This window comes from Prionailurus bengalensis, chromosome C1 (genome assembly GCF_016509475.1).
Source record: "Prionailurus bengalensis isolate Pbe53 chromosome C1, Fcat_Pben_1.1_paternal_pri, whole genome shotgun sequence".
Classification (NCBI taxonomy): domain Eukaryota; kingdom Metazoa; phylum Chordata; class Mammalia; order Carnivora; family Felidae; genus Prionailurus; species Prionailurus bengalensis.
The window spans coordinates 76,458,132-76,530,220 of record NC_057345.1 but is presented as its reverse complement, the minus strand read 5'-3'; the positions used below and the strand labels follow the sequence as shown (position 1 = coordinate 76,530,220).

General features: G+C 38.3%; 1 protein-coding gene and 2 pseudogenes across 5 annotated transcripts; 1 reads left to right on the top strand and 2 right to left on the bottom strand.

The window, feature by feature from the left end:
• Positions 1–19,683: 19,683 nt before the first annotated feature.
• On the bottom strand, positions 19,684–57,471 carry ZNF326 (zinc finger protein 326). Of its 5 annotated transcripts, none has more exons than XM_043575532.1 (12): positions 57,130–57,471; positions 54,578–54,622; positions 45,622–45,657; positions 45,415–45,526; positions 42,866–43,271; positions 40,298–40,496; positions 34,386–34,497; positions 28,178–28,325; positions 26,771–26,870; positions 24,152–24,282; positions 22,488–22,583; positions 19,684–20,587 (listed from the first exon to the last, which is right to left on the bottom strand). In XM_043575532.1, the coding sequence occupies exons 1-12, from the start codon at positions 57,143–57,145 to the stop codon at positions 20,219–20,221; spliced, it is 1,770 nt and encodes a 589-aa protein (XP_043431467.1). In that variant the 5' UTR covers positions 57,146–57,471; the 3' UTR covers positions 19,684–20,218. The 5 variants fall into 5 exon arrangements, with proteins under 5 accessions (XP_043431467.1, XP_043431468.1, XP_043431469.1 ...); XM_043575533.1 differs by having other exon boundaries at positions 42,866–43,007; positions 57,130–57,291; XM_043575534.1 differs by lacking the exons at positions 42,866–43,271; positions 45,415–45,526; positions 57,130–57,471 and having other exon boundaries at positions 45,568–45,657.
• A 1,932-nt stretch (positions 57,472–59,403) lies between these two features.
• LOC122479609 lies at positions 59,404–59,912 on the bottom strand (annotated as a pseudogene).
• A 7,440-nt stretch (positions 59,913–67,352) lies between these two features.
• Positions 67,353–68,179, top strand: LOC122479420 (annotated as a pseudogene).
• Positions 68,180–72,089: the final 3,910 nt, after the last annotated feature.

Here is a 72,089-nt window from a genome sequence, read left to right as displayed (position 1 = left end):
GTCCTGCTCTGCTCGTGTCACTCTACCGTCTCCCTCTTGCCTCAGAATAAAACCCATAACCCTTTACCCTGGCAGTCAAGACTTTCCACGATCCGTACCATCTGCCGCCAACCGCTGCTACCATGTCCACGCGCCTTACGCTGCAGCCCCATGGACGCACACGCTGCTCCCTGGAGACAGCGGGTGGCTTTCTTCTGCCTTGCTCCTGATACTTCTTCCTTGCCTCCTTTTCCTCCACCACCTCCACTATCCGTAGTTCTTTCCGTCCAAATCATTTGCATCTTTCAAGCCCTAGGTCGAACGCCACTTTTTCCACAAAGCTTTCCCTAATTCCTTCAACCGGAGCAAATCTTTGTCTAAAGTCCAATCATATTCCATCTGTTCCTTTCTTCGTTTCAAATGAGCAAATATGTATAGAGTTCCTCTCGTATAGGAATATACTAGGCCTTTGCACATTGGGGCAAACAAAAAGACACGACCACACCCCCTTGTGTCTTACAGTCTAGTATTTACCACTTGCCAACTTGTGTTCTCTTTCTGAGAACATGAACACATGAGTAAGGCATCAGTGTTTCAGTGTTCCATCTTTTATGCCTCTCTCACACATAGTCTCTAGCAGAGTACATTGTGTTTGTTATTCAGTAAGTATTTGAATAAGTTAATAAAAGTATTAAATGGTCCTAGATGGCTGAATTTGAGTCATTAGTCACTTCCCAAGTTCTAGTAATTGATTAACCCTAAGTTTGAGAGTCTAACAACTTTTATGGATTCCCTGATTTAAAAATTATTCATCGTGTAGGGGTGCCTGGGTGGCTCGGTTGGTTAAGTGCCGACTTCAGCTCAGGTCATTATCTCACGGTTTGTGAGTTCGAGCCCCGCATCAGGCTCTGTGCTGACAGCTCAGAGCCTGGAGCCTGCTTTGGATTCTGTGTCTCCTTCTCTCTCTGCCCCTCCCCCACTTGTGCTCTGTCTCTATCAAAAATAAATAAATGTAAAAAAAAAATTTTTAAATAAAATAAAAATTATTCATCATGTATATACCGTACTCATAACAGATTGAAGTCACAAGCTTTGGAATCAGAGGGAACTAGACATGAACTACAGATCTTCTCTGTCCCTGTTTAGCTGAGTGAACTGGGGTGTGATGGGCCCAGGGGCATTACTTAACGGCTCTGAGCTTCAGCATCCTTATCTGTGGTTGGGTGAGGATTAAGTACTAGAATAAATGCAAGGCAACTAGCACAATCTCTGATGTGTCCATGGCTGACAAATTGAGGTTATTATTACTGTTATTTACCACTACTGCTTTCCTCTAAATCAAAGCATAGCAAAACTGTTCCCCAGAGCTTGTTGGAAAACTGACTCAACCATCTTTGCCAACACTTTTCTTCCTTGCCATCTCCCACTACAGACAGCTAGGGATGGCCGTGACCCAGTTCTGGCCAAAGAGAGATAAGGAGAAGCCTGATGGAGAACTTCCAGGAAAATACTGGCTTTCCCAATAACACAGACAGATATGCTCGGGGACTGCCTGCCCCTCCACCCCTTCTTCCTGCCTTAAATGCAGATATATTACTTGGGGCTGTAGCAGCATGTTGAGATGATGAGGGAAGGCCAGAAGAAGCAAGATGCTGACTCAGATGACACTGAGCAGCTGTACCAACATCAGCAGTTAGATCTGACCCCAAAATCCATGGTAGGTAGTGGATTTCCCTGCCCTTTGACTTTGGTCTTGGCCACAAGTCTTGCTTTAATCAATGACATGTTTGAGAACATAACAAAAGCAGAAGTTTGAAATATGCTAGCATGATTGGGCTTGCCTTTTTGCACATCTGCTTTTCATCATGAACATGATTCAGGCAGTCACTGATCTAAAGAAAGTGAGAATTTGGAACAGACCTGATCAAATCTGCAGTTTGATCTCAAACCTTGCCAAGCCCAACTAAGATCATCAGCCCAATCCCAGCAAAACTGCAGGTGCACGATTGAGAAAAAACAAACAAATATACATATATAGCTATATGCCACTGAGATTATGCAGCATTAATATAAAAATGGCCAAAACTGTATCTCCAAAACTCTGTAAGAAACAGGTGCACAAGTTTCCCTGCTTTGGATCTCTCTAAAAAGTGGTTTCCAACTGGAAGCGATTTTGCCCTTAGGCAAACATGTCTAGAGACATTTCTGGTTGTCTTAAATTGGGGAAGGGAATTACTGGCATCTAGTGGGCAGAGGCCAGGGATGCTGCTAAACATCCTGCAGTTCACAGAACCGACCCCAACAACAATGAGTTATCCTGTCCAAAATGACAATGATGTCAAAGTTGAGAAATTTTGTCCTAATACAATATGATATAAATAGGAGTATCTGGGTGGCTATCGGTTGAACGGCTGACTTCAGCTCAGGTTCTGATCTCATGGTTTGAGTTCAAGCCCCACATTGGGCTCACTGCTGTCAGTGCAAAGCCTGCTTCGGATCCTCTATCCCCCACCCCTCCCCCCTCATGCTCTCTCTCAACAAATAAACATTAAAAATGAAAAATGTTTTTTAAAAATATAAGATAAATAAGGATATTTTTCCCCTTTTGCCACATACCTCTGCTCAGCCATTTATCACATCAATTGATTGATTAATTAGGTCAGTAAGTATTTACTGAGTGCCCACCACCACTCTATGCACCAAGGATCCAGTGCTGAATTAAAAGAAAATATTCCTGTTCTCACAGGGCTTCTAGTAAAGGAGACCAGTGATAAACAGATAAATACAATGATTTTAGATGGGGTGGGTAGTAAAAGAGTAATACAGCATAGAGAATGACTACGTGGGAAGTCATGTCTGAGAAAGTTGCACTTTAATGTAGCTGAATGATGGAAGAGACCCAGCCACACAGCAGTTTGGGAAAAGAACATTCTGGGCACACAGACAGAAGCAAGTATAATGTACGAGAGGAGCAGAAAGAAGGCCGTTCTACCTGTGGCGTAACGAGTAAAGTAGGAGATAAGGTCAAAAGATATTTGCAGGATCACATATGGTAATCTTGGTATGGTACCAACTGTAGACTCAAGTGAAGTTTTTAGAGATGTCACGCAGGAGGGGACGTCAGCGTCTGGCAGAGACCACATGCAGTGCAAGCAAATATTCATGAACACATGTGAGACACTCCTTAGTGCATGTGGGAAGCTGGAGTGGGGAGGGTGGGAAACTACAGGAAAACTAAGAATAAGTTAGTGAGCAGATTTGAACTATTTTTGTTACTATGTCCCATCAGCACCTACAGAGACAGCTGACTGATCCTAATCAAATGTAGGGATACATTCGTAACTAGAGGAGAAAGAAAGCTATTCAACACTTTTTTTTCCCCCACTCAAAATCTTGTGCTTTCTTGGAATGCTGCCTCTCTAGGCTCCTGGCAGGAGACCAGGAAAAGGTTTGTTAGGAAGACACCCGTTGAAAACCAGCATTGCCTCATTACTTCCTAATGATAATCCCACCACAGTTGACCCCAAATTTCCCCCTCTGGTGTTCTAGAACATGGGAAAAGCTATAAAGCAGAATTTAGGCTCTCTGAATCAGAAGGGGGAGCCCGGCAGCCTACAGGCCATGATCCCACTGTGCCATGTATCTACAGGAGGTTTCCAGGCCCCACATAATTTTGACCTGAATGAGCAGGTCATTCCTGGATCATAACTGTCCCTTAACCATCTGTAAGACTCCAAAGGACAAGGATCCTGTCTGTTTTGTTCATAACTGTATCCTCAGCTCCTAGTGTCTGGCACATAGTAAGCCCTCAATAAATATTAGGTGAATAAATAATGATTCATGAAAATAAAGTCTCACAGGCTTGGAACAATCAAAGAGATAACACAAAGCAAAACAAAATAGCTAGACACATCTATTTTTTTCTTAAAGGTCTGTCATTTTATAGATATATACTTCCAAGAGAAAAATAACTATAACATCCATTCATCCACTCAGTTCATTTTTTGGGCATCTAACATGTGCCATCCACTGTGCTAGAAGCTGGAGGTAGGAAAAAAAGAGGAAGATACAGACCTTTCTGGAAGCAAAGGCCTATGGCATAAAGTGGAGAAAGAAACACCTACAGCACATTTTACTGGTGAAGAGAGGGGGGAAAAGTCAAGAAAGCCCAGAAATACTTCCTAAAACAGTCGAATCGAAGGCAGCTTTTTTTTTTTTTAATCCTAATATTATCCAGCAGATCATTTAGAGTTCAAATTCCACACCCAACTGCTTTTAATATATGTAGACTAGTGGTTTTCAACTGAGGGAGATTTTGCCTCTCAGGGACATTTGCCAATGTCTAGAAACATTCTAGAAGAATTAGGAAGAGCCATGCAAATAAATACACGAGTACAGCTGACCCTTGAACAACACAGGGATTAGGACTGCCAATCCCGGGGCACCTGGGTGGCTCAGTCAGTTGAGCGTCCGACTTCGGCTCAGGTCACGATCTCGCAGTCCGTGAGTTTGAGCCCCGCGTTGGGCTCTGGGCTGATGGCTCAGAGCCTGGAGCCTGTTTCCAATTCTGTGTCTCCCTCTCTCTCTGCCCCTCCCCTGTTCATGCTCTGTCTCTCTCTGTCTCAAAAATAAATAAATGTTTAAAAAAAAAAAAAAAAGGACTGCCAATCCCCCATGCAGTTGAAACTCTGCATAACTTTTGATGCCCCCCCCCCAAATTAACTATGATAGTCTATGGCTGACCAGTCAATTAACACAAATTGACACAATCAACTAACATGTATGTTGTATGTTATATTATATACTGTATTCTTATAGTAAAGTAAGCTACAGAAAAAAAAATGTTGACAAAGTAATAGGGAAGATACATTCACAATACCGTAAAAAGTCTGTAAGTGGACCCGCACAATTCAAACCCGTGTTGTTCAAGTTCAGCTGTGTACCATTTAGGCAAGTTTTTTCTAATGCAATTAAAATCATAAGAATCATTTAATTGCTGCCTCAACAGTAGGTCAACAAAGTACAAATAGTAATACAATCAATTTTTGTGATGACTATGAATAAAAACCTTAACTCTGATGCACAAAGGTGTATATTAATCAGTCATATTCTTAGCATTACAGATCAGATGCAGGGTCTCAGCAACACACTGCCTCATTAGAATTCCAAATTGAAGAATGGCGTACTTACATAGGAATTTGGTTTCTTTTATAGTTTTTAGCTCTAGGATAGAAAAGGCTTAGCCCATTCCCTTTCAGTTTAAAATTACAGTCATATGTTCAGCATCCTTTAGCTGGATACGTTTGTTCCCTATAGGAAGTTTATAACTTGTAAAAGGAGTTTTATGCAGAATACAAATTGGGAGTATTACATGACGACCTCTTGAGGACACTGAGTTGTGCAAACAACATCACTTTATCTGACGTAGCAGCTTGGGATTGGTCTATCTGCCCACCCTTGGGCTGTCTGGAATTATAGATCAGGGACATCACTGTCATACCCCAGCTGCTGCAGAAAGCTACTGGAAGAAAGGAGATTTATGAGTATTTTGGTTGTACTGAACCAAGGATACAGGAGCTATACAACAGGGAGCCTGGTGGCTCTAAATTGTAGGCATTATGCAAAAAGAAAATGCAGACTTTGGTGTCAAGGGAGTCCTCCAGGAGCAATAGGACATCTTTGTAAAATCTCTAAAGAATAAATTTAACAGTTATTAAAGAACACCACCCTGTTGTTGCAGACACTGAACTTTATATGGCAAGAAGAGATATGAGGGATTTTCAGGAAAACATCTGTCATTTAACAGTGATAGTGACCTCGGCACTGACAAGCAATTCAAATCCCAGTTGAGGAGAGTTATTTACCTCTTTACAATGGCTGAGTTCGGAGCTCTTATATTAGCAGGTTATTTAATATCCTGGTCAGTTAAGCACCTCTGATGCTGAAGGAGAAAGTTGTTTGGGATAACCATGACTATTAGTTCTGTATATGAGACACTCATGAATTACTTCCCTTCAATTATATTAAATTATCAAGTGATTTTGTTCATTTTGACCAAAGGCCTGTACAAACCTATGGAGAAGCATAGATGTAATCTTCAAAACACATCATGAAAGATCAAAACTATGTTAAAATGAATGTGGAAAAAAAAACCCCAAAATTTCTGTATTAATATTGCCATGGACTTACCCAGCCAGTACTTCCACTTCTCTTTTATCTCTACTTAAAAATAAATAAGTGTGCTGTGATATTTAGGTAACAATAAGAAAAATAAAACTTCAATGCTGAGAGCTAACTAAGCGCTCCAGACAATGTAGGTGTTTTACTTATATTCATTCGATTTTTACAACAGTCATGAAGGTAACAAACATTACCTTCATTTTATAGATGAGAAAACAGAAGCTTTTTTTCATTTAAATGTTTTTCCCTGAAATGGACAAATGGACTGAACTAGAAAAATGATACAGTGGGGGTAAGGGGAGGGCAACAGCAGGAGAGGAAGATCTATTGAATTCCAGGGCTAAAAAGCTGTGTTACACTATGCTGCCACAAGAAATGACATTTTTATTTGTGTCAGACACATGAATATTAAAACCCATCACTTGAAAGAGAAAGCATTAATACTCTAAGTTGATCATTGAGCTCCCCTGGCCCCCATACCCATATATCCAGTTGCTTGCTTGATATCACCGTATCAGTGCCCTACAGGCAATGCCAACTAAACATGCCCCCACACTGACTTACCTAAAACCTGACATTCCTGTTTCTCTTACCTCAAGGAACAGTGTCAACAACTACGGAGTTGCAACGAAAAATGGAATAGAAAGAAATACACAAAAACTGCTAATGGTACTATTACTTGGATGGTCGTATTCTAGGTGTTTTTTATTTTATTCTTTATACTTCCCTGGGTTTTCCAGATTCTTCTTAAACATTTACATTATAAACGTGACACACAATTACATCCTTGTTTAAAAATCAAAGGAAGAAAACAGAAATAAGCAGTTAAAAAAACACATCACATTCCCAGTGCAACTTCCCTCCTCACATGTAAACACTATGTATCATTTCCCACTTTTCTTCTATGTAAATATATTAGTTTTATTTTTATGCATTTCTCTACAAATATATAGTTTGGAACTTATATAGTTCCTCCAAGTAAAATTCTAATGCATATATTATAACTCTTTTTTTCTTTTGAGCAATATATCTTGATGTCAAAACATACAGATCTCTCTTACTGTTTCCAATGGCCAGAGTATTCGATTGTCGTAACAATCAACCTTTACCACGTTTTATTCATTCCCTTATTGCTGAATATTTAGGTTCCCAATCTCTCATCATTACAAATAATGCTGCAAAGACCATTCTTTTAGATACACTGTTTCAGCATTTCTTAGACACACTCTCCCCACCCCCCACCCCCATTTTATCATCTCTCAGGCTAGAATGCATCTTACAGTCGATGGCATCTTACCATTGCTATCAGCCAGGTGGTATTTGTTGTGTTAAAAACCCTTCCTGACACCTTCTGGTAAAAGCAAAAAAGTTATTAGCCTCAATACATTTTAGATAAGGTGAAATGTTATCTTGGAACTCAAGCACATTTCAGGCATTTGTGATTTCAGGCAAATGAAGAGCTATTTATAGGTTGGATGGCTGGATCAAATAGTATGTGCATTTAAAATTTTGCTAGTTACTTCCCAATTGCCCTCCAAATAAGATGAAACAGTTTATGCAGCCATCAATCATATGAAAAAGGGACTTTTTTTTTTTTCACCAATAGTGGCTATTGTTAGGTCTCTGAATGTCTATTAACATAATGATTGATAAATTGGATCTCTTTATTGATTGACCTAATCTTTGGTCTCTTGTACATATTGCAAACATTTTCTCCCCTTCAACCACTCTTCTTTCAACTTGAGTGTCTTTCACCCTATGGTAGTTTATGTACCATATTTGTCAATATTTCCCCTATGTCTGCTGGAAGTTGTAACTTACTGAGAAAAAATTGTGTCCAAAATTACAAATAAGTTTCTTAGATTTTAATACATGTGGAGGGGGTTTTACCTTTATCTCTTTAATCCACTTGAAATTTACTTTTGTGCATAGTGTGACTTAGGTAGGTCTTTTCCCAGTGTAACTATTCTGTCTCCAAATCATTCATAGGCTACTTTATCTTTTACCCATGATTCAAAATTATACCTTTAACTGTACTATATCTACATAATGTTCACGGTTTCTTCAATGTTTTACTTATCTACTCATATTTGATATATTGTTTTGTTACGCATTTCTAGTAAGAAACATAAGCTAAATTTTCGTTGTTTTTTAAATATTTTTCTTATTTGCATATGAACTTCTCAATCAGTTTAAATGGCATATACTGCTAGTAGCACCCTAATATCCATTATCCCCTTTCCCCAAATAGAACCCCTGCTTTTTAGCTGGAAAGATGGCCACATAGAATAAATACAATTCCCTGCCTTCTTGGCAGGTACGTTCCCATGACTGTTGTAAGCAATGGAAATAATGTAGAAACGTAAGGGCCATCTTCTGGTACCTCTTCCTAATGAGAAGTTGTGTCACTTTCTTCTCTTCTTCCTCTCCACTGACTGAAATATAGACAGGAAGACTGGAGATGAGGTGTTTTGAAGATGGTGGACTATACAGGGAGGCTCAGTTTCTGATACCTGGAAGGGTACCACCAACCCTGCATTACTTACCTGAACTTTTATATGAAAGACTTCAACCCTAAGTGGCTGTTATTATTTTTTAATTTTTTTTTTAATTTTTTATTTTTGAGAGGCAGAGAGAGACAGAGCATGAGCAGGGATGGGAGAGAGAGAGAGGGAGATACAGTATCCAAAGCAGGCTCCAGGCTCTGAGCTGTCAAGCCCAATGCGGGGCTTGAAACCATGAACGAACTGAAGTTGGCTGCTTAAGTGACTGAGCCACCCAGGCACCCCAATTGCTGTTATTTTTAACTTTCTCTTACAGGCGACATTAATTCTAAGTAACAAAATCCTATTGGAATTTTAATTAATTTGATGAATTTGTTTGAGGATAATTAACATCTGGACAATGTTAAGTTTTTACAAACAGGAATACAGAATGCTTACTATTTATTCAGGCATTTTATGCCCTTTATTAAAATGTGTAGTTTTCCTCATATAGATCTTATACTTTTCCCACTAAGGTTTATACCTAGATAATAGTTCAGATTTTTATTGCAAATAAGGGTTTTTTTTTTAACATCTTATTTTATTTTTTGAGAAACAGAAAGAGACAGATCACAAGCAGGGGAGGGGCAGAGAGAGGAGACACAGAATTTGAAGCAGGCTCCAGACTCTGAGCTGTCAGCACAGAGTCCAACACGGGCTCAAACGCACAAACGCAAGATCATGAGCTGAGCCGCAGTTGGCAGCTCAACCCACTAGGCCACCCAGGCACCCCACAAATAAGGTTTTTCAAAATTACATTTCAAATTGGCCATACTAGTCTATAGAAAGCTACAGGTTTTTATATGTTGACTATTAAAGTACATTATTTGTAAGTTTTTCAATTAATCCTCTTCAATTAATCCACTATCTCCACATCACATTGCCTGAAATAATGACTGTGTTCTCTCTCCCTGGTATTTCTATTTCTTGTCAGTAAGTGATTGTACAGCCAGTAGGCTTGATCCTGTCTCAAATGTGGATATTTGATGAAGGCTTCTGTTGATGTCCTCAGCCAAGTTAAAAAGTTTTCTATTCCTAGCCTGACAAGATTTAAATCTGGATTGAGCGTTAAATTTCAGGAAATGTTTTTCCAGCATCTGTTGAGATTATGTGACTTCTTCTCGTTTCATCTGCCTTTTTTTTTTTTTTTTTAAGTTACAATAATAGACTTCCTAATGTATTGAGTTACATTAATAGATGATGCTCTATGCTTTGGATAAACCCTACTTTGCCATGACACATTTTCTTGGATTTAATTTGCTAATGTTTTTTCAATGATTCTATTTTCTCCTAAGTGAGATTGGTCTATAGTTATCTTTGCTGGACATTATGAAATAAGCGTTCTGCCAGTCTCAGAGACCAAATCGAGAGGTATTTCAGATTTCTGTATAATCTGGAAAGGCGTAAAGAAATTCTTCCTTAAAGTTTTGTATGGTTTTGTTTCATTTTAAATGCAAGCATTTGGAGGACCATGTGTTCTGACTAGATTTTATTAATTGACTGCTATCCATAATTTCTAGCTTATTGCACTGTGATAGCAGGACAGAGCCTGTACATAATTTCTTGTGGCCTGCTTCATGGTCATTTCTCACAGTATTTGAAAAGAAGTTCTCTGTAACTATTGAGGTTTCTGAATTATATAGTTCAAAACCTGTGTCCTCAATTTTAAACTCTTCAGTCAGTAATTTCTAAAAGAGTTGTGTTCAAATACCTCGTTCTAATTGCAAATTTGTCAGTTTCTCATCAACAGTTTTTCATTATAATTTGAAATCATGTTGTTGTGCATAGTTTTATGAGTTAATTTCTGAATCCTTCCATGTTCTTGATTTTTTTTAAATGTCTTTATTGTGCCCTCTCTCTTAAAATGACAGTTTAGCTCAAGATAGAATTCTAAATTCAAAGTAATTTTCCCACACAACTTTAATGTTTATTTTTGAGAGGGGGGAGGAGCAGAGAAAGAGGGAGACACAGAATCTGAAGCAGGCTCCAGGCTCCGTACTGTCAGCACAGAGCCCAGTGCAGGGCCTGAACTCACAAACTGCAAAATCATGACCTGAGCCAAAGTCGGATGCTTAACCAATTGAGCCACCCAGGACCCCATTCCCACACAATTTTAAAAATTAACAGTTGTCTTCTAGCACGCCAACATACAGATGACAAATCTGAGACCAATGTGATCCTTTCCCTTTATAGGTATATCGTTTCTCTTTAGAAATTTTGAGATTGTTCTCATAATCCTAGGATTACACAAACTTAGTCGGAATATGTTTTAAGTGTTCATCTCCTTTTTAATTATTTTTCCTCAGTACTTAGAACTTTTAATATATGGCCAGTCTTTTATCAGAAAAACATTTTTTTCCTATTATTTCTTTTCTTTACTTTTTCTGTTATCGACTTCTGAAACTCCTATACATATACATATATTCAATCATTCAAAAGTATTTACTGAGCATTTCATGCACCTGGTACTGTGATAACATGCAGGATTTTCAATGCTAAACTTCCTACACATATGGCTCCAGACCTCATGAAGTTTCATTTTATCTTTTTTAAACATTTATTTATTTTGAGAGAGACAGCACACATGCAAGTGGAGGAGGGGCAGAGAGAGGAAGAGAGAATCCCAAGCAGGCTCCTTGCTGTCAGCACAAAGCCCAGTGTAGAACTTGACCCCAGGAACTGTGACACCATGGCCTGAGCCGAAAGCAAGAGTCAGACACTCAACCGTGTGAGACCCACAGGTGCCCCCATGAAATTTCATTTTAAATGGATGGTGTTTATCTGAATCTTCTACATCTCAACTTTTCTCATAATTTCCACCTATTTGACCTATTCTTATATGAGTCTGGAAGTATCCCTCAGCTTAAAATTCTAGCTCAGTAATTTGATTTTCAGCCATGTTTATTCAACTACGTGGCCTAAAATAGATTTTTATTTCAGCAGTTATTTTTTATTTCCAAGATATTTCTTTCTCATAGCAGTTTGCATTTTTTTAAACTAGTGCAATAACCTCTAAAATTTCTTTGGAGAGTATAATGATATGTAACACTGTATCTAAGAATTATATAGAAAACTTATACTTATTGCTATTTTTACATATAATACTAAATTTGCTTTAGTATGTACTAAAATATTTTAAAGTTTTGTTTTCCCTGAATTGTATCCTCAGGATTATTTCTGCTTATTAAGTATACTACCTATTTTTCATGTTGCTTTCTTCCTTAAACGTCTGTTGCTTCTGTGTTGTCTATTATTGATAAATGAGAAACAAGGGGTCAGCAAACTTTTCTGTAAAGGGCCAGTTAATAGTATTTTAGGCTTTTAAGGCCGTATTAGATGTCTGTCACATATTGTTTCCACAACCCTTTAAAAATGTAAAATCCACACAACAACGGGCGGTAGGAGGCTTACAGATGGTAGTCTGTGAAACTACTAGATTTTTCAGTTTTAATACCTGGAGTTTATTCTCTCAATTCGAGTGAAATACCCTGGCAGATTTTGATTACAAGTAACCTGGCATTTTAATTGTATGAGAGAGGAGGGAGGGGCAGTCAGTAAGAAAATGGGAAATGGACAGCCACCAAGTTTTTCTGTTTGCCTGTTTTCTAAGTATGAGGAACCAGAGCTCTTTGTGGGATCCACAAAACACCTAGGGCACTACCACACTTTGATGGCTGCTGTATATATGCTCTGGGAGTCTACTACATCAGAAGTTACACTCTGATGGGCAAACAGCAAGCTGTGCTATGACTTTATCTTGGAAGAATATCATAGACTAAGACTTCTGAGCCAGGGACTAGCATAACTATTCAAGTCCTTTAATAACATGGCTTACCATGTTACAGCCAGCCACTCTCACAGCTACCTCTAAAACATGGAGGCACTTCCTTAACTTTCATCTCAATGTGACTGTGCCTCTCTGTTTCACCAAGATCTGGTTCCTTCTTTTATATCTTGTAGAAATGCTTCGCAGCAACCTTGTCTTTCCATTGTGGTTATGAATTTACTGTTATTACTTGCATTTTTAATCATTGTCTGTTCTGTGATTTTAATAGAACTTCAGAAGATAATGACTTGATTCCAGTATGCCATTTTAATCTGGACCTCTCCCCAAATTCATAAATTATATTCCTCTAATAACTAAGCAGCTTATAGTTGTTCCCTTACACACTCTTAGTCACCAAGAAAGCCATCTCTTATCACCATCAGCTCTGCCTCAGCCCTACCTCTAACACAGTCTTTTAAAAAAATTTTTTCTAAGGCAATCCCTATCAAAATAATGCCAGCATTCTTCACAGAGCTAGAACAAACAATCCTAAATTTGTATGGAGTCAAAAAAAAAAGAAAAAAAAAAAAACCCGAATAGCCAAAGCAGTCTTAAAAAAGAAAACCAAAGCAGGAGGCATCACAATCCCAGACTTCAAGCTATACTACAAAGCTGTAATCATCAAGACAGTATGGTACTGGCACAAGAACAGACACTCAGATCAATGGCACAGAATAGAGAACCCAGAAATGGACCCCCAAGTGTATGGCCAACTAATCTTTGACAAAGCAGGAAACAATATCCAATGGAATAAAGACCGTCTCTTCAGCAAATGGTGCTGGGAAAACTGGACAGCGACATGCAGAAAGATGAACCTGGACCATACACAGGTTCTTATACCATACACAAAAATAAACTCAAAATGGATGAAAGACCTAAATGTAAGACAGGAAGCCATCAAAATCCTAAAGGAGAAAGCAGGCAAAAACCTCTTTCACTGCAGCTGCAACAACTTCTTACTCAACACATCTCCGGAGGCAAGGGAAACAAAAGCAAAATTGAACTATTGGGACCTCATCAAAATAAAAAGTCTGCATAGCAAATGAAACAATCGGAAAAACTAAAAGGCAGCCAACGGAATGGGAAAAGATATTTGCAAATGACAGATAAAGGGTTAGTATCTAAAATTTATAAAGAACTTACCAAACTCAAGACCCAAAAAATCCAGTGAAGAAATGGGCAAAAGACATGAAGACACTTCTTCAAAGAAGACATCCGGATGGCCAACCAACACATGAAAAAATGCTCAACATCTCTCATCAGGAAAATACAAATCAAAACCACAATGAGATACCACCTCACACCTGTCAGAATGGCTAACATTAACAACTCAGGAAACAACAGATGCCGAGGATGTGGAGAGAAAGAGGAACCCTCACGCACTGCCAGTTGGAATGCAAACTGATGCAGCCACGCTGGAAAACAGCATGGAGGTTCCTCAAAAAATTAAAAATAGAGGGGCAACTGGGTGGCTCAGTCGGTTGAGCATCTGACTTCAGCTCAGGTCATGATCTCACGGTGTGTGAGTTTGAGCCCCGCGTTGAGCTCTGTGCTGACAGCTCAGAGCCTGGAGCCTGCTTCGGACTCTGTGTCCCCCTCTCTCCATCCCACCCCTGCTTATGCTCTCTTTCAAAAATGAATAAACATAAAAAAAAATTAAAAATAGAACTACCCTACAATCCAGCAACTGCACTACAAGGTATTTATCCAAAGGATACAGGTGAGCTGTTTGGAAGGGGCACTTGCAGCCCAATGTTTATAGCAGCGCTATTGACAATAGTCAAAGTATGGAAAGAACCCAAATGTCCATCAATGGATGAATGGATAAAGAAGATGTGGTATATATATGTATGTGGTGTATATATATATATACAATGGAGTATTTCTCGGCCAATCAAAAGGAATGAAATCTTGCCATGTGCAACAATGTGGATAGAACCAGAGTGTATTATGCTAAGCAAAATTAGTAAGAGAAAGACAAATATCATATGACTCACTCATATAAGGAATTTAAGATACAAAACAGATGAACATAAGGGAAGGAAAGCAAAAATAATATAAAAACAGGGAGGGGGCAAAACATAAGAGACTCTTAAATACGGAGAACAAACAGGATTGCTGGAGGGGTTGTGGGAGGGGGAATGAGCTAAATGGGTAGGGGGCATTAAGGAATCTACTCCTGAAATCATTGTTGCACTGTATGCTAATTTGGATGTAAATTAAAAAATAAATTTAAAAAATAAATAATAAACATTTGAAAATAATAATTAAAAAATTTTTTTTAATTTAAGAAAAATTAGGAAAATCAGATGGGGAAAGGAAGGCAGAAAGAGACTACCATAACTGCTTCTGAGGAGGTCCAAATTGATGGCAGCAGGGACTGAATTAACCACACCCAAGGGTCTGCCCTCCAGCCTTGCAGTCCCCCTTGATTTTATTTGCGTATCAAATAGAGAAGTTATCAGGGTAAGGACTATCTACCAAATAAAGTCACATTGTTAATTTATAATATGAACTATTAACTGTCTCATGAGCTAAAATACTTCTGGCCGGCGTGACTACTCCATTTTCTGTCCATCAGCAGAACTACAAGGGATTCCAAATGTCAATCAAAAGTTTGTTGGGGGACCTGGGTAGCTCAGTGGGTTAGGCATCTAGCTCTTGATTGCATGGGATCAAGCCCCGAGTTGGGCTCTGTGCTTACCGTGTGGAGACTGCTTAGGATTCTCTCCCACTCTTTCTTACCCCTCCCCACTTGTGCGCTCACCCATGCTCTCTCAAAATACACGTTTCTTTTAAAAAGTTTGTCAATGGGGTGCCTGGGTGGCTCAGTCGGTTAAGTGTCTGACTTCGACTCAGATCATGATCTCCTGGTCTGTGAGTTCGAGTCCCGCCTGGAGCTCTGTGCTGACAGCTCAGAGCCTGGAGCCTGATTCCAATTCTGTCTCCTTCTCTGCCTCTCCTCCACTAACACTCAGTCTCTCTCTCAAAAATAATTAAACATTAATAAATATATTTTTTAAATAGTTTGTCATTAAAGCCTCTGAAATATACACTCAAAAATGGTTGAAAGTGATAAGTTTTAAGTTTTGTGCATTTTAAATACATGTAAAGTTTGTATTCACAGTAAGGACAATTTGGTAGGCAAAGTAAATGTCAAATAATATAAGCCTGATAATAAGATAACCTGATACTATGTATCTCTAAATAAGAACAACCTTGCCAATAAAAAGTGAATTCTCAGATACTTTTTAACATGCATAACCAACATTTGCCTTTGTAGTTCTTTTTTCTGTATGTCCATGATTTTTGGTACACAAATTTCTGCAGATATTTTCTTTTCACCTCATTCTTCGGATTAATGCTTTTTTTTAAGATATATTACATAATATACTATTATAAAATATAATACATATATTTGAAAATATAAGTATATTTTATAATAAGCTATAGTATTACAAAATATAAATATAACATCTAGATGTTATAACACAGATTGTAGTTAAATCTTGGCAATTCTAGGATCCACTGCCTCCTGATGCAGGATCATAAATTCAAATGTTTACAGGCACAGGCAGTTAATATAAGTAAATTAAGACTGACATACAAGGTTGGAAAAGCAGGCAAGGTACAAAACATATAGAACCACAGACATCACACTAAAAGGATCTCTGGATGTTACACTGACATGTATAAAAAGCCACTGAAGGATTTCAAGTAGGGGAATGATGCAACAGAGAGCTGCTTGTTATATGGAAAAACTGTTAGTCCTACTATTAGAATTTTTTTTTTCCTCCTATTAGAATTTCATGGGGGCACCTGGGTGGCTCAATTGGTTAAGCATCTGACTTTGGCTTCGTTGGTTCGTGAGTTTGAGCCCCGCATCGGGCTGTCTGCTGTCAGCACAAAGCCCGCTTAGGATCTTGTGTCTCCCTCTGCCTTTCCCTTGCTCACTCATTTTCTCTCTCTCTCTCTCTCTCAAAAATAAACAAACATTTAAAAAAAAAAAAAAAAAAAAAAAAAAAAACCTTCACATACTTGTAAGAATTACATAATCCAATGGGAGAAAAAAACAAAAACAAGAACAAGACCCAGTTTTCTCACTCCTAGAGATTGAATCAGGCCATTCTAATGCTTTTGTAAAATATTATAGAGAGAGGTGCCTGCGTGGCTCAATCCATTAAGTGCTGGACTCTTGGTTTTGGTTCAGGTCATGATCTCATGGTTCGTGGGGTCAAGCCCCACATTCAGCTCCACCTGACAGCACTGAGCCTGCTTGGGATTCTCTCTCTCCCCCTCCCTGTGCCCCTCTCCCACTTATGCTCTCTTGTTCAAAATAAATTTTTAAAAATGAATTTTTTTAAACAGAAGACAACCGTGGCTGGAGAGAAGAATAGCATGATATAAAGCAGGAATGCTAGGCCAGGCCTGATTGCTATAAGGAGTTTAAATTGTACAGATACAAAAAGAAGGAGGAGACTAGTATTACCTGAATTCTATTTTTAGAAAATTACACTTGTGTGTGGAAAACTGAATCTAGCAGGGCAAGAGTAGAAATGAGATTAGTTAATAAACTATTTTAATAATCCAGGTAAGAGATGACGGGGACTTGAACTGGGAATGGTAGTAGCAGATGTGGAAGCAGACAGATAAAATTTGGAAGTAGAAAACTCAGACTTTCCAGTAGCCTGGAGGTAGGAGGTGATAAAAAGGGAAGAATACAGGCCGATCCCTAGGCATCTGGCTTAACCAACTGTGTAAATCATATATAAATTTCTTTGGCTACTGTAATTACATGCTTTCTTTTTCTTTAATATTTATTTATTTTCAGAGAGAGCATGTGCATTCACATGAGTGGGGGAGGTCTCATGACCTGAGCTAAAATCAAGAGTCCAACACTTAAACAACTGAGCCACCCAGGCGCCCCATGTTTTGTTTTTTAATAAACACACAAGTAACACTTGGATAACAGAAGTTGAAAGTTAAAAGATATCATACAAATCCTTATCAGAAAAGTATTGAAAATATAAACTTTAAGGATCACAAAAATTAATCTGCCAGCAAATTAAATTGCCTAACTACAGGGGTGCCTGAGTGGCTCAGTCGGTTAAGGTCCCACTTCAGCTCAGGTCATGATCTTGCGATCCAGGAGTTCGAGCCCCACATTGGGCTCTGTGCTAATAGCTCAGAGCTTGGAGCCTGCTTCAGATTCTGTGTCCCCCCTTCTCTCTGCCCTTCTCCCACTCACACTCTGTCTCTGTCTCAAAAATAAACATTAAAAACATTTAAAAAATGAAATAAATTGCCTAACTACAAATTACCTAACAGGATATACATAAATTTGAATTTCTAAATTAAGTACAATTAAGAAAATATACTTTATTAATAATACTTTGCAAATAAGCTAGTATGAATGAAGGTTTTTGTATGTTTCCCACAAGTATTGCTACCCACATGTTCTTTCTCTCTTACTCTACAACATTTATAGGTGACCTGGCTGGCTCAGTAGGTGGAGCAGGCTACTCTTGACCTCAGGGATCGAGCCCTACACTGGGTGTAGAGATTACTTTAAAATCTTTAAAAAACAAATAAAACTGGGGCACCTGGGTAGCTCAGTTGGTTAAGTGTCTAACTGTTGATTTTGGCACAGGTCCTGATGTCATGGTTTGTGGGATTGAGCCCCGAGTAGGATTCTTCACTGACAGTATGGTATATGCTTGAGATTCTCTCTCCCTTTATGCCCTTCCTGCACACACATGCACACTCTCTAAATAAACATTTTTAAGAATTAATAAAATTAAATTTAAATTAAAATAAAATAAAACATTTACTTAGAAGTTGTTATACAGATTCTTGTTATTCAGGATTCTTTCCAAATGTTTAAAACCTCAAATTGCTAGGGACATTCTTTTTTTAAAAAAACACCCACTTAGTGCCAAGAGAACCCACTAATTATACCTCAAAGGGATCTGTTCTCTTTTTACCTTACCCTTCCACAAGTATTTTTAAATAAAGTAGAAACTAAATAAATGAGAAACAGAAGGTCGATCAAGTCCTATTATCCTTAAAATTTTAACTCCTGAGCGCAAAGGCTTTCTTAAGCCTATTTAGGTAAATACAGACTCTTAGATAGGATCCCAATTTTCTCCAGTCGTATTTGGCTCTAAATCCCTGTAAATGGATACAAATGACTTAAAGCTTAAAGATAAGCAAATCTAGCCCACAACACAGCCTCCAAAAATGTAATTTTAAAAGTTTTGTTGTATGCAAAAAAGTGAAATTCTACAAATGCCTATATATTCACACACTCAATGCCTTAAGATTACTTAATATTCCTATATATTCATCCATTCAATGCCTCAGTATTTTGAGAAGCTATTTTATTTCATTGAGTCCCCCTCCAGAGTAAAGATTCAAAGAAATAAGAGCACTATTTTTCAGTGACATAGATGGTCATTTGAAAATAGGCCATCTGGGTGGCTCAGTCGGTTGAGCTTCCAACTTCGGCTCAGGTTATGAGTTCGAGCCCCACGTGGGCTCTGTGCTGACAGCTCAGAGCCTGGAACCTGATTCAGATTCTGTGTCTCCCTCTCTCTCTGCTCCTCCCCTGCCCTCACTCTGTCTCTCAAAATAAATAAACATTAAAAAAAAAAAAAGTTAAAGAAAATAGACCATCTGTCAGTCTCATCTCTTTTTCAGTATGTAAGCTCAAAGAAGTTTTTTTAAACTATAAAAAGTTTTTTTTAAAAAGGAGAGAAATATTCAGGAAAGAAATACTTGTTTTTTAGAAAAGTGATTACTTTTGCTTCTTGGTTCTTCAGCTACAAACAGACATGACAAAAGAACTAACACAACTATAAAAAATTACTTGTATTCAAATGTATTTTCAAGATTTCAAGATCTGACATAGGCACAAAGAAAAGAAAGGAATTAAAACAAGTATAAACAAGTCAGTTATGGACTGACCTCAACTTGAAATATGTTAAAAAATATTTTAGTAGTACTTTTAAAATGATGGAAGTAAATTTCTTCAACTCTTCTCAATCATCTCGAAATATCCGTGAGCTAAACTCCTACATTAAGGCAAAATCTCATTTTAAATACTAATTTAATTGATGAATCATTTCATTTAAAATTGCTAATCCAGGGAAAGAGTTTTTGTAAAAAACGTTTTATTGCTACAAAGGGAAACATGGTCACAAAAAGCCTTTAAGCGTATCTTAACGCAAATTACTATTCAATGTCCAATGCAGTAAAAAAATACACAGTCAGAGCACAAAATACTTGCCCAATTTATCTCTTCTAGGGTAAGTATTGAAAACATTAATGCACACTTGAATATATACTCCCAACAGCAGCATTTAAGTTCAAATGATTAGAATAGATATACTAACAATACACATCTGTTATCCTTAACACCAATTAAAGTAATAAAAATTAAGCTTAAAAATTATACAAACAATTTATCTAATCTAAGTTGGTAACTATAAAAACTAAACTAAAATAGTCTTACCCTCATTTTATTAAACAAATGCCAAACATTTAGAAATTATATAAAACAAATCTGAATGTGTGGAATGCATGCAACATGGGTGTTAACTCTCATATTTTAAACTATTAAAATTCTTACCCTTTTCCACATTACGAGAGAAATTTAAAGCTTCTTTTAAATCTGACTAATACCCTCTATTTAATTTTCTTCAGGTTGGTCAACAGGGAAGTCAACAGGCTTTTCCTTTGCTGCTGCTTCCTCTACTTCCTCTCCTTCCCCCACTCCTCCCTCCCCCACTGCTTCTCCCTCCACGGCTGCCTCTCCTTCCCCCACTGCCTCCTGGTCCCCTGCTTCCTCTGTGTCTCCCACTCCCTCCACTCCTCCTCCTTCTCCCACTTCCTCTGCTTCCTCCACTTCTTCTACTTCCTCTACTTCCCCCACTTCCTCCACTTCCTCCTCCTCCTCCTCCTCTTCTTCAATAGGTTCATCAATCTTTTCTTCCTCCTCCTCATCTCCTTCTATTTGTTGATCTTGAGAATGATCTTGAATTTCAAAAGGATTCTCACCCTAAAAACATGAGGAAAAACAGCTTTTAAAATCAGCATATTCATTTTTGTTACCAGTGCAATTTTTATTTGCTGTAACATCAAAAATAAATACAATCTGAAGCTTTTTAATTTACGACAAATCATGACATATTTGTTCAGTACCTATTTCATACCAAAGTGGATAAATTACTGAAGTCATTTCTTTATATTCCATAAAATGGAACGCTTAAAGGCCACATTTTCGTAACCTAATTTCTAAAATCATATGCATATGACAAAAGCAAATATGTGGGTTCTGGTAGAAACAGATAGAGATTTATGTCCTACTTAATTACACCAGGATTCAATGTACTTCTGTGGTAGGATCTCTGAAAACAGGTTAAGAGTGGAAAAGCTTTGGGGCGTCTGGGTGGCTCAGTCGCTTAAGCGTCTGACTTCGGCTCAGGTCATGATCTCACAGTTCATGGGTTCGAGCCCCCACGTCAGGCTCTGTGCTGACAGCTCAGAGCCTGGAGCCTGCTTCGGATTCTGTGTCTCCCTCTCTCTCTGCCCCTGCCCTGCTCATGCTCTCTCTCTCTCTGTATCAAAAATAAGTAAACATTCAAAAAAATTTTTAAAGAAAAAAAGTGGAAAAGCTTTGAAACAGTCACTGTAGGAAGCACATTACATCGGTTGGTAATGCGCAAAATTACTGTGAACTGCAGCGAAAATCTGGCAAACACAGCAATGGTACAATTCCATGATACTTGCAGTGAGACAGTCTAACCACAGAGGGCATAGTGCTGGGAATTGGTAAATGGTGGAAGAATGAGTGAGGACTTTTGGAATGGCAGCACTGCATTGTTGGAAGGACTGACCATGAGTATCCAGGCAAGGGGGTGAAGGTAGAAACAGTTGAAGAAATGTGATAAATTGATGAACTGATTATATCTTCATAGGACAAAGATTTAAAAAGATATTCTGTCAGACTGAGAGCACTTAAAAGTTGAAACAGTTTTTAAGACATGACCAGAGCTGACCATGGGCAGAGGATGTTCTGGGGAATAACATCAGGGAACACAGCAGACAGGAAAGCTGAACAAAGGGATACCATTGAGTAACGCGACACCAGTGCTTCTTGAATTTTAATATGTTTCTGAATCAATTGGGATCTTGCTCAAATGCAACTCTCCATTTCTAATGAACTCCCAGGAAATACCAATATTGCTGGTCCATGGATCACATTCATAGTAAAAAATTCTAGAAGAGTTCTCCTTAGTTTAGGTACTTTCTACATAATATGCACATGTGGTAAGCTAAGGAAGCCTACTGCTGTCTAGCTGAACCAGTTAACAGAAGCTGGGGAGATAAAAGTTTATCTAATTTGGAAGTGAAATACAGGGTGCACCTGGGTGACTGAGTCAGTTAAGCGTCTGATTCTTGGTTTCGGCTCAGGTCATGATCTCACAGTTAGTGGATTTGAGCCCCATTCATTATCAGGCTCCACAGCTGGCAACTCGGAGCCTTCTTGGGATGCTCTCTCTCTCCCTCTCCGCCCCTCCCCCACTCACACCAGCTCTCTCTCTCTCTCAAGATAAAATAAACTTAAGGTCCACAGTAACTACACATGTTAAGACATATCCCTCAAGTCCTCCTTTGTTTAAAAATCAAGAATAAAGCTAACATTATGATCTGCTATGAGACTGCTGAATCTCTCTCAAATGATCCACCGTGAGAAAGAAATGAGAGAGGAATGACTTATTGTTCCCTCTCCCAACAAATCCCAACAATTAGGAAAAACAATGTTTTTACCTATATGCAAGATATTAAGTAAAAGTCTTCCTAATGTTGCACTATATTTAAATATCAGTTACTATGTCACCATTTGATTATAAAGATACTACAATGTAACCTAAAAAGGTTTTGCCCTAAAGTCTTACCTTAACGAAACGTTCATATCGCGCCTTCACTATTGGATTATTTAAAATGCTTGTAGCAGTCAAGACACTCTCTCTTTTTATTTGTTCTTTATAAGCCTATGAAAAATAGAACACAGTGAGGTACCTGAAAACCATGCCATGAAAATATTTCTATAATTAAAACAACATTGTATGCTCAAATTGCTACATTTAAATTATTTCTCTCCTGGCAAATTAAGCTATAAAGCAACAACTACTGTGACCACAATCTAAACCATCCATGATTAACATAATGAAGATTCAATAAGCCAATCAGACTCATTCACTCAGTTACTACACATGACACATCTAGGTCTACTAAACAGTTGCTCTCCCTTCTACTATACATGCACTTTCCCCCACCCTAACTATTCTAACTACTAATTTTCATGCTATCAAAAGAGAAAGAACAATTTTTCATACTGCTAGAATAGTCTTCCTGTGGGCTGTAGTTAGTCTAAGACTGTATTATACAAAGGAGGACAGGTTAATATGAAATGTCTAGTTGCCAGGGCGCCTGGGTGGCTCACTCAGTTAAGCATCCGACTTCAGCTCAGGTCATGATCTTGTGTTCCATGAGTTCAAGCCCCACGTCAGGCTCTGTGCTGACAGCTCAGAGCCTGGAGCCTGTTTTAGATTCTGTGTCTCCCTCTCTCTGACCCTCCCCTGTTCATGCTCTGTCTCTCCCTGTCTCAAAAATAAATAAAACGTTTAAAAAAAAAATGTCTAGTTGCCAAAAAAGTGTCAAAGGAATGCCAAAAAGAAGAGAAAGGACGAAGATTTTTAAAAGATTATATGTGCTCAAAGTGACTAACCAAGTCTAAGTTAAATGAAAATCACATCAATACAAAATATGAATTTAAGACTCAGGTGTGCTCTATTTAAAACTTAAGCCTTTAATATTTGAATTTTTAAGTTTGCTTCTCAAACAAGCTAGTTTCTCACAATATAAACATTTATTTGAAATAAACTGGACTAAATAAAACCAACCAATTTAGAAGCAGAAATATGCCAATCAAAAAGAAAACAGTACATTTTTCCTAGAATATTTTAGTAAATTCTACTCAAAAATGTAACAATAGATAGTAACTGGTAATGCTAGTTTTTTTTTATTTTTCCCAGCCATCAGAAAAATGTAGGTTATGATTAAATCTTTCCGTTTTGTTCTAAAACACACACTCTCTCTCATAAAACTGTTTTGAACCAACTTAAAAAAGTGTTAATGAAAAAAACAGTTCAATAGCTATGATTTCCTGAATGCTTACACTATGTGTCAGGCACTATTTTAAGTGTCTTTTCTATTGTAACTAACTTAATCTTTAAACAGTCATGCAAGAGTAGAATGATTATCTATCCCCATTTTACAAGTAAGGAAACTTGGACAAAGAAAAGCTAATTTACTTGCTTAACACATCATGTACTGGACCAGGATTCAACCCAGGACTTCTTGCTCCAGAGCCCAATCTTAACCACCATGCTTAACTTAACTACTAGGCTACACTGCCTCTCTAATTATCTTTACAGTTTTTCACACATAAGATTAATAGGACTGTATGTAAGCAGGTAGGTGTGAAACAACAGCCTTAAAGGACAATAAAGGATTAATGAACACTTCAATGACTTCATCAAGACAGGTCAAAACTTACCTGCTTCCCTTTGATATGATCAGGAGATTTTAAGTGCTGCTGCACTGAACTATGCAAAGCAGGGATATACACACTGCATGCACTGCAGTGAACAGTCTCCACTTTCATCATGTGATCATCTGCAGTAACACCTACAAAAGAAAGCCAGTTATTAATAAGTAATGATTCATATATTCTTATTTTTGACAAAATGAGTTTTTATTTCGTTTCTATGGTTATTCATACCCCCTTCTTCCAAAAAGAAGATCAAGATATGTAGGTTATGTTGAATTTTTTCTACTATGTTTCATAAATCTGCATATATAGATTAAAACTATGGATAACAGATTAAAATTATAAAGCAGAATTACATTATATTTCCTTGCATATTCTACAATCCTGCTCTGAGTCCCAGGGGTCTGTCCCCCAAATATATAATATAAAAGAAACAAATGTTGATTTTTGTACTAAAAAAAAGAATTTCCATAATAATGAATATGGGTAGGCAAGGATAGGGAAAAAGAGGTCAAAATTGGGATTCACAAAAAACAAAATATATGTTGGACCTTGAAAACTGTGATCAAGATTTATTACAAGTGAAGTTATAATGTATGCAAGGGAAAAGTGAGCGAAAATGGCACTTTGTGGGAGTTCCAAGTAATTCAATATAGCTGGGGCACTGAGAATAAAGAAGGGACAAAAGAGACAAAAAGAGCAGGGCCTATATCATGGAGAACTTTGCATGCCAGGCATAGGAATTTGAAGTTTATCCTATAGAGGATGGAGACCCAGTTAAACTTCTTGAAGTACTACAATCATGTAGTAGACTTAAGAGATAAGACTGAAAGTAAGGGCACTAGTTAGGAAAATAATATAACTGCCAAGAGAACGATAAAGACTTGAACAGATGCAATATTTAAAGAGGTAAAGAAGCAGACTTGGAAGATATTTAAAAGACAGAACCAATAAGATACAATGTTATAGATATGATAAAGTAAAATTACTTAGGACTAACTTTATACTTGTGGCTTAGATGGTGGGGCTACCTTCCAAGGAAAATGAAAGACCAGTCTTCTGAGTTTTTGTTTCCTTAATGGGGTGGAATAAGCCCAAAGAGCACACAAAATTTTTTTTGATACATTCCTTTTGTAAGACTGCTGAAGAGAAAGGCCAATAAGCATCTCGATGTTCAAGAGAAGAGTTCAGAAGATAGATCTGTGTTAGAGACAGAAGTATGTAAGTAATCAACACAGAGGAGATAGTTTAAGCTCTGAGATTAGATGAATCATAAGGAAGGAATATAAAAAGAGAAGATCATGGAACTGAAAACAGAATACTGGGAAATATCAACTTCTAAAAGCTTCACAGAGAGGGGCACCTGGGTGCCTCAGTTGGTTGAGCATCTGATTTTTTATTTCAGCTCAGTTCATGATCTCAGTTCAAGCCAAGTCAGACTCGGTGTGGAAAGCACAGAGCCTGCTGGGGATTCTCTCTTCACCCCTCCCCTGCTTGCTCTCTCTCTCTATCAAAAATAAATAAATTCTTAAAAAAATAATAAAAATAAAATAAAATAAAATAAAATAAAATAAAATAAAATAAAATAAAATAAAATAAAAAATAAAATAAAATAAAATAAAATAAAAACACAATAAGAAAAAGAATAAAGAACCTCAGGACAGTGAGATACCACAGAAACCAGGGGTGGAAACAGATTCACAAAAAATAGTGGAAAATGTAAGAGAAGCAAAATAATGATTCAGAAGAACCTACTGAATCACCCTACTGGTATCGGGAATCTCTGTCAGAGCAGTTTTGGTAGACCACTGGTAACATAAAGTGGTCTACTGTGGCGAAGTAGTAATGGGTAGTGAAGACACAGATCAGTATGGACTATGTTTTAAAGAATGGTTGTTTAATAGGAAAGCAAGTTTTAGGGGAACTAGTATCTGTTTTTCTTTTCTTTTTTAAAGATGGAGATTTTGGGGGGCACCTGGGTGGCTCAGTCAGTTGAGCGTCTGACTTCAGCTCAGATCATGATCTTGCAGTTGATGAGTTTGAGCCTTGTGTCTGGCTCAGTGCTGACAGCTGGGAGCCTGATGCCTGGAGCCTGCTTCGGACTCTGTGTGTGTGTCTCTCTCTCTACCCCACCCCCGCTCGTGCCCTGTCTGTCTCTGTCTCAAAAATAAAATAAAATAAAATTAAATTAAATTAAATAAATAAAATAAAATAAAATAAAATAAAATATTTTTTTAAAAGATGTAGTTTTTTTTTTCTTTTTTAAAGATGAAAGCATAGGCTTCAGGGACAGAATCAAGAGAAATAAAAAGACAGAAAAACAGAAGAGTTCACTATTTGAGCAAAAGTCCTTAAAGAGATGAGAAGTGAGAAGACAGAATGTAAGAATTCACTTCCACCTAGAGGAAAAGCTGATTTTTCTTGTAAAACTGAAGTGAGAAACATAATGGTAGGTAGTGATAAATTTGTAAACATGAGAAGAGGAAAAGGAGGTCACCTCTGATGACCTACTCACGGCTACCACATATGACTCGATCACACTAGTGGGCAGCATCTACACTGAAATAGATTATGGTAAGTAAAATATATGTGTTAATTTCTAATACACTTTGTTTAAATACTTACCTTCCATAACATCTTTTTCAATTATTTTAACTACTTCTGTTTGATTATTTGTCTGCTGTTTACGAATAGATGTTTTCTTGAATTTATTCACCATACATTCCTATAAAACAAAATAGGAAGAAACACAAAAAGTTTTCACTGAGCTTAGCATCAAACTCAGCCTATGGAAGATAACATCTGTTATATAAGAACTAATATCTGTCCTCAAGGAGTTTACAGTTCAGTTGAAAAAGACTATCATTAAATACAAATACAAATAAATTACTGGGATACTTACAAAAAATATTCACTTTCAAAGTGTATTTTAGGCATAAAGAACAAGAGAAATCAAACAGAGCTGGAAGAGTTAAGAGGTCTTCTCAGGGCAGGTGGTACATTAAAGTCCTAAATGACAGGAACCAGTTAAGGAATGAAATGAACAGAAAGAAATTTCTGTAAAGGTACACAATTCTGCATGGATGGGGAAGAATGAATGATCACTGTATTTCTAACCTCCTAACAATTCCATGTCTTTTGCCCAAAGTCACTATATGTACAATCAGCAGTCCAGCTCTAGCCTCTTCCTTAAACATCCCTGGCCCCAACTATCCTCACCTTTTCCAAACCCCCCTGCCTACACCCTCACTCCTGGCCCTCCGATTTAACTGTGTCATCTGTGTATAAATGAGTGTGTTCTTTCCAATTACTGTGAGTTCACTAAGGGTGGTATCTGTGTCTTCAGTCCTTGCATAACACCTTTTGTTAAATAGTCAAGAAAAACTGTTGAACTAGTGACCACACACTGATAATAGAAAGGACACTAAACAGACATCAGCTCTCTAGCTCTGAATTCAGACTGCCAGTTAACTAGAAGAGTCACTACACTGCTCTGAGCATGATCTTTCATGATAAAAAAGAACTGCGATGACGCTCAAATGAAATAATGAATGAAAGTACCCAGCACAACACTAGGTACACAGCAGACTCTCAACTTATGACAGCTGATTCTGCATCAATAATCAGGTGTTAAAGGAATTCTTTTTCCTGACATCTCTGCCATAAACTACTGTAAAAACATAAAATAGTCTCTCAAATTACAAATCTAAAATCTTTACAGAGGAATTCACATCTAGTTTTTTAAAAAAAAAACTCTCTAAGTGACTCTTAAAAACTGAGAACTGAGGGTTGACGGGGGTGGGAAGGAGGGTAGGGTAGGGTAGGTGATGGGCATTGAAGAGGGCATCTTTTGGGATGAGCACTGGGTGTTGTTTGGAAACCAATTTGACAATAAATTTCATATATTAAAAAAAACTCTCTAAGTAAGTAGTCAATTAAATTTTTAGAAACTTGGAAGAGAGGTGGGAAACTGAAAAACTAAGAAATTAAAATACAAATAAAGTGCCTCTTGATTTAAAAACAGCTACTTACATGCAAAAACTCCATAACTACTTTATCAAATTTGGTTTGTTTCTGAATATGATCCAATGTTTCCTGGTGTGAAGAACTTTCCAGATGTAGCTCAATATCTTTTTCTTCAAACGTTCGGAATTTACAAAATGAACATGTGAATGCCATTCTATAAAGAAAAAAAAGTTTTCCTTAAATATTGCCTTATTTACTGAGAGTTCATAAGACCATGCCAATAAAACTAATTTTACCAAAATAAATGATTTCCTTTATACCATCTTATGGTTGATCTAAATTTAGCTGAAGTCAGAAAAAACAGTATTTCTTTAAATATTTGGCCAACACTGCTAGTATATACCACTTTGCAAATAATGGAATCAGTGGATCTATTTAATCTAGTCCTAAGCTATCCACTTCAAATTTAGAATTATAAAGCCAAAGCAAACTTCCAAAAATACCAAGTTCTGAGGTTCCACTACTTATTTTTATACTCTGTTCCACTCTCAAGCTTGCAGTCCACCGAGGTAATAACCAACAAAGCCAGGTGAACATCAGACAACCATAATTCACTCCTTTGGAGCTGTTGGGTGACCAAAAACCCTACCTTCTAAGGACCACTTCAGGATGACTGACAAGCCTAGATAAATTTAGAAGCTCAGAAGCCACTCCAATATGAATTTCCCTCTTTTCTCCTATAAAGTGTTCCTACCTTATGTATTCTTTTTATTTCCTTTTCATTGAATTATAACAATAGTTTCTTCATTGGTTTGTCTCTAGTCTCCATTTTCCAATTAATTCTTTTTTTTCTTAATGTTTGTTTATTTTTGAGAGAGAGCGAGTGCACACAAAAGCCAGGGAGGGGCAGACAGACGGAGACACAGAATCTGAAGCAAGCTCCAGGCTCTGAACTGTCAGCACAGAGCCCAATGCGGGGCTCAAACTCACCAACCGTGAGATCATGACCTGAGCTGAAGTCAGATGCTTAACCAACTGAGCCACCCAGGTGCCCCTCTAATTAATTCCTTATATCGCTATTATATTAATTTTCCTAGTTAAAACTTTGGGATCTGGAGCCTACTGCTGGGTTTATATCAGAGCCCCCTTTTGAGACACTGGGCAAATTACTTGACTTCTCTGGATCACAGTTTTCTTATCTTAATGCAATGAGAACCCTTATACAAGTATCATTGAGGATGGAAAAAAAAAAGTATATAAAGCCCTTAGAACAGTTCCCGCCACACAGTAATAATTCAATTAATTAGTCACTTCCTAAAAGAGACAACAGCACTTTACTGGCTTCACTGACTTAAGCATCATAAAACAAAGTCAAAACACTTTTAGCTGCCCTTAAAAAAAGTTTTTAATCTCTCCTATATCTTGTTGGCTTTACCCACTAAATACTTTTATTTTTTTTTAAGTTATTTATTTTGAGAGAGAGAGAGAACACAAGCGAGCACAAGAAAGGAAGGGCAGAGAGAGAGGGAAGGAAAATCCCAAGCAGGCTCCACACTGTCAACACAGAGCCTAAAGTGGGACTCGATCTCACAAACCGTGAGATCATGACCTGAGCCAAAATCAAGAGTCAGACATTTAACCAACTGAGCCACCCAGGTGCCCCCCTACTAAATATTTATAAAGAAAATTTTTTTAAGGTTTATTTACCTTTGAGAGAGATGAAGAGACAGAGGGGCAGAGAAAGAGGGACACACAGAATCTGAAGCAGGCTCCAGGCTCTGAGCTGCCAGCACAGAGACCGATGCGGGGCTCCAACTCACAAACCAAGAGATCACAACCTAAGCCGAGGTTGGACACTCAACCAACTGGGCCACCCAGGCGCCCCATCCCCCTACTGAATGCTTTTAACAGTATCTGGCACACCGTATGTCTTCATTAAATGTTCAAATTAAATCACACTTGCCAACCCCCACTAGAGCCCTGTTCAATCTACACAGCTTTCCATATCCAGAATATGAATGAAAGGTCCCTGTTTCCTTGCTGTAACCTCGAGCCACGCCCTCTACCAGGGCTGCCTAACAGCTCCTACCATTTATTTTATTTATCCTACCATTCCCAAGTCAGTTCAAATACTGCCTCCATCCATTTCCCTGATTTTCCTGCACTCCTACTGAGAAGTCACCTCCTGTAAGATCACTTTGTACTTCTCTTCTGGCACTCTTCCCTTTATACTATTGTTTGTTTATAGCTCTCACACCCCTGTCCCCTCCCCCCGGCTCCCTCTACTCTATTATACTGAAAGCATTCAAATATCCAAAAAGAATGTATCGCAAGAATAGTTATTTATTGTCAGTCTCTTACCTTCCTAACTCAAAGCAAAACTGCTCTGATAAATTATAATAATTTTAGACTACTGTAAAGGATTCTTATTCTAAAATGACAACTTAATTAAACTGACACACTTTACCTTATATGAGATTTATATTTACAGCTAAATGAAAGTTCAGTTCTTTCATTTTCTCCAATTCACACATGTATATTAACACAGATATATCATATCCAAAGTTTTAGTTTTTTTAAACTTTTTTTAATGTTTATTTTTAAAAAAAAAATTTTTTTTTCAACGTTTATTTATTTTGGGGACAGAGAGAGAGACAGAGCATGAACAGGCGAGGGGCAGAGAGAGAGGGAGACACAGAATCTGAAACAGGCTCCAGGCTCTGAGCCATCAGCCCAGAGCCCGACGCGGGGCTCGAACTCCCGGACCGCGAGATCGTGACCTGGCTGAAGTCGGACGCTTAACCGACTGCGCCACCCAGACGCCCCTTAATGTTTATTTTTGACAGAGAGAGGGAGCACATGCGCGTGTGCGCGTGTGCACGTGTGCAGCGGAGGGTCAGAAAGAAGGGAAACAGAGGATCTGAGGCGGGCTGTGCACTGACAGCACAGAAGCCTAATTAATGTGGGGCTCAAACCCACAGCGAGATCAAGACCTGAGCCAAGGTCAGACATTTAACCAACTGAGGCACCCAGGCGCCCTCAAAGCTATAATTTTTAAAGGGGAAAGTATTCAGGGGTAAATAGCAAAATTAATCTCATAATGTAAAATCAGCTTCAGATTCCTATACACTTGAAACAAAGAGTTCATTTCACTGTTTTCACTAATCCCGTCACCCGTCAAAAGAAGGAATTCTATCCACAGTGGCAGGGATACTGTCAAGGAACAAAACTACCTGCCTCTTAACACTAGAACTTCTTTTCATGGGTTAATTCTTAAGAAGCTTAATCCTATTGTTTCTCAGGTGGCAACAAATTAGGAGTAACATATCAGAAAGAGCACAGGAAAAGGTTATTAAAGCTGGACAGAGATTACAGAAATACAGCTTAAACAAAAGGGGTTTGAACTGCACAAGTGCCTTATACACAGATTTTTTATAGTATAGTTCTGTAAATGTATTTTCTCTTCATTAGGAAAACCAAGTGGCTCGGTTGGTTAGGCGTCTTGACTCTTGATTCTGGCTCAGGTCATGATCTCACAGTTCTTGAGCTCCAGCCCCAGGTCTGGCTCTACAATGACAGCACAGAGACTGCTTGGGATTCTCTCTCTCTCTCTCTCTCTCTCTCTCTCTCTCTCTGCCCCTTCCCCGCTCACGTGTGCTCTCAAAATAAACTTTAAAACATATATATTTTTTCTTTTCCCTAGCTTACTTTATTATAATAATACAGTATATAATACAAATAACATACAGAATATGTTTATCAACTGTTTAAGTTCTCAGTAAGGCTTCCAGTCATCGGGTGGCTATAAGAAGTGTTGGAGGGGGCGCCTGGGTTGCGCAGTCGGTTAAGCGTCCGACTTCAGCCAGGTCACGATCTCGCGGTCTGTGAGTTTGAGCCCCGCGTCAGGCTCTGGGCTGATGGCTCGGAGCCTGGAGCCTGTTTCTGATTCTGTGTCTCCCTCTCTCTCTGCCCCTCCCCTGTTCATGCTCTGTCTCTCTCTGTCCCAAAAATAAATACAAAAAGTTGAAAAAAAAAAATTAAAAAAAAAAAAAAAAAAAAAAAAGAAGTGTTGGAGGAATCCAAAGTTACAGATTTGTAACTCTGGAGAATTAGCACCCTGAACCCCCCACGTGGTTTATGGGCCAAATGCAATACCTATCTCACTAAAATCAAAGGCAGTCTAAGCAAACAAAAAAATCTGGGGATTCAGATAAAACTGAATTTTCTTTTACCACATTTTACATAAATAAAATCAATGTATATGTTAAAACCAAATAGTAACAAAGAATATCCTGTTTAATATGAAAAAAAACGGACAACGTAAACATATCTCCATGGAAAGGTCTGCAGATGCTGCTCTCAAAATATTATTTTCTGAACTAAGATAAAGTTTTAGACATATAGAAAATTCACTTACATGTAATATTTCATTCCCCTCATGCTACACAAATTAACTTTTCAAGAGCAAAACTATGTTCTAAGCAAAACATACACTGAATTTACTTTTTAAATTTTATAATCTTTATTTTCCTAGCATAAGCAGCAATTTCAGAGAAAGATGGTGAAAGAAGTATCAAATACTGTCCTTTTGAGAAATTTTCTTAGACGTTTTCATGCACAACTTTACACGTTATATATATATTTTTTTTCTATTTTGCCTGCATTTTCTCCATGTTACTACAGGCTTTATAGACTTCATTTTCAACAATGGCCTAAGACCCCATAGAGGGATGTGTCAAAATTTACACATACTTGACTACTCTCTTTCACTGATATTTGTTTCATGTCTGGAGCTATTATAAATAATGCTGTGAAGGGCAGCTTTTTAGATTAAACTCTTCTACTTTTACATTATCTTCCTGGAGAGATCATGGACTATAAAAAAAATTCAAGACATTTTTAAGGACTGTTAAACTGCTTCCCAGTAGTTAAAACCATATTATTTGGTTACCAGCAATTATAAGTGTATGCTTTGATTGTATCCATGTTAGTAAATCAATGTTTCTTTTCTCCTAATAAAATGCCATGCTATTATTTAAATTCCCAGTTTATCTTACAATGAGTTTCAGCGTTTCCCCTAAAACTATGAACTAGCTATTATTCCTTCACCCAATCATATATTAGGCATCTTGTTTTTACTTTTTAAAAAATACTGGTTGGGTGATATTTACCTTAGATATTAATCATTCTTGTGTTTATAATATTTTCCAAGTCTGTCTGTTTTCAAGGTGTAAAGTTTTATTGAAACTAATGTGGTCATTATTTCCTTTGTAATTTAATCTACCACTTTTAAATTTTTTTTTTTCAACGTTTTATTTATTTTTGGGACAGAGAGAGACAGAGCATGAACGGGGGAGGGGCAGAGAGAGAGAGAAACACAGAATCAGAAACAGGCTCCAGGCTCTGAGCCATCAGCCCAGAGCCCGACGCGGGGCTCGAACTCACGGACCGCGAGATCGTGACCTGGCTGAAGTCGGACGCTTAACCGACTGCGCCACCCAAGCGCCCCGAATCTACCACTTTTAAGCCTAGAAAAAAGACTTCTGCAGCAATTAAAATATTCTACTTTATTTTCCTGTTATTTTCCATTTTGTAGGTTCTTTAATCCAATGGATTCATCTTCACTGGTGTAAGAAGAGGATCTCAACTATTTTTCTTATTGTTCAGTTGTTCAAGCAACCCCCCCCCACTTTTAAGCAATTCTCCTTTTGTTTGCAACATTTGTATTATATATTACATTCTTACATATAACACATGTATTTAGAAGTTAATAATCCTATTATACTAATAGCCTTTTTTTAGTGCCACATATTTTTAACTATTACAGCTTTCAACTGTTTCGATTATCTAGAAAAGCTAGTACCTACTCATCTACTCTTCTTTTACAGAATCTTCTTTGGAATCAAGATTGACGACATTTGTTACATTTCTACTATTTAGTTTTTCTATCCAAGAATATCACTATGTCTCCATGTAGTCAAATCTCAAGACTTTGTGGTTTTCTTCATGTCATGACATGTATTTCTTTTTTAAGAATACTGTATTTCTAGGTATTTTTTATTTTTAAATTACCATTAGGGATGGAACTCTTTTTTCTTATTTTTCTCAGTGTGACTGCACATAAATACCAAGAATCAAAAATATTCCTATATATCTTTGATCAAGCCTTTTCATTTGACCCCATGAATTTTCTCACATTCCAACTGATGTATTTGCATTTCCTAGGAAACTGTTTTTTAATAAGACCAATTTTCAGACTCTACTAAGCACAAACCTGTATCCATCTCCATATTTCTCACTGTTTTTTTCTCTTCTGCGCCTTTGTTTTTCTCGCCGAGCCTCAATACGTCGCTTTTCTTCTTCTTCATTTTTAGGATCAGTTTTTGCTAGGATATCAACAAGAGTCAAAATTAAATATCATTTTTCCATCCTTCCTTTTCAGTTCCCACTTCATAAAGCATTAAACATTGCAAGGTATATTTGGTGATCACAATCTAAATTGAACTCACCAGAAAAATCAGTTTGAGATTAACCAGTATTTCTTAAACTTCATTCATTTGATTATCATTACCATGGCTTCAGTGTTTTTTTTTTTTAATTTTTTTAATGTTTGTTTATTTTTGAGCGAGAGAGAGAGAGAGAGAGAGAGAGGGAGAGGGAGAGGGAGAGACAGAGCCCAAGCTGGGGAGGGGCAGAGAGAGAAAGATGAAGACACAGAATCTGAAGCAGGTTCCAGGCTCCGAGCTGTCAGCACAGAGGCCGACGTGGGTTCAAGAGCCATTAGACCATGACCTGAGCCAAAGTCGGACGCTTAACCGACTGAGCCACCCAGGCACCCCTATGGCTTCAGTGCTTTTAAATAAGTTTCTCATGTTCATGACAAACTGCATAGTAATTACAACTGTAGAAATTAGATCCTTTGAATCACCTAGTGTAGTCACTAATCACTCATAAACATCAAAATTACCCAGAGACACTTTTTAAAAATGCACATGCCCTGGTCTACCCCTCTTCCCTAAATCCTTATTTAGGATGGAGTCAGATCATCCGTATGTTTTAAATGGCTTCTCACATGATTTTGATTCAAAGTTTTGCTTTGCATATTACATTTATTTTTGGAAGGTACTGTTGAGGATGTAGTATTATCATATTACACAGAATCCCCTTTATGAGGACAAAGGGAAGAAATTTTTCATGATTTTTGGTACCAGGAAAAGGTGTATTTCTTCTGGAAATTTAATTTGCTTTTAATCTGGTGGACTGACGATTAGAGACAGTCACATTTTCCATCTGTACATTGTTAAAAAATTGAGAGGCAAACTGAAAATGAAATTAAGAAAACCATTTCATTCATATTAGCATCAACAAAACTAAACAGGAATAAATTTAACAAAGGAAATGTAAAACTTACACAGTACTTAAAAACTACAAAACAGGGGTCCCCAGCTGACTCAGTTGGAAGAACATGAGACTCTTGATCTCAGAGTTGTGAGTTTGAGCCCATGTTGTGTGTAGAGATTATATAAATAAGAAGATAGGTAGGTAGACATATAGGATGAACTTACAAAAAAAAAAAAAAAAAAAAAAACCACCACAAAACATTGTTGAAAAGAGGTTAAAGAAGATGGAAATAAATGGTTCAGAGATTAGAAGACTTAATGTTGTTAAGATGGTTGTACTCCCCAAACTGATCTACAGATTTAATGCAATCCCTATCAGAATTCTAACTGATTTCATTACAAACATTGACAAGTTGATTCTAAAGCTCATAAGGAAGGGATCTAAAGTAGTGACAACAATCCTAAAAAGAAAAACAAAATAAAAAGACTCACCCTTCATGATTTCCAAACTTACTACAAAGCTACGATAATCAAGATACTGTGTTACTGGCACAAGGACAGACCTATAGATTAGCAGAACAGAATTGGGAGTCCAGAAATAAACTCATAAAACTTTGGTCAACTGGTTTTTAGCAAGGATGCCAAAATTATTCTGTTGGGAGAGAACAGTCTTTGCAACAAATGGTGCTGGGCAACTGGACAGCCACATGCAAATGCTAAAATACAAGACCTAAATGCAAGAACTATAGCTAGAAAACTCTTCCAAGAAAACATGGGAGTATATCTTTATGACTTTGGAATTTGGCAAGGAATTCTTAGATATACACCCAAAAGTACTGGGCAGCCAAAGAAAAATAGATAAATTAGACTTTATCAAAATTAAAAGCTTTTGTGCTTCCACACCCCTCCTCCCCCAACCTTTCTTTTAATGGAGGAAAGACGAAGAATATGGCAGATCTTACTCTAGACTCTCAATGTCTTCTATAACTTACCTGGACCTAATACTCAGCAAAATAGTGACTGTTGAGAATGAATTTGGGAAAATACAAAGACAGAATTAGATGGTCAGAGTTTAGATTGTCTAAGCAGAATTAGGGACTTAGAAACTATTTCTGGTCTTCCAGAGAACACACATTCCTAGTTATTCAGTATTTTTATCTTAAGGACATGTCTATGTCTAGTTCTTTTTCTCTTAAGTAAGTAATGCACTGCACCATCAGCGCAGAGCCTGACGCAGGGCTTGAACTCACAAACCATGAGATCATGACCTGAACCGAAATTAAGAGATGCTTAACCAACTGAGCCACACAGGTGCCCCACATAATATTTATTATTTGAATTTGCTTTTGTTGTCACATGTACAATAAAACAAGGTGTTATTCTGTCATTGAAACTTTTTGAAATTAAATTGTATACTATTTTACCTTGTAAATTTTTACTTTTGATTGTCATGTCTGTGATTTATATTGTTTATATCTGTCACTGAAGTTGGCATTTCCTGATTTTAAACTTTTATAGAAATATTTTGAAGTAGCTTTGGCAGTTCGACCTCTTGTTTCTAAAGTGCTTTCAGGGGCGACTGGGTGGCTCAGTCGGTTAAGCATCCGACTTCAGCTCAGGTCACGATCTCACGGTCTGTGAGTTCGAGCCCCGCATCGGTCTCTGGGCTGATGGCTCAGAGCCTGGAGCCTGTTTCCGTTTCTGTGTCTCCCTCTCTCTCTGCCCCTCCCCTGTTCATGCTCTCTCTCTGTCTCAAAAATAAATAAACGTTAAAAAAAAAAAAAAATTAAAGGGGCGCCTGGGTGGCGCAGTCGGTTAAGCGTCCGACTTCAGCCAGGTCACGATCTCGCGGTCTGTGAGTTCGAGCCCTGCGTCGGGCTCTGGGCTGATGGCTCAGAGCCTGGAGCCTGTTTCCAATTCTGTCTCCCTCTCTCTCTGCCCCTCCCCCGTTCATGCTCTGTCTCTCTCTGTCCCAAAAATAAATGTTGAAAAAAAAAATTTAAAAAAAAAAAAATTTACTTAAAAAAAAAAATTAAAAAAAAAATAATAAAGTGCTTTCAAAGAGATCATTTTTAATAAATACTAGTTAAGGGGCAGCTGGGTGGCTCAGTCAAATGAGCATCTGACCCTTGGTTTTGGCCCAGGGCATGGTCCCAGGGTCGTGGGATCAAGCCACACATCAGGCTCTGAGCCGAGCATGGAGCCTGCTTGGGGTATTCATTCTTTCTTTCCTTTCTTTTTCCTTCCTTCTTCCTATCGATATTTTTTCCCTCTCTCTCTCTCTGCCTCGCCCTCCCTCTCCCATTGCCCCTCTCCCCCACACACATGCTCTCTCTCACAAGAAAACAACAAAAACTAGGTGAGTAAATGAGCTAAATCCTTTTTTCAACATTGCATATGTTATAATTTTCTTAAAGCAAAAGTTTATTAAAATTCATCATCAATGATCAAAACAAACAGAATTAAATCAGAGTACCTGACAATAGCCTGACAGTATTTAATTTTATCCTTTTTGTTCTTATTGTCTAAGTTTTAAATTTTTGTTTCATGTAAAGGTTGACTGGGTTTTTTTGTTTTGTTTTTTTTTGAAATATGAAATTTATTGTCAAATTGGTTTGCAAGCAACACCCAGTGATCATCCCAACAGGTGCCCTCCTCAATGCCCATCACCCACTTTCCCCTCTCTCCCACTGCCCCATCAATAAAGGTTGAATGTTTAAGTCTGTGTTTTTATCTCTATAAGTAAGATAGAGATGGCTAGAATATATAAAGAATATTTTCAACTCAATAAAAAGACAAATAGCCCAACTAATAAGTGAGCAAAACATCTAAACGTGCATTTTTCCAAGAAAGGTATATGAAGAGCCAATAAGCACGAGAAAAAATGCCCACTCATTAGTTATTAGGGAAATGTAAATCAAGACCACAATGAGATACCATTGCATACTATCTGGATGGTTTGAATCAAATAGATAACAAGCCATAGCAAGGATATAGAAAAATCAGAACTCTCATCTACTGCTAGTGGGAATGTAAAATGGTACAGATGCTTTGGAAAACAGGTGGTTCCTGAAATGATTATACTATATGATCCAGCACTTCTCCTAGATATATATCTAAGAGAAATGAAAACATATGCTCACACAAAAACTTATACACAGATGTTTACAGCACTATTCATAGTCCCCAAAAGGTAGATACAACCCAAATACCCATCAGTGAATGAATAAAGAAAATTTGATTTGTTCATACAGTGGAATATTTCCAGCCATAAAATGGAATGAAGTACTAATACCTGCTGTAACTTGAATGAACCCTGAAAAGATTATGCTAAGTGAAAGGAGCCCATTACAGAAGTCCACATTTTATACAATTTTTTTTTTCATATGTAAGTTTAGAATACAGGTATCTATAAAGATAGAAAGTAAGTTAGTAGTTGCTCTGGTCTGTGGGGTTTGTTGGGGGTAATGCCTAAAGGGTACCAGGTCTCTGAGAGGAGATGAAAATGTTCTCAAATAGATTAGTGATATTTGCACGTATCTGTGAATATACTAAAAACCAATGATTGGAACACTTTAAATGGATGAATTATAAGGTGTGTGAATTATATCTCAATAAAGCTTTTTCATTTAAAAAAAAAGTTCAGAGCCAAATTACTGTTACTTATCTATGCTGTTTTATTTTATTTTTTAACTTTGTAACATATCTCTACACGAAATCAAGTACACTTGACTAAACTAGATGACAGTCAAGGATGTACCTAAATAAAAGCTAACAAAAGGTCTTCTTCAGACTTCTTTGTGAAAACACATAACAGCAAAATAATATACACCAAATATTTTGTCTATTTTTACATGTACACTGAATTACTTTTTGTTTTTTTATATTTATTTTTGCCTTGATGACTGAGAAGTGTTGAGTCTTTCTAAGTAAGGTGAAGTGTAAGTCTTTCTATTTTGTTTCACTTTTTTAGGACTGTTTTCACTATTTTAGATCCCTTGCAACTCCTTATGAGCTTTAGAATCAACTTGTCAATTTTTGCAAAGAAGTCAGGTGGAATTCTAACAGGGACTGTGCTAATAAATCTGTAGATCAGTTTGGGGAATATAACCATCTTAACATTAAATCTCATGATCTTTGAACCATTTATTTAGTTTTTCCATTTATTTAGATCTTCTTAAACTTCTTTCAACAATGTTTTGTAGGTTTTGAATACTGTTTTAAGTTTTATACTACTTTTGCTAAATTTACCTGAGTATTTAGTCTTCTTGATGCTAATATGAATGAAATGGTTTTCTTCATTTCATTTTCAGATTGGCTCTCAATTTTTTAACAATGTACAGATGGAAAATGTGACTGTCTCGAAGAGTCGTCAGTCCACAAAATTAAAAGCAAATTAAATTTCCAGAAGAAACACACCTTTTCCTGGTACCAAGAACCATGAAAAATTTCTTCCCTTTGTCCTCATAAAGGGGATTCTGTATAATGTGAGAATAATACATCCTCAGCAGTACCTTCCAACAACAAATATAACACCCAAGACAAAACTTTGAATCAAAATCATGTGAGAAGCCTTTTAACACATATAGATGGTCTGACTCCATCCTAAATAAGGACTCAGGGAAGAGGGGTGGACCAGGGCATGTGCATTTTTAAAAAGTGTCTCTGGGTAATTTTGATGTGTATGAGTGATTAGTGACTACACTAGGTGATTCAATGGATCTAATTTCTACAGTTGAAACTACTATGCAGTTTGTCATATGAACATGAAAAAATTATCTAAAGCATTAAATTTTTTAAAAACTAGAAGTACCATAAGCCATAGCAATTATGTTTTCTCACTTACTGGGTGATTTGCTGAGGCTCATCTTCTCCACAGGCTTTGCTAGCTTGGGTTTCTTGATAAAGGTTCCACCAGGCTTATTAAATGGTTGCATCATTTTTCTCTTTATTCCTCTTGCAGCAGCAACTGTCACATTGGTGGGTTTGTTTTGATAGTCAACAACAATTCCAGGTCTATGAATGCTTCCAAAATCACTCATATGCTGCAAATTTGTGAAATCAAGAAATATTAGCATAATATCTAAAGATAAAGTATGAATTCACACAAATTTTACCTGTTATCTATCTAATAATTTTCACCTGAAAATTACCCAGAACTGAACTAAATTTTACATGTCCGCTCTGAATAAACACATGGAAAACCTTTGTAAATTATTACATGAACTCAAATCCAGTGAATTAGTATTTTTATTTCCAGTAAAACAAATATGGATATTTCCTACCTATTTTTTTTAATTTTTACAATTCAAAATTGAGATCATAAACAGCAAATGTGCCTGTCAGAATATTACCACTTGTACAACTCTCTGACAACTCCTCTTCAGAGTTCCTAATTGATGTTTTCCCATGAAAAGACCTAAAAAGACATCTTTATTTCACTAAAACCTGGCTTAAAACTAAGATGCATAAAGAAGACCATATATGAAGTTTGAAGTAAAAAAGATCCAGAAATCATTTAGGATTTCTCCCTGTTGAAAAAGGGAATGAGAAGGCGAGATGGAACATTAGTATGAAATAGGAGAGTTAAAGCATAACCATGCATCAACTTCCAGGACACACTTCAGATAAAGAATTACATCTGACGTTCCATTCACATTCTTACCTAGAGAAACATATTCTGACCCAGAAGCCCAAGAAGCAAAAGTTTACAGACGAAGAGTCATGCAACCAAACGACTCTTGTGTCCCTTTCTCTTCTCTTATAACAAAATCCACTACACCAAGAGGCTACATGTCCATAGAAATTTATTCTGCTAACCTTACTTTTAGAAGATAAAGACTGAGGAGTAATCTGAAGAGAAGGATCCAATGGGAATTGTACAAGTGAAGATTAAAAAAGAAAAGTCCTGTTGATTCATCTACTTCATTAACAGGAGGAAAGAAAGAAAAGTCCATTCAGACTAGAATGGTGAACACAAAGAACAGGAATACCTGTTTTTCTATTGTGAAAACAAAATTGATATTTGAAGTCTCATTAAGAAAAAAATCATTTGCCTAAAGTAATATACAGCATGAAAAATGTTAAGTGTTTTCCAAATTTTCAAACTGGAATCGATTTTCAATTTCAAAACCCAAAGCCTACTAACCCCAACAATTTTCAATTAACCTATAGTCATTAATTATGGTGGAAGAGCAACATATCAGTTGCTTACATTTATATATATGCTTAGGAATCCCTATCTACCCTAGTAAACTTGAATAGTTTAGTGTTTCCAGGTAACTTATAGAGTCACATTAGAAATATCTTCATTAATTATCCATTAAAGGTGCAATGCATTTTACATCAGTAAAGGGTAACTGTTATCAATGCAAAATTTCTACACAAAAAGGACAAACTGCACTGATGTACCAAAAGCCAATGAAGAGACAAAAACATGTGCCCTACTACATTTTTTATCAGAAGTACTTTCCTCTGCAAAGAGAATATTAAGAGTAACTGACTTAATTAAACCATTTCTTACATTAAGGCAAAAATACAATATCTTTCATATGACCAAACTATATAACTCCACAATCTACATACACTTACTAGTAAAATTTCATGTCAGTCAAGTTACCTAAGAACATTAGTCATTCTCTTTATACTATGTCCTGAAATAAAACACTGGAAGACTGGTATATTTACTCATGTAAGCAATAATTTACAAAAGATTACTTCCTAGGAAGGAGCCAGAGACATGTCTGTACAAGTAGGAGCTTATTTCTCAATAGTAAAAACTAGTGACACAAGGGAAAACGAAACACCCAGCAACAGGACATATTGCAAGAGAGTAAGTTAGTAATTATATTGACCACAAATCATTCTACAACCTATTAGACATATCAACTTCTTCACCATGTAAACATAGCTAAGCTACCCTCATCTATTATTACCGACTTTTAGTCCCTTGTGTTATATGTGAAATATGGAGCTCTGAAGAAATTCTATGTGCTAGAGTTAGCAGCAAAGTATAAACATTTTATCATACATTGCACCTTTAACCTACTCAAAAACTCCAAAGGGTTGGTTACCTTTTACAATAATCCAAGAACTGTCCCACCAGCAAAACTGCTAGTGTTTTACAAGGAAAAATGCAACTCCTTTTAACCCCTTTTAGACCAAAACCTAATATCCTCACCTTTTTAATAAAGGGAGATTTGGCAAAACTATGAACAATCATCTCACACTGCCACTTGTTTTCTGAAGTGCTGGAAAAACTTTTACAGGCAACCTAAAAATTATGCTTATGATTCAGCTTTGCTTCAAAATACACTGGGATGAACAGTGTTTATTCTAGTTGAAAACCGTGGTCTTGAAAGGGTTTAAAAGAGTGACTAGTGAAAAGAATCTGAAAAGATTCTGTTGTACTTACTCCTCGGCCTCGGCCTCTGCCTGTTGATGGTCCTCCAAAAGCATCATAGTTTCTGCTTCCAAACGTACTTTCAGGATAAGCAGGCGTTCCTCTCCCCCGAGAGCCTACAGGTGCAGGCTTCATATGGGGTGAAGAAAAACTGCTGTAGGAAGAGTAATTCTCTCTTCCTCTGTCCTCCATAAACCCAGGCCTCAATTTTGAACGGGAGTAAGGTGCTTCCCAGCTAGACCCGCCCTGGTTTCTACCTCCGAAAGAGTCAAGGCTATTCCGGTAGGAGCTCTCAAATCGACCACCATAACTACCTCCGAAGCGGCTTTGTTCGGGTTCATTAAAACCATAGCCAGATCTGTACAGATCTCGCCCACCCAGAGAAGACCTGGAGTCGTAAGACTCATAAGGTCCAAACCTGGAAAAGTTGCACAGTGAGGGAAAAAACAAAAGTAAGCTTACTAATGTTAGACAATTCAAAAGACAAATTATCAGATGACATTTATCAACTAAAATTCATTTATACCATACTGGTTTGCACAGTTCTACTTTTATTCACACCCTGATTAGGGCTGGGCAGTTCAACATGAGACCAGATAGAAAGCTATCTGAGTCAGTTTTTAAATATGAATTGAGTTAAGTAAACCTTAGCTTAAAAATCTGCTTTGTGGCAGCTTTTCTATTTTATTAAAAAGATTTGTCTGTCAGTATTTAAGCCCAGCCCTAGTCTTGGAAAAAGTCATTTGCTAAAGTTCACAAACTACTCAAACTTTCTTTGAATCCATCCCTAGTACTGGAAAATACCAAATATTTACAATATTTTGGCTTTCAATAGGGACATAAATTGAAGACTATACCAATATAGGCTATTTGTGACACAGAAGAGATCCTCTTTGCACCCCTAATAATCTATGTAACAAAACTGCTTGTGTCTGTAGCAGTCAAAATTTGGAAAATTATCTCTGCTTACAAAATTTGATATCCTGCCCAACTTTGGGTAAGGTCAATAATCAATCCTCAGTCACTTTCTACTTGTAGACTAGCAAATCTAACAAATCTAGAAGAATAAGCACATAAAATAGAACATAAAAGTAAAAGACCACGAACATATATCCTCTGCATATGAATTTTCAAGGCAGATGAGAAAGAGTACATTTTATATCTTCAATTATTTAAAAAATTATTTCCTGGTAGGAAATTATCACATAAAACTACTCTAAAAAAGGGAGCACACCGTCTCCTCAAGGTTTTAATAGAATCAACAGAAGAAACAAATCATCTTACTTCTCACAAATCCAAAGCATGGATTACAAAAGTTGCTTCATAGCTTACAACATAGTTTTATAAAGGCCCACAATTACACATGAGATAAACGATAACATCTACATAGTTTATCCACATCACATTTACAATGCAATAGGGCAGTAACGGATATATTAAAACAGTTAAATGTGTTACATTACTTCAATTATTTACAGATCACTAAATAGAATGTACTATTTATTTCTGAATCCTGGTAACCGTATAAAAATTATTCCTCTTTCCAGCTCTTTTTAAAACATCTATGACATAAGCAAAATTGTTGTATCTGTTCATTTTCTTGATTTTCCTCTACTATTAAACCATAGTGGCACACTTGAAGCAGAAAGAAGGAAAGTAAAGCATCATTCAGTCCATCCTTAAGGAATCCGGATCCTTCATTTTATGAAGAAGGAGGATAGTTTCAAATGTTACCTAACTAGTTATACTTAGTAGAAATATCTGTGCCTTAAAAGGTATACGCTCTTTGCCTGAAATGTGGTCAACCCTACGGCCTGAGTAGTTCAACTAGTGTTAAGCTTTACACAGTATCAACAGTAAAATATAAAAACAATCTAAACTCTAGTGCATTAAAATAAGCAAAGGTATAGTATTCATGGCTTTAATACAATGCTCCTAGCTTAGAGCACAAGTGTTTTTGGTCTAAGTAGTATCTGCCAATAAATAACCTAGATATGGACTTAAAGAACATTTTATTATTACAATTTGCTCCTACAACTTACTCTAAAATTAAAAGAATAACTACCTTAAATGTTTCTCAGAAAACTGAATGTTGCTAGACTGGTTCAGTTAAACCCATTCCAGCCAAAGACTGCTTTGCTGCTTTATAGAACACCCCACATCAGAAAAGACACTTTTAAAAATCATAAAGAAAAAGGTTCACAGATAATATTTCCAATAACATTTTTATATCATTTGTTCAGAACATTCTGACTGATGAGGAGTTAAAAGTAAAGGAAGTTAAAAAAAAAAAAAAAAGAGTTCACTACTAAAAGACAGAAAAGCCTACTCTATTATAGTGAAATGAAAATAGCTACTTGAAGTTTTCCTAAAATAATGTCTGCCAGTAATCCTGAGGTAATTTTTATAACCATTAATTAACACCTCTAAACATTTAAAGTGATTATTCAATACCAAATAGTGAAATTCAAGCATCATAACATGCCTAAGGAATACTTAAATTAAAATATCCAGAATCTTATAGTCATCTAATCATTTGGCCAAGTGATTAAGCAATTTACCTGCTACCCCCACCACCACCACTGTGATTGTCCATGCCATATGACTGGTTTAGGTAGGAGTCCATGGATCTTTGACCCCCATAGGATCCATGGCCATAGTCACGGTCCATCCCTATAAAGAGTTTAAAAAGAAAAAAATTAAATGATGCTCACCTTTACTGGCACTCAAAAGAAGAATTTTTAGATAAATATCCTTGAATGTCAGACCTCCATAAGATCCGGGGCCATAATCACGATCCATTCCTAAAACAGAGTCAGTAACAAAAGGTCAGTAAGATATACCATCCTCTTCAGGAATCTTTGCATAAAACACAAGATATTCCTATCAATGATCTGAGATAATAATTCATCATTAACATTTAAGCTAAACTCACAGTAGACATGGAAGGAAAAAACCTCACAAATGATAATCTACTGAATAATCAGATTTGCTAATAAAACCTATTTTTCAAAAAAACATTATCAACTAAGAAAGTTCTATATTAGAATTATTTTTAATTTAATCAACATCTATTTGACTAGGGTGCTACTTTAAGGTTCTGTATTAGCTTATTCCATAGTACATAATTAATAATAATTCCTACTCTCAAAAAAAATCATTTATTAATGTCAAGAAGAAAAACTTTGTTCTAAGTATACTTTTTTGCATCTAGCTGCTCTCAAAAGATCTAAAAACTCAGAAGCAGCCACATTTTCAATTAGCCTAATTTAAATTTGTTCATATACTAACCGAAATAGACATTTTTAAAAAGTAAAAATCATGGAGTAGGGGACCAACCTGTGGTATTACACCTATAAATAACAACTCAACAAATATTTAAATCCTCAAATACTCTGAATAGGGAATGAATGTGAACTCTAGCAATACAAAACACACACAAAACAAATTCTAATACATTAAGGGTACTAAGTATGTCTTATTACACTGCAATTCCATCTATATCCCAACCTCTGATGTAAAAAATACAACGAAAGAGGTAATAAAATAAATTTACTATGATTATAAAAATGGTATTTTTAAATCATTTAGAATGTGTCTTATAAAGTCCTTTAAATCCTTTATTGTCACCCTCCTCAAATTTTATACACTAAGAAATACAACAATATACAAAGAGCAAATACCTTAATTTACATTTTTTAAAACACTAAATTTTAATTACAACCACTTAAATATTTCTGGTCCTAATAACAATGACAACAGCAACAACTTCACAAAAATATCACTCAGAATCTTGTGACTTTAAAGCTGGAAGCAACCTAAATGATAAAATTCAATCTTCTTGCTTTACAGATTAGGGAACTACAGTCCAAAGAGATGACATTATTTTCTCTTTTTTTTTTTTTAAACTTTTTTTTTTTTTTAACGTTTATTTTTATTTTGGGGACAGAGAGAGACAGAGCATGAACGGGGGAGGGGCAGAGAGAGAGGGAGACACAGAATCGGAAACAGGTTCCAGGCTCTGAGCCATCAGCCCAGAGCCCGACGCGGGGCTCGAACTCGCAGACCTCGAACTCGCAGACCGTGAGATCGTGACCTGGCTGAAGTCGGACGCTTAACCGACTGCGCCACCCAAGCGCCCCGACATTATTTTCTCAAAGTCCAATATGTATCCACCCTTCTAGCTTTATGCTGTTGCTTCTATGTGAAACACTCCCAGCTAACACCCCAAATATCTGCTTCTTAAAATATTCTCACTTTTAAGGGTGCCTGGGTGGCTCAGTCAGTAAAGTGACCGACTTCGGCTCAGGTTATGATCTCACGGTTTGTGGGTTCGAGCCCAGTGTCGAGCTCTGTGCTAAACACTTGCTCTGAGCCTGGGACCTGCTTCAGATTCTGTGTCTCCTTCTCTCTCTACCCCTCCCCCGCTTGTGCTCTGTCTCACTCTGTCTCTCAAATATAAATAAATATAATAAAAAACGATTTTTTTTAAATCTTCTCATCTTTTAAAAGTCCATTTCAAATACTAACCCTTTTAAGATCAAATTTAATGATACCATCTCAGTTGATTATCGTCTCTTTCTTCTAAATACCTAAAAGTCTATAGCTCTTATACGGTGCTTAGGATACTCTGCCTTATGTTCTGCTATTTGTGGCCTCATCCTAAATGTACACTCATCTTGTGGGCAGGGTCTGATTTCTACTAATTTTGTACATGCCCCAGAACCATTGTTCTCAAAGAATAGTCTCCTCACCACTGCGAGTTGCTAGGACCTTTTCAGGGATCCACAAGATCAAACTATTTTCATAAATAACACTGCAACATTATTTGCCTTTTTCACAGTGCTGACATTTGCACTGAAGATGCAAAAGCACTGGTGGGTAAAACTGCAGGTCCCTCACCACAAATCAAGGCAATGGCACCAAAGGATATTAGCAGTCATTGTAGTCCTTAATACTGCACACTTGCAGTAAAAAAATAATAAAAAGAGCCATCTCTACTTAAAAATGTCCTTGATGAAACAGTTAAGAATTATCAATTTTATTAAACCATGACTTTTCAGTACAATTTCTTTCTGGTAGTGTCTGTAGCACAAAAAGCAATTTTGCTGCATACCAAAGTATCACGGTTTTTGCCAGGAAAAGCCATTGTGCAAGTGCTTGGTTGTGAAATGAAATTAGCCACTTTTACAAACAATACTATTTTTACTAGACAGACAGACTGAGCATTTGGCATTTTCTCAAAAATGAACAAAGTAAAACTGTCACTTAAAGGAAAACAACTAACAGCATTTGCTGCCAATGATAAAACTTGAGCTTTTCAGTGAAATTTAGAATTATTAAAACTTGTAAGTACCAATAAGCATAACAAACACAGTAAGTTTATTAATACATTTTTCATACTAAGACTTCAAATGGGGCGCATTATTTACATTTATAGCTCATCTAAAATCCAACTGTCCACATTCAAGTGTGCAGTCACATGCAGCTCATGGCTACCATATTAGACAACACAATTCTAGATTAATAAAATAGTCATTTATCGTTGTTTTTTTTTTTTTTTTTTTTGAGAGAGAGAGAGAGCACAAGTGGGGGAGAAGGGTATTGGGGTGGGGGGAGAATTTTAAGTGGGCTCCATGCTCAGCAGAGAGCCCGATGTCAATTATCTGTCTTTAGAGTTGGTAATTTATTCTTATATTATCTCAGATAGAGGGCAATTTTGAAATTAAAATAAAAATTTCAAAATAAAAAGCCTTCCTCTAAACCTCATATTTAAAAATACTCTTAGAGCTAAGTTCAGTTAGATAAACAAAGCAAAAAGTTTCATATTGTTATTTCTGCGAGTTTCAATTTTGAGCTCGCAGAGGCTGCCTTCAGATACTAAATCTTTTAGTTTTTTATTCTGTGTTTTTATTTCACTATGGAGTCATAAATTACTACTATTTATTGAACACCCACCTTATGCCAGGCACTGTAGAGTACACAAAAATTAAGAAAACTACATAGCAATGATTTTGGCTTATTATTCATAGTATGGTTACTATTCAGTTAATTAAAAAGGAAAAAAGGAAAAGTCTTTATACTGTATGTAATCAGTATGATTATAGGGATATAAGTTCTATAAGATGACTGCTTCTGTATAAACAACATTCTTCCAGGTTACCAAATGAACTTAGAAATCACTTTAAAAATAAAACTGGAACAGGGCGCCTGGGTGGTTCAGTCGGTTGAGCCTCTGACTTCAGCTCAGGTCATGATCTCGCGGTCCATGAATTCGAGCCCCACGTCAGGCTCTGGGCTGACAGCTCAAAGCCTGGAGTCTGCTTCAGATTCTACGTCTCCCTCTCTCTCTGCACCTCCCCTGCTCGCACTCTGTCTCTCTCTCTCTCTCTCAAAAATAAACATCAAAATATTTTTTAAATAAATAAATAAAACTAGAAGAATATAACATGTCTTTATTATTATTATAAAATGAAAGTAATTCACTCAAAAACCGACCTCATGTTTTAAATCAAATCTATTCTATTGCTTTGATCACTCTATAAGTTCAACAAATGTTAAAACTCAGTTACAATTAAATCATAAGGAGCTGAGGAGTAACAGGAAAAAACAAATGACTTATCAAAATAATTAACAAGCTGTGTCACACCAACTCTTGAAATAGGACCTCTGTTCACCACCTCCACACTACTAGCATTTTGATACAGGCCACCAGCATCTCAAATGTACGTTACTACAACAGCCTCCTAACTAGTTTTCCTGCTTTCACTTTTGCTTCCTTTCTGTTTATTCTGAAGAAAACAGCCAGAATAAATCTGTTAAAATGTGAATTTAAATCATGTTCAGGGTACTTGGCTGGCTCAGCTGGAAGAGCATGCCAACTTTTGATCTCGGGGTCGTGAGTTCAAGCCCCACACTGGCTGTGGAGATTACTTAAATAAATAAACTTAAATAAATAAAGTTCAATGCTCAGTAACTTCCAATGGCTTCCCGTTTTGCCTGAAGTAAAAGCCAAACCCTTAAATAATCCATAAGGCCCTATACCAGTGGCTTTGAACCAAGGACAATTTTGCCTTCCAGAGGACATCTGACAATCTCTGAAAGCACTTTTGGTTTTCACAACCAAAGGGCAGGTGCTGTTCACATCTAGTGCACAGAGGCCAAAGATGTCGCTGAACAGTCTACAATGCACAAGATATCCCCCCACAAAGAATTATCTAGTCCAAAATGTCAATACTTGTAGGGCACCTGGGTGGCTCACTTGGTTCAGTGTCCGACTCTTGATTTTGGCTCAGGTCATGATCTCACGGTTTGTGGGATTGAGCCCCACATCAGGCTCTGTGCTGACAGCGTGGAGCCTGCTTGGGATTCTCTCCCTCTTTCTCTGCCCCTTTCCCAGCTCATGCTCGCTCACTCACTTGCTCTCAAAATAAATAAAGAAACATTAAAAAAGAAGGCAACTGCTATATCTGACAAATTCTGCCCTGTATGATTTACCTATCACTTCTTAACTTCATCATCTACCATTCCTCCCGTTATCGCTCCACTCTAGGTATACTAGACCCTCAGCTGTTCCTAGAACACAGTATGCACACACCCATTTTTGCACCTGCTGCTCCCTCTGCCTGGAAATGTTCTTTCTCTGTATCTGCACTGCTCAATCCCTCTACTCTTTCAGGTCTTTATTTTCTATTGTCTCTTAGATATAAACAAGTTATCTTTGATTTTCAATGCCTCTGGCTACACCTCGCCACTCTAACTCTGTCTTAAGACTCCTTAGCAAAAATCATCAGCTCTAGTCAAAACGTTCTTAAGTCTCTCTGAAGCACAATGTACTCAGCTGTACCTTTATTCCTGCTTTCCTCTATCTCGAATGCTCTCCTTTTTTTCTCTGCTGTTTATATAAAAAGAGTTATTGTGAGGCAGGAAGGAAACATGGAATCATTGAAAATACAACTTCCTTCCAAGAAATGGTGTGGAGGAAATTTGGTACTTGACATATTTTCCAGTACCTTCTACTTCATCTCAGTCGCTGGAAAAGACAATGCTAACAATGAATTGTATTGTTGGCTTCATTTGGCTTTGTATTTGCTAAAGCCTACAGCATTCTCCCTTTAGATAGCCATGGCTTGCATCCGTACCTTCTCAAATCTGTGCTCAAAGGTCACCTTATCAAGTCCTTCCCCAACAGACAGACACACACACACACACACACACACCACCACCACCACCACCACCACCACCGCCAACATCCTCTGTGGCCTTTTTCTTCTAAGCAATTGTTACCATCTAATATACAATATGTGTTACTTCTTTATCTTGCGTATTCTCCAATTCATCCCACTAGATTGTACTCCCTACAAGGGCAAGAATATTTTCCATTTTGCTCATTGCTATATTGCCAGTTCCTAGAATAGTATCTAATACACAGCAGTCACTCAAGAAATATTTGTTAAATGAATAAAGTCAAATTACATCTCTGAAATTAAGTTCCTCATTTATAAAGTGTAGATAACCTAGACCTCAAAGTGTTGTCAAATAATGATCTTTAACCAGCAATGCATTCCAAAGTCATTCACAGCACTTTTTCATCACATGCACAACCAGGGATCCCTTATTTAAAACTAAGATTCAAGAGGACTAGAGTATGACCTAAACAGATAAACTTTGGAAAAGCTCCCAGGGGAATCTAACAATCACTATCAGATGAAAACCACTGTTGGAACTAAAATTAAGAGAAAAAATAAAGTTCACAACATTGGTAAAACATTAATCCAAAAGGATATATGCACCCCATGTTCGCTGCAGCTTTATTTATATAATAGGAGAGGTATAGAAACAACTTAAGTGTCCACTAAAGGATGAACGGATAAAAAAGATGGGGTACACATATACGAGGAACAGGACTCAGCCATAAAAAGGAATGAAATCTTGCCATTTGCAACAACATGGATGGACCCTGAGGGCATTATGCTAAGTGAAATAAGTTACAAAGCAAGACAAATACTATTACGTGGAATCTAAACAAAACAAAACAAAACAAAAAAGCCAAGCTCAGAGATACAGAGAACAGGTTAGTGGTTTCTAGAGGGGAGAGAGTGCAGGTGGGCAAAGGGAATCAAAAGGTACAAAAGTCCAGTTAAAAAAAATAAGTCATGAGGGGAAAAAATAAGTCACAGGATATAATGTATAGCATGATGACTTAACTGTTAAGAGATTAAATCTTAAAAGTTCTCATTATAAGAAAAAAAATTTCATTATATATGGTGATGGATGGTAACTAGAATTATTGCAGTAATCATTTTCCCAATGTCTACAGTGAATCATCATGCTGTACCCCTGAAATTAATGTAATGTTGTATGTCAATTATACTTCAATAAAAAATAAAGTGCATCTCTTAAACAAAAAGTCATCACTGTGATAGAAATTGCTAAAGTTCTTTTTGCATCACTGTACATTAAGAAAATAAACTTCTGGCCTGGTATGACTCTACATGTCAAAGTCCTACACTTAGACATTAAATCCAAATCTCTGGTAAACACTACTAGAAATTGAAGCCTTTTATCATTCCAAATGTCTCTCTTTGGTGAACGTGTTAGTCCTACTCACTCCAGTTTAAAATCTTGGACTCGTTTTTATTCATCCTTCTCAATTTTCTACTCATTACTAGTCAGTCAGCCTGCAAGTTCTGTTAATTTTCTCTAGAAACATCTTACTATTTTCAAAATTACTACTGTCTTCTCCCAAGTTCAGGATCTTTAAATCCTAACACCTAAATTTATTAAATGGCTTTTTAGCTTATTTTCCAGTTTTTTCTTTTCTTTTCCTCTTTTAAGATTTTATTTTTAAGAAATCTCTACATCCAGCATGGGGCTTGAACTTACAACCCCAAGAGCAAGAGTCACATACTCTTCCAACTGAGCCAGCCAGGCACTCCTAAGTTTCCAGTTTTCAATCTACCTAAATGTGGATACAAATTAAAGTTCCTCTGGTAGTTTTATTATGACATTCTCCTGTTCAAAACTGTGTTCTTCAAGGGCAACTAGCTGGATCAGTTAGTACAGCATGCAACTCTTGATCTTGGGGTTGTAAGTTTGAGCCCCAGGTTGGGTATAGTGATTACTCAAAAATACATTAAGAAAACAACAACAACAATCACAACAACAACCAGAGGCACGTGGATAGCTCAGTCAGTGAAGCATCCAACTCTTGATTTCAGCTCAGGTCACAATCTCAGTTTGTGAGATCAAGCCCTGCATCCAGCTCTGGGCTGACAATTCAGAGCCTGCTTGGGATTCTCTCTCTCCCTCTCTCTCTGCCCTTCTGCTCATGCTCTCTCTCTCAAAATAAATAAACTTTAAAAAAAGGTATTCTTCAGCACTCAATATATACTACTTCCTACACATTGAGCTTTTTTAGCCCACATCAAATACAAAGTTTCTCTAAATTCTTAAAGATGATACACAGAAATTAATTGGACAGCAATTATTCTCATAAAATGGCACATAGTTTTATTTAGTACACCTGCTTCAGTTTTATTTTGTGAATATATTATATTCTGTACACAGCTGAATTTTCCTTTTCTCTGGCAATCAATATGTGTACTTCCACTCTATGGGGGTCCTTTTTTACCTCACTGAATTCTTCCACGTTCTTTTTTGTGTTATCATCCTGTCTGGCAGAACTTTAATAACTATCAAAATAACATCCAACTGTACTCTGCCTACCTCTTATGATTTTATCTAGCTCTATAGTCACAACTCTAACGTCATGCTTAAGTCAATGAACAATCAGGCTTAGGGACTCCTGGGTGGCGCAGTCGGTTGGGTGTCCAACTTCAGCTCAGGTCAAGATATCACAGTTCATGGGTTTGAGTCCCACAATGGGCTCTGTGCTGACAGCTCGGAGCCTGGAGCCTGCTTCATATTCCGTGTCTCCCTCTCTCTGCCCCTCCCCTGCTCATGCTCTGTCTCCCTCTCTCAAAAAGTAAACATTAGGGGCGCCTGGGTGGCGCAGTCGGTTAAGCGTCCGACTTCAGCCAGGTCACGATCTCGCGGTCCGGGAGTTCGAGCCCCGCGTCGGGCTCTGGGCTGATGGCTCAGAGCCTGGAGCCTGTTTCCGATTCTGTGTCTCCCTCTCTCTGCCCCTCCCCTGCTCATGCTCTGTCTCCCTCTCTCAAAAAGTAAACATTAAAAAAAATATTTAAAAAAATAAAATAAACAATCAGGCTTCTTCATGTGCTCCTCTAGACAGCTCTTTATATACAAACACATTTAGACACTAAAGCAAATGACCTCAAAAACAAGGTCAAAATGTATTACAATAAAAGCGATATAAAACCAAGACAATAATCCACTTAATCTACATTATTCAATACCAAAGCTTCTCAGTCAGCAAAAAGAACTCGACTAGTTTCTTGTAACTCATCACTCAGAATGTAGTCTAGGCCTTTTGGAATAAATTAAGGGAATCATAATTCAAACAAACAAAAGAGTCAAACTATACTGAATAGCCCTGACTTTTTCTGATTCCCAAATTCCTTAATTAAAAAACTATACATAGTGTGACAACATTAACACTGAGCAGTGATACATTAAGAGACAAAACAATGACTGAAACAAGGTAGAACTGGCTTTTTACATTGTTACTTTATGTGCATGTAGAGAAAAACTGAAATGCATTCCTTTAACATTATTTAAGAGAAAACAAAAGAGGATACTCACCATTAAAGCCCTGATAAGTATTTCTGCAAGCAGAGTGTGTATAATCTATGAAGACACATTTAACAGAAAGAAATTAGTGCAATATTAGCAAAAATCTGAAATTACATACTCATCTATTCAAATCAAACCAAATTTCTTAAAATGCCATTAACTCTATTATCTACAAAAATGGAGTATAAATAATTACAAACATTTAATATGGAAAAACATGTATCTCTCTTCATTATCTCCCCAAGAGGCAAATCATCCAAATTACTAAAATGTAAAAATTCGCTTTAACACCTGATATACAATAATTGCCAAAAAAAGGGAATCCACTACTGATTTATACAGGGAAACAAAAGGAAGGCAGATAGATTAAATTATGTATCAAAAATTGCAAAAAGGGCCATGTGAGAACTGATTGTATGTAATATGTAATTGTTTCAAAGTTAACATATTTCTTTTACCTACTCGCTCTCTAAAGTTTTCAAGATCTTATTTGAGAATGCACATACACAAACATGTATGTTTGCCTTCACTGTATCTATCCAGGATGTGACATCACCAAAAACCATATTGGCAATTTCCGTTAAAACGGATTTGGCAATTAAGTCCTTTAATTAATTTTACTAATAAATACTAAAAGAAAGCTGATACAGTGATCCCTTGAATGCCACAGAATCCAGCTACACTGCATAGGATTAGATTCAGATGTATTGTTAGTCAAATTCCACTCCCAAATATAGCAGTAAAGGAGAAAAGGAAGCAAGAGAGAGGAGGAGTGTTTACTCACTGACACTGTTTATAATTTTATTACTAACGCTGGAATTGGAGGCACATGGTGACAATAAAAAGTAAGCAAACTAAGTTTTATTGTTTTTCAACTCTCTACAGAAAATGGATTCCCTTGGGGGGGGGTGGGGGGGTGGAACCACTCCCATTGTTCCCTCCCCCCACCTGGGTAGCTTCTGCTGTACCCTGAGTGTTGGTACTATCATCAAACTTCGGTATGAAAACATAGCAATATATTTTTAACTTTCATTCCCAGCTTCGCTACTTCAAATAAACATAGTTTTAAGGTATCTGTATCAAAATGAGTCAAAGTCCAACCAAAACAAACAAAAACACCAGAGTGTGCTACTCGTAACAGCTGGACTTCCTATTTCAAACTAATTGAAAAGGCTCCACCAAAGCGTTATCCCAGGGGCGCCTGGGTGGCTTAGCTGGTTAAGAGCCCTACTCTTGATTTCCGCTCAGGTCACGAGGTCAGGCTTCGTGAGATCAAGCCCCACATCTGGCGCTGCACCGACAGCTTGGGATTTTCTCTCTCTCTCTCTCAAAATAAATAAATAAATAAACTTTTTTTAAACATGGGTTCTTTCAGCCCCCTTTCATATACTTAGATTTGGCAGCTTTAATTCTTTTTGGCATGAAATCAAATCAAAGATCAAAAGATCGTTTAGTCAGACTCACGCTGAGATCACAGTACGTTCAATGTTTCATATAATTGTTTCGGTTGGGTGAGGGGCTTACAACTGGTTAGCGAGCCGGTTTTAATTAGACACGTCTGGTTACTCAGGATTAAGACCGCTTTAACCACTGAAACCCTTTTCCACGTCTCCCTAACCGACTCATTTTATCTTGACACCCATTCCTATAAAAGTTGGGCAAGATTTGAAGACAAGGTGAAAACCAAATTAATTTTACTCTGGGAGCCTGTGAAAATGGTTTCAAGAACTAGCCGTGAGAGACAGCTGAAAGGTATTGCTGGAATACGGTTTACTTAAACGTTAAGTCCGACGCAGGCGGCTGGGCACGGAGCTGAATTTGAAGGGCATGTGATGCCGTGCCAGAATTCTAACTTAAGTCCCATCCATACACAATCCAGAGGGAAAAAATGCTTAGGTTCACGCAGCTATTTGAAATTAGGGATTAACGACCGGGTTAATCTTGGTGGATAAACAGCCCAGTTTGCTAACCAGTAATAGCTTAGGTTTCCATTCGGCACAGAGATCTACCTATACTTGTCACTTACGGACGCCCTTTAAACTCGTCTTCAAACTAAGACGAGAAACATCACCGTGAACAAGCCTCTGGAAATTGTATCTGTTAAGAAGCAACCTGGTTGGGGATCTACTACACGGACGAGCTGGGTCGCCGCCCTGTGAGGCGAACGCGACGCGAGGCCGGGGAGGCCCCACCCGCCCCTCTGCCCGAGACCGGGGAGTTGGGAGGCGTCGGGGCAATTTCCACGCACCGGGGCCGGGGCGAGTCCGGAGCGCGAGTCCGGGGCCCGAGACCGGAGGCCGTGGCGCTCTGGGCGCGCCCTTCCCCTCACCGAGGCCGGCACGGAACTCCCAGGTCCCCGGCGGCAGCGGGCGCCGGGCGGGCGCGACACGGCGCGCGGGTTCCCACACAGGCCGATTCCGGGCACTGGGCCCGCGGCGGGCGGGCGGCCTCCGGGCCCGCAGAACAAAGCCCACACGGCCATCTTGAGACCGTAAACAGACCCCCGGGGCGGCCACCCCGCCTCCCGCCCGCCGTGGCGACCAGCCAGAGGCGCCGCTTACCGTCTTCGAAGTCCATGGCGGAGGCTCGGGGCTCACAGCCTCGGCGACGCTGGGCTGAGCTGTGGCAGGCGGCGAGCGCCCGCGACCCGCGGTTCCACACCACCCGTCCTCGCGACCGACAGCGGCGCTACCGGCCCGGGAGCCGCAGGCCACAGCGAGGCTGAGGGGCGGGGCCGGCCGGCGCTGCCAGCCGCCGCAGCGCGGCCTGCGATTGGCTGGCGCGGGCTGGTGGGCGGGCCCTCGAGTGGGGGCGGGAAGGAGGCCCGCTGTCGCGCTCCCGAGTGCTGACCCTCTGGGAGCGGCTGAGGAGGAAGGAAGGTGGAAAGAGGAGCGTCGAAGACTGACTAGGGTCACGGGAAAGCGAACTGGGTGTTCGGGAAATTCTGGCTGCGGCCCGCCATGTTTGATCCTGGCAAGAGCGAAAGGATCTAGTTGGAATACCTCCCTCCTGCCCAAACTAATAAACCACGTGCCGACCTTTTGCTTTTTATTGGCTGGGGATGACTGTACCGAAAATGTTAACGTGTTTCTGGACTTTTTGCTGTGGAGACGCTGAAGTCCCAGACGATTTTTACTCTGTGAGCAGAGAACAGATTGCAAAATAGGAAATAATTGTGGAAATGATCCAAAACAAGCTATTACCAATTTCTGAATTTTAAGGTCCAAAATGAAAGTGCTGTGAAAGTTCAAAACCAGGGATGATTTGTGGCAGAAGTCCTCCAGAACCTGACGAATGACCCTGCACAAATATCCACACACTTTGGCGTTGTATTATCACTACTTTGGAAGTAGTGTTGGGGAAGTGGGCAAAATTATTCATCCCACAGGTCAATATGGAAAAAGACAACTATTCATTCTGACCTGGAGGAGCTTGAACTCCAGGTTTAATTTTTTTTTTTTTTTTTCCTGTTAGTAGAGGAAATAGTGTCAACAACGAGTTGATCGCAGGATAGGAAACCATGAATCAAAACCATTTGCTCTTCTTTGAGGTCCAACCAGTTTCTGGAACCAGTTCCAAGAAGGCAGCTTGTGGAAATAGGGCTGGGGGAAAAACTCACAGATATACTATGTGTATTACCATAGCCCCAAACCTGGACAGGGCATTGTTTCTCCTTCATCACTTTCCTTCTCCACCCTGAATGATTCACCCATTCTCCACCCTTGTTTTCTTTTTTACCCCCCATCCTATACATGTTTCCTAGTCACCTGAGCTGAACATGTTGAAAACTGAACTCATAATTTCCCTCCTCAAACCTGCTCATCCTCCTTTATTCTTTCATCTCTGTTAGTGGTGTCGTGAGCAACCACCCACTAATCCTAGCCGGAAGCCTGCCCGATTCATCTAGTCAAGGCACAGCCCTCTCCCACTCTCTCACGCCAGTTCATACTGAAGTCTTTCATCTGCTTATTACCTCTTAAAGTTTCTTAAACTTGTTCCCTTCTCTCCATTCCCACCGCACTACCTGCAGTACCTAACTACTCTCATTCTCTCTCTCCCAAACTGTTGCTGTATCTTCCTAAATAATTTCTCTGCCCTTTGGCCTTGATTTCTCAGGCTTCTCAGGGCTGCGGTGTTCTAAACACTAATCCAAACATCTCATCATGCGTCTCTATCATGGATTAGATCAAGGCAAAGCTACGTAACCTAGAGCACGTGCGTCCGGATCTGGCCACTGCCTGACCTGCCATCTTCCTACATTTCTCCCTCCCCCTCTCTCCTACACTCTCTCCCTTTTGTGGATCAATTTTAAGCCGCTTCCCAAATCATCCCTATGCTTCTTCATGCCACTAAACTTTTACTTATGCTTTTGTCTCTGCTTGTGATACCACCCAGTTAACCCTACCCATTCTCAAAACATAGCTCAGGATTTACTTCCTCTAAGAAACACACCCACATCCCATCCCGGCACCCTAGGCCAGTACTTCTCAAATATTAATGTGTATATGATTCGCCTAGCAATCTCATTAAAACTCACATGCACACTCAGTCAGACTGGGTTGGAGCCAGAGTCTGCATTCCTCACAGGTTTCCAGAAGATGCTGCTGCTGCTGCTGCTGCTGCTGCTGCTGCTGCTGAAACCATACTTGGAGTAGCAAGGCCCTGAGCTAACCTGTTACCGCACTATCTCCCCTGCAGTAAATACTCTGTTTGGCTTTATGTCTACCCACACTCGAAGCCCTTTGAGATTAGAATCAAGACTTCTTTGTATCCTAAGTGCTGAGCACATATATTTGCTAAGTAAAACTGAACTCTCTTTTTTTTTTTTTTAAGGATAGACTTAATATTTTATTGCCACTTATATAATCAGATGGCAATTGGGTATACAGTCTTCATACTTGATCTTTCCTTTTGGTAAATAAAAAAATTTACAAGTTTTCAACAGCCAATGGCTGGTTATGTTTTCAAAAAACATAATTAGATTAATTCATTAATGGTAGCTTCAAGTTTTTCCTTACTAGCTCCAGAAAGTTCACCCACCTTTTGTCCTTTTTTAAAAAACTGGAAGGTTGGCATGCATTTTGACTTCACGCTCTGAAGCAACATCCCAACAGTCATCCACATCTGCTTCAAGGAACGCCATGTTGGAATACTTGTCAGAGAAGGAATGAAAGAAATGTTTAATTGTTTTGCAAGGCCCACACCACATGGCTGAAAAGTCAACTACTACAAGTTTTTCCCCTGCACTGTTCAAGGCTTCCTGAAAAGCATACTTGCTCTCAATCTGCTTCACCATTTTGGCGGTTAGGGTCTGACAAGCGGCTGTGAGGACCATGTAAGTGGATCCTAAGTGCTGGACAGAGCTCTCTCTTGACATTTTTAACTTTTTATTTTTCTTGGTATCATGGCAAAGGAATGGTTTGTAACCCGTGGTACTCAGGCATGAGTGTAAGGAAATATGTATTGGGTCACACACACACACACACACACACACGCCCTTCTTTCTCTCCTAAAAGAGAAAATTACCAATCAGGGAACTCCTAACTCAAGAAGAAAACTGGCCTCAGCACAAATGCCTGGAGAGCCAGAATACATAGATATCTTCTCCCTTTCCTTCCTCTTTCCCAAGGCAGAAGCAGGTGGCCATACCTAGATACTCCACAATACCTGAGAGGCCTTGCAATACCTGAGAGTCCCTCAAGCCATCCCTTAATTCCTTTACCAAACAAATATTGATTGAGCACCAACTATGTGCCAAACATGGTTTTCTTCCTTCACTGTCATCTCTTTCCAGTCCCCCAGAAACTGGCCAGGCAACCGGGCCTGTTCCCACTTGTTTAGGCTTAGATTTTTACCCTGAGGGGCCAAGGTTTTGTACAAAGTCTTAGACTATTTCATTCTCCATTTATTTTGCAGTAGGTGGCAGGTTAGTAAATGCCAGAACAGCTAAGCCTATTGGAAAACAGAAGAGAATATGTTTTATTAAGTGCAGAAGTTAAAAGGATGATGTGCTGATGCCAAGAGAAGTCTGCAGGGATAAAGAGGAAATGGGGAGCTACATCTAAGACCTGATCCTGAGGGAGCCGTCAAAGAAGCCCTACCATTGCCCTCCCCAGAACCTGAGAAGAGCGAGGTGCATGGGCTCCCTGAGGACCCAGGGACCTCTGTTCCTCATCTCCTGACCCTCCACATACATACCTTCTGCTCCAACAACACAGGACCATCTGCTGTTCCCCAAACAAGCTGTGTATTTTCACAAGCTTTTGCTCACCCTGTTCTCTCTGCTTCTATTGTGTTTCCTTTCCTCCTCTGCCATTCTTCAAGGTTCAATATTCATGTTGCCTCTTTTTTTTTTTTAATTTTTTTTCAACATTTATTTATTTTGGGGACAGAGAGACAGAGCATGAACAGGGGAGGGGCAGAGAGGGAGGGAGACACGGAATCTGAAACAGGCTCCAGGCTCTGAGCCATCAGCCCAGAGCCCGACGCAGGGCTCGAACTCACAGACCGCGAGATCGTGACCTGGCTGAAGTCGGACGCTCAACCGACTGCGCCACCCAGGTGCCCCATCATGTCGCCTCTTTTTAAACCTCTCCCTAAGCTCTTAGTCAGAATCCCCTTCCCTCTGTGTCACCTTAATAGTGGTTAGCACAGTTGGATTCTTGTTGTAGTAAGTTATTTAGTTGTATTCCTTGTCTAGCTCTTTGTTCATACTCTTTGGGAATGGAGACCCTTCTCTGTACCCCTTTTATATGGCCTATAGGTAGCACAGTGGCGCTGTATGTTAAGGAGGAAAAGCAAAATCACCACTGAAGAAAGGACTGCATCTGACTGAAAGTGAGTGCCCAGAGCTTCCTCTGCACAAAACCACAGCATCCGACAATTATTTTGGAGAATAAGTGACAGTAGGGTTACGAAGGGGAGTTCTGATTTCACAATGCCTTCCCAATTGGCTCCAAATAATTCTTCTTCTCCATGTTCTTTAGGGAATTCATAAATACTTAGAGAGGGAGGTCAAGTACTAAAAATGACTGTCTTAAGGCAGAGCAGCCAAACTTAACATAAGCAAAGTAATTCCTACTGAGGGTTCTGAGGACTTATCAAAGGAGAGCTGGTTACAGAACCACAGCAATAGAAATCGGCTGAAAACAGCTGGTGTTAACAGCACTGAATGGATGTATTTTATACATATGAGAAGATGTCTCTCTCCAATTTTAATTTACAACTTGAAAAAGACACAGGTGTCTCTAAAAGCTAAAAGAAATAGCAATTAAAATAATAATTAGCTTTTATTAAGCCCTATATATTAATAAATGTTCCAAAGAACTTTACATGTATTAACTCCTTTTATCTGCTTAAGAGTCCTATGATGTAGGGGCACCTGGGTGGCTCAGTTGGTTGAGCATCCGACTTTGGTTCAGGTCATGATCTTGAGGCTCGTGGATTTAAGCCCTACATCAGACTCTATGCTGACACCTTGGAGCCTGGAGCCTGCTTCAGATTCTGTGTCTCCCTCTCTCTCTGCTCCTCCCCACTTGCACACACATGTTCTCTCTCTCCCACGCATGTGCACGCACATGTTCTCTCCCTCTCTCTCTCTCTCTCTCTCTCGAAAATAAATAGATAAACATTTTTTAAATTAAAAAAAAAAATCCTATGATGTAGGTAGTACTATTGCCCCTACTTTACTGCTAAGGAAACTGAGACCCATAAAGGTAAAGTTACTTGCCCAAGGGCACACTGTTAAAAAAAAAAAAAAAAAAAAAAGAATAGAGCCAAGATTCAAATCCAAGCAGCCTGGCTACAGAGACCATATGTGCATCTCTATCATTCTGAAGTGCCTACTGTGCTCTACCGAGCAGCTCTTGCCTGCCAAGGATTTTGATGGACTCTTTATATGCCTTACTTGTATCCTCACAATAAGATAGGTTATATCCTTTCCGCATGAGGTAAATTAAAGAGAAAGTTAGGTTACTTGTCCAAGACTGCACAATGAGAAATTACTGGTTCCATATACATGACAAATATTATATAATCATGGTCTATTGCTGTTTGGAGCCAACCTTGGAGACTCAATATCATCACCAAAGTTCTCAGGTTAAAAAAAAAAAAAAAAAAAAAAGGAGAGGGGCGCCTGGGTAGCTCAGTCGGTTGAGCATCCAACTTCGGCTGAGGTCATGATCTCGAGGTCTGTGAGCTCAAGCCCGGCGTCAGGCTCTGTGCTGACAGCTCAAAGCCTCGAGCCTGCTTTGAATTCTGTGTCTCCCTGTCTCTCTGCCCCTCCCCCACTCATGCTCTGTCTGTCTCTCTCTCTCTGTCAAAAATAAACATTAAAAAAAAGGAGAGAGATTTTGCCAATCTCCCAATCTTGCATAATTGTACTAATGCAGTCAAAGAGAGTTATGTAGGAAAAGAAGTGATCATGAATGCTTTGGAGATTCCCCACCTCATCCTGTGCTTTTAGGCCTTCCTCAGATTAGAAAAACTCAATTAGTTTCATGTGCATTCCCTTCCCCAAAAAGCAAGGTGAAATTCCAAACGCAGAAGTGCTTTCCTTAGGTATAAATTATATAAAGTATACATTTCTAGAAAATGAGGTTTATTCCCTATTAGGGTCTCGGTTAAACCTCTGAATTATCACCTCTCATTTCATCTTCTTAATGTGTTTAGTCCATCATAAATTTTAATCTTCTAAGTAAATTGAGAGCAAGCTGTCTGTGACATCTGTCAACCCCACTGATTGCCAGAATTGATTTGGTAGATCTGCCCTGCTGGAAAGGTGTCCCCTTTCTTCCTGGCTCTGCCACATGTGTCTCTCCCAAAGTTGCACGCTTCATTGAAGAGGATGGTTTTCCTAGAGAGGGGAGGACAAGGATCCACAAGGAGTCAAGTTCTCCTGTGGGACTATCCAGGCCTTGGATAGTAGGGTCTCTGCCACTAGACAATGAGCCACTTGAAGGTGGAGATCTCATCTTTGTGTCTCCAGCCTGCTAGAACCATGCCTGGCACATGGTAGACTCTAAAGTGTCTGTTGAATGAATAAGAAGGAAACAGACCCATAGTCAGCTTCTGTATCTAAATAGCTTCAATTCTACGTTAGGGAAACAAATGTAAATAAAAATACAAACATACAAAATTCAAACATGCACACATACAATCTAACCCCCATCTTGAGAGTCAACCCAACACATAGAGTTTACAAACAGAAAAAGGGCACAGTCCTAGGAGACCCAGTAGAGGGCACCACACACCAAATATAGTCAAGGTTCGGCTACAGAAATGGAGCACGTGTCTATCTAGTTCCTGCTGGCCTAAGGTGTTGTGAAAGGACATGGAGCAGAAAATATTCCTATGGGCCTGTGCTCTAAATGTACCTGAATTTCTATTTTGGTTCAATTGTGGATATAAATTTCCCTGTTTGCCTCATTTCAGTAGATTTTGTTTTTAGAGATGATCTTTTAAAGCACGGAACAATGGAAAACACTGTAGTGGTAAATTTGAAAAACAAGATACAACATTGTATGTGAAATCTGATAATAGCAATACCAATAATTTTTTTAAAAGACAAAGCATAAAGATAAGATGGAAAGAAAAATTGTAAAACATGAACTGTGATTCTTTTTCATGATGACTTTTTATGTACTCACAGGCATCCATACTTAGTCTTCTATATTCTCCAAATTTCTTTTGTACTTTTATAATGTAATACATATATGTGTGTGTATATATATATATATATATATATACAATATATATGTAATATATATATATATATTGGATACAAAACAAAATGTAACATGTATTAACAATTAGTTCTCCTTAGCCAAATGTTGTATTTCATTCTCTTTGTAGATATTGTTGGGAACAGAGGAAGGAGCCTCTCTCTATTGGTCATTTAAGTCAGTGGTTCTCAAGTCTGGCTCTACTCTAGAATCATTCAGGCACTTTTAATAAATGCCAGTATTTAGGCTTCACTTTGGAGATTCTTATTTAATGATAAACCTAAAACTGTTACCAGTGCTGATTTTCGAGACACTTGCAAGACAAGGTATTGGAATAAGTTCTCTTCTGTTTCAGTAACTTGTACTTATTGAGAAAATGTCAAGTCTAAAAAAGGAACTTTAGAGATTGAATAACCACACATTAACCAATCGATCCATGTGTGGGAAATGGTGTAACAACTACACTCTGAATTGGGGCTAGTATAGACACTTGTACATCTTACAGCTCTAAAAGCTGGCTTGGTTCCAGTATTCGCCGTAACTACCCTGCAGCCCTTGGGAGGTAATTAACTAATGACAGTAAAGGGCTTTTAAACTGAAACATGCTGTATAAATGCTAAACACAGGAAACACACAGAGGATTTCCACTGACTGCCAATACTTTTGAACCAGAGAGTTGATGCATCTTTCAGCCAATTTCCCCTTTGCAACTAAAATCTTCCTAATCCTAAATAAATAAATAAATAAATAAATAAAATCTCCCTAATCCTTATTTCAAGGGAAACAAAAGGAGTTTTTTTCTTAAATGTCTTTCCCACCAATCAAAGACCTAAGATTACCCCTTTACTTTCTCAGAAGTAAGTTTCTGCCTCAACAAAACATTGCATGGTAGTGTGGTTTGTGTGAATGGCTGGTTGGATTGGATCACTAAAGGTAGGTTCTACACAAAAGGAGTCATATTAAGTGGTCTAATATGAGTCCTGGCACCACCCTTCACATCATCTTTGTTTTTAAAGCAAAAGATTTGTGCAAATGGTAATAAATGAAATACTATAAAAGGACTTCCGGTGAAAAGCAACAGTATTTCCTCTTCTCCTTGTTTAATTCTGTTCCCCTCTAGAGATGAAAACTCTGGTTTCATCTTGTGGTAGGTTCCCCTCCCTAAGGAGAGAGGAAAAAAAAGGGAGAGAAAACTTCAAGGTAACCTGGCTATGCACCTACATGATACCATCCCTCATGACCTTGTAAACTGAGACTGCTTAATCAAACTACATGTTTGTGTGTGTTACCATATATGGGAGACAAAGAAATAGAAAATAGATTTTAAAAACTATGCCATGTGACGTTCAGTGCTCAATTCTTCAAGTACAAACCCAACTGAGCAGTACCGGCAGGAATAAAGTTGCTTCCTGGAAATTAAAAAGCCTCAGTGTCATGACTGTGTAAGAATCCTGCTACAATCTGAGGTGAGATCATTTGGTGTTTCCTTTCACTGCACTCTGTATCTCTCTTCTTAGATTACCAACGTCAGTCAATATCAATTGATTCCACAGTATGAAAATGAGCATGTATCTCATAGTACCCTTCTCTTCCTAATATTTAACGGCAATGACGGTTTTTTATTTCCTCTATTAGAACTAATCACTTATGTTTCTAAATAAAGACTCAAATTGCTATTTCTTTTTAATAGAGTATCTGTGCATTTCTTCCTCTATAAAATGAAGGCATTGGCCCCTTCCCATTGCTCTACTTCTCTTCTCCCTTTCATTTTCATCAGCAGCCCTGTACCACCAACAGAATTCTTACTGTTTACATTCTTCGCTGCAACCATAAAAGAGTCTTTTCTACTTTGCCTATAGGTTGACTTTAGAAGTTAAAAAGACTATATACTTTTTTCCAAAGAGTACAGTGTGAGTGAGAGAGCAGGTAACTTTACATTAGAGAAAACCTGGCCAACGCAACCTCAGCCAGGTTATCAAGTTCAACAAGAGTGTTAATTTGATATGTCATGTTGATAGCATGTGCCCTTGGTTTGATGTGACAAAATGGCACTTGACCTTTGTGGTCTTCCCTGAAAAACCCATAACCCCAATCTAATCATAAGAAAAACATTAGACAAATATCAAATGATGGACATTCTAGACCTGTGCTCCTCAAACCTATCAAGGTCTTCAAAAACAAGGAAAGTATGAGAAACTATTACAGCCAAGAGGAGCCAAACGAGACAGGATGACTAAATGTAATGGAAATAGAAGACATTAGGGAAAAACTAAAGAAATCTGATAAAGTATGAACTTTAGTTAATGACAATGTATCAATATTCATTCATTCATTATAGCAAATGGCTAATACTTGCATAAGATGTTAATAATAGTTGATCTGTCTACTGTATTTACATTTTTCTATAAATCAAAAACTTGTTAAAAATAAAGCTTATTAAAATACAAAATAATGGAAACAAGTCAATATGCCACATATACTTTATTATTGATATAGACATTATTCAATATCAATATGCTAGGATGACATTTTCCATGAACCCAGTGTTATAACCCCTGGGTCTCTCAAATGAGGCTATTTCTAACATCAAGGTCAAATTGATTGCCTTTTCTCTGCACTCTTTTCACTGCTTATATTCATGCCCGAATGTAGTTTGCTTCATGTGTGGTCTGTGACTCTGTTGTTCAGAATTTGCTTTTTCTCAAATTTCTAATTGTCATTTTATCTTGTATATTCTAGCCTGTGACACTTTCTCCTTAATTCAACCATTAATCCTTCCCTTTCACTTTTTATCTTTCAGACGTTTTTTGAAATCTCCACTCCATTGGCTTCCACCCTTTCCCCTCACACACTTTTTCCCCCATGTTTGTTTACTTTTATTCCAGTGGAGTCTTAGCAAGGAGGTTAAGTGCGCATAGGCTCATGCTCCTGTCTTGAAAAAGAAGCTTACTTTGCCTTTCATAAGGCAAAGTACGGTTTCATACTCAGTCCTGACACAGAGTGAGCCAGCTAAGATCCGGCTCAAAGAAAGGAAAGTACTTTCTTCTCTGAGAAAACACCCAATGGCAGATGTTGCCATGCTGTGGAAGGGTCCAGGAGGGCCCTGGGGCCCTGGCTGCAGTGGCTTCCACAGAGGCTTGGGCAGCTGCAGCTGTCACCTTGGTCAAGGCCAGGCCAAAGACAGAGAGTAGAATCTGGTCACCAAGATGGGGTCACCTGATCAAGGACATGAAGATCAAATCCCTGGAAGAGTTCTGTCCCTCTCCTTGCCCATCAAGGAAACTGAGATCATTGACTTTTTCCTCGGGACATCCCTCAAGGATAAGGTTTTGAAGATTATGCCTGTGCAAAAGCAGATCCATGCTGGCCAGGGGATCAGGTTCAAGGCATTTGTTGCCAACAGAGTTTACAATAGAGATGTTGGTCTGGGTGTTAAGTGCTCCAAGGAGGTAGCCTCTACCATCCATGGAGTCATCATCCTGGCCAAGCTTTCCATCATTTCCATGTAGCAAGGCTACTGGGGGAAACACTCAGCAAGCCCCACAGTGTCCCATGCAAGCTGGCCAGACACTGTGGCTCTGTGCCGATGTGCCTTATCCCTGCCCCCAGAGGCACTAGCATTGTCTCAGCCAAGAAACTACTGATGATGGCCAGTACTGACGACTGCTACACTTTGGCTGCACTGGACAACTTCGCCAAGGCCCCTTTTGATGCCATTTCCAAGACCTACAGCTAACTCACCACTGACCTCCAGAAAGAGACCGTGTTCACCAAGTCTCCCTATCAGGATTCACTGACTATCTATAAAGGCCCACACCAGAGTTTCATGGAGAGGACCCAGGCTCCAGCTCTGGCCACCACATGGTTTTATACAAGAAAAATGAAGTGAATTAAAGGCTGCGAAAGAAAGAAAGAAAGAAAGAAAGAAAAGAAAAGAAAGAAAGGGAGAGGAAGGAAGGAAGGAAGGAAGGAAAGAAAGAGAAAGAAAGAAAGAAAAGAAGGAAAGAAAGAAAGAAAAGAAAGAAAGAAAGAAAGGGAAAGAGAGGAAGGAAGGAAGGAAGGAAGGGAAAGAGAAAGAAAGAAAGAAAGAAAGAAAGGGAAAGAGAGGAAGGAAGGAAGGAAGGAAGGGAAAGAGAAAGAAAGAAAGAAAGAAAGAAAGAGAGGAAGGAAGAAAGAAAGAGAGGAAGGAAGGAAGGAAGAGAAAGAAAAAGAAAGAAGAAAAGAAAGAAAAAGTATATGGAGTAGTACTCTGACCAATATGTAGTCCTTAAGGGGAAACAAGTAGTGCGTTTGATCAATCAGTGGCCTTCCTATTACCAGATACTTCTGGAAGCACATTCTAACCAATCAGTCCTCATACTTGTTTTCAAAGAAACACATGAGTATAGGAAAATGAGTTGTTTACTTTTTATTTTTTTAATGTTTACTTATTTTTGAGAGAGAGAGAGAGAGAGTACAAGGAGGGAAGGGGCAGAGAGAGAGAGGGGGACAGAGGATCTGAAGCAGTGTCCGTGCGGACAGCACAGAGCCCAATATGGGGCTCGAATATGCAAACCGCATGATTGTGATCTGAGCCGAAGTCCATCATTTAACCAACTGAGCTACCCAAGTGTCCCAGAAAATGAGACGTTTTAAAAAAGAAGGTGACTGGGCACACCTGGGAGGTACAGACAGCTGAATGTCCACCTCCAGCTCAGGTCATGATCTCACAGTTTGTGGGTTCAAGCCCCGCATTGGGCTCTCTGCTGTCAGCGTGGAGCCCACTTCAGATTCTCTGTCTCCCTCTCTCTCTGCCCCTCTCCTGTGAGCTCTCTCTCCCTCAAAAATAAACTTTTTTTTTCTAAAGGCAGGTGCCTGGATCTTTTTACACAGACCCCTACAAAAAGCACATGCTGTTTCGCCTTGTCTTGGATGAAGCAAGTGTAAACAGTACCAAAGAATTACAGAAGAGAGTCCTAGCGGTCAAGTCTTAACAGGCATTTGAAGATCATCTAGCTCTAATCCAAATGTTTGACTTTTCAGATGAGGTCAAGGGGGTACTTCTCCAAGGTCACTTAACTAACAGGTGGAACCAATAAGACTAGAAAATGAGTAAGGTTAACCCAAGGAGCTTTCTGACACACACCTCATGCTGAGTCTTGAAGAGCTGTTTTCCACTTGCTTCTCTACAATTTCCTCCCCTCCAACCACATCCTTTCAGGAACTCTAAAAAGAGGTCTGGAGAGAAGGGCAGGATGGAGTAGGAGGATAAGAGGGCTATAGCTGAGAAGGGGTCTGTCTCATTTTTTTTTCCAGGGATCTATTTGCCCTGGCTGGGATCGGTGGACAAAATTAGTAACTCTGGGGATTCACCCTTCTTCCTTCTCTCCTTCTCTCACTCCAAACCTGCCTGGGAGAGGTAGAACGCAGATGGCATGGTTTGGCTCTACCTGTTTGACAAAATAAGTGTTCTGGCCCTAGAAATTGATGATGCTCTTACAGAAGGTAGCAATGTCCTATGTACATAGGACACCATTCTCCCAAAAGTTGTTTTACGACCTAAATAGTCCCACTGACACAAATCATTAAAGGAAGAAAGGTCATAATTTTATGACGTTGAGTTCAGTAATTAATACAAGCAAGACAAAGGCATTTTTCCCCCATACCATTTAATTTCTTTATTGTTTTTTGCTTCAGGAAACTGAAGAAGAGGGGAAAAAAATGTTCACAGTACACTTAACTTAATTTCTAAAGCTCAGAGTAACAAGGAAGAGGTCCTACCACATGTCCTACAATTGTCCTCTGTAACCCTACTCAGACATTTCCCCCCAGGACAACCATTAGAATACCTGTGGAGGATATAACTACAGAATCTAATAACAAAGCCACATTCAGTCACCAAAAATCATGGTGCTAATGTGCCAATGTGCGATACCATGTTGAAAACGTAGCACCCCTTCCTAGATGTCAGCTCTGTGATGCACGGAGATCTCACCTCTGCATGCCTCCACTAATTCTCATTAATTTTTCTGGAAATGAAGAAGGATAGTTGTGACTCAGCAACTTTTCTTATTTATGAGGGACAACCTTCGTCTCCCTTAGCAACTTCTCTCTAGCCTTCCAGATTCATGTCTTTTGAGCTGTACCTTGCCAGAGAGTGAGAAGTTTCGATACTAGAATTTTCTAATTTTTTACTTAAGAATATTGGCAAGTGTGGGTTCAGTTTTGTTAATGTTTATCTACTTTTGAGAGAAAGAGAGACAGAGCGTGAGTAAGGGAGGGGCAGAGAGACAGGGAGACACAGAATCTGAAGCAGGCTCCAGGCTCTGAGCTGTCAGCACAGAGCCCAACACGGGGCTTGAACCCACGAACTGCGAGATCATGACCTGAGCTGAAAGAAGTTGGACGCTCAACGATCTGAGCCACCCAGGCACCCCTGCAAGTGTGCGTTTTAAAAATGAAGTGTCTACATTGAAAAAATGTATTGTGAGGCTGAAATTAAATATTCAAAAATCTCAAAAAGATCCACCCTCAAACCCAACAAATGCCTATTTAAGGATGATAAGACAGCCATATAAAAGCTATTTGAAAACAAAAATATATGGTTGAGATATAATAGCTGGTTATTATAGGTCTATTAATGGTATAAAACATGCTATTTAATATGGGTTAAATATTGGTGTTGAGAAATATGGGGAGGTATGTTGGGAAATCAGAGTACAGATTGGATGGTAAATAATCTTAGGGTGCAACAATTTAGTTACATTGCTAAGTTAACTGTATGATTGACATATAATACATATCTTTTAATGCACCAAAGAAAACTCACAGAATGAGTAAAGTGTGGCTGGCAGTTGAAGCATATAGGCACTTTTATAGCTGGGGTTTGATCCTAGCTCTGCTTTCAGTTCAGTGAACTTGAAAAGTTTCTTTATCTATAAAGCAGAAATAACAATGGCAACCAATTTGTAGAGTCATTATTGTAAGGATTAAGTGAAAGAATCCATTTAGCACAGTGCCTGACACATAGTAAGCACTCGATATTTGCTTTTATTATTACTCTTGGCAGACTTTTACAGATTACTCATTTAGGGAAAAAGTATTCTGGTATAAATGATCAGTAGAGATCTGATGTATTCCTTTTTCTCTACATTGCCCAATTAAGTTACTTTAAAAGGGAAAAGAAGCTTAAGATGACATATAAATTTCAGAGTCACTGCATGAGGGTACATATAGATAGCAAATTCTGTTATCCAAGGCAATAAGAAAAAGGGGTGTTTTGATTAATCCAATATTCTAATTAACACACAGTTGACAATTTCCAAGGAATTGAAATATTGTATGCACTCAGAGCAAAAACTACTCTAACCACTATTTAATCTCTCTCTCTCTCTCTCTCTCTCTCTCTCTCTCTCAATCTCTCTTTGATGTTGCAAAAGAATAAATCATGGACTTTATTAAAATGTAAATATTTTGCTCTTTGGAAAACACCATTAGAAAAGAAAAAGGCAAGCCACCGATTGGGAAAAAAATACTTGCAATGCCCACATCTGACAAAGGAGTTGTATCTAGAATAAATAAGAAGTAATAAGCAATAAGAAAATAACCTAATTTTTGCAAATGGGCAACATATTTCAACAGGTGCCTCATAAAGATATACAAATGGCCAAAAGCTTATGAAAAGATGCTCAACACTATTTGTCACCAGGAAAATACAAATTAAAGTGATGAAGATGATGTGCTATTGTGCATCGAATACAATGGCTCTAATTAGAAAGACTAAGTCAAATATTGAAAAAATACAGAGTAGCTGGAACTTT

What these genes read in the sequence shown, in the direction of transcription:
- ZNF326 (XM_043575532.1), bottom strand. An exon ending in GCAGAGGCCGAGGCCGAGGA is followed by an intron (nt 40,497 to 42,865) that starts GTAAGTACAACA and finishes ACAAATTTGCAG; the next exon opens with CATATGAGTGATTTTGGAAG. An exon ending in TGAAAAAGATGTTATGGAAG is followed by an intron (nt 24,283 to 26,770) that starts GTAAGTATTTAA and finishes TTTCTTTTGTAG; the next exon opens with GTGTTACTGCAGATGATCAC.